The 72,089-nt window shown below is 38.2% G+C and overlaps 5 protein-coding genes and 1 long non-coding RNA gene across 7 annotated transcripts; all 6 read right to left on the bottom strand.

Moving 5' to 3' along the window:
* Positions 1–23,608: 23,608 nt before the first annotated feature.
* LOC143888860 (uncharacterized) lies at positions 23,609–24,204 on the bottom strand. The gene is made up of 2 exons (XM_077393251.1): positions 23,928–24,204; positions 23,609–23,841 (listed from the first exon to the last, which is right to left on the bottom strand). Exons 1-2 carry the CDS (start codon positions 24,202–24,204, stop codon positions 23,609–23,611), a joined length of 510 nt encoding a protein of 169 aa, XP_077249366.1.
* A 5,004-nt stretch (positions 24,205–29,208) lies between these two features.
* Positions 29,209–33,018, bottom strand: LOC143888859 (uncharacterized). Its single transcript, XM_077393250.1, has 7 exons — positions 32,526–33,018; positions 31,829–32,114; positions 30,381–30,468; positions 29,770–30,300; positions 29,609–29,686; positions 29,372–29,530; positions 29,209–29,293 (listed from the first exon to the last, which is right to left on the bottom strand). The coding sequence occupies exons 1-7, from the start codon at positions 33,016–33,018 to the stop codon at positions 29,219–29,221; spliced, it is 1,710 nt and encodes a 569-aa protein (XP_077249365.1). The 3' UTR covers positions 29,209–29,218.
* An 11,636-nt stretch (positions 33,019–44,654) lies between these two features.
* LOC143887407 (uncharacterized) lies at positions 44,655–49,563 on the bottom strand. 2 transcript variants are annotated; one of them, XR_013254160.1, is made up of 6 exons: positions 49,293–49,563; positions 48,348–48,460; positions 47,989–48,038; positions 45,280–45,358; positions 45,015–45,107; positions 44,655–44,907 (listed from the first exon to the last, which is right to left on the bottom strand). It is a non-coding gene; the product is annotated as an uncharacterized LOC143887407 (long non-coding RNA). The 2 variants fall into 2 exon arrangements; XR_013254161.1 differs by lacking the exon at positions 47,989–48,038 and having other exon boundaries at positions 49,293–49,557.
* A 5,118-nt stretch (positions 49,564–54,681) lies between these two features.
* Positions 54,682–55,824, bottom strand: LOC143888858 (uncharacterized). The gene has a single exon (XM_077393248.1). It carries the CDS (start codon positions 55,822–55,824, stop codon positions 54,682–54,684), a length of 1,143 nt encoding a protein of 380 aa, XP_077249363.1.
* A 6,780-nt stretch (positions 55,825–62,604) lies between these two features.
* LOC143888857 (uncharacterized) lies at positions 62,605–63,201 on the bottom strand. The gene has a single exon (XM_077393247.1). It carries the CDS (start codon positions 63,199–63,201, stop codon positions 62,605–62,607), a length of 597 nt encoding a protein of 198 aa, XP_077249362.1.
* Positions 63,202–69,277: 6,076 nt separating this feature from the next.
* LOC143888856 (uncharacterized) lies at positions 69,278–70,446 on the bottom strand (the record flags this gene model as incomplete). Its single annotated transcript, XM_077393246.1, has 1 exon — positions 69,278–70,446. A coding segment is annotated over one exon (1,056 nt), but the record flags the coding sequence as incomplete, so codon positions are not given.
* Between the last annotated feature and the right edge of the window lie 1,643 nt (positions 70,447–72,089).

Here is a 72,089-nt window from a genome sequence, read left to right as displayed (position 1 = left end):
CCAAGTTAGAAAAAAGGGCAACTATATTGCTTCACAAAAGATAAATGACTTGGATTATTGAACAAACGGATCCCATTTTATCAACACTTAAAAGAAGATCCTCTCAATACTACAACAAAACTGTGTTTTCCCTACGGACAAATCCGTAGGGAAAAGAACCAAAATCCATAGGCTAGGTGGCGGGGGTAGGGAAAGGGCTTTCCCTATGGATTTAAAGCTCCGTAGGGATAGGCCACCTTTCCCTACGGCAAAATTCTGTAGGTATAGGACTGGAATTTCCCTACGGAAGTTAATAAAATCCGTAGGGAAAGTATATCTTTCCCTACGGAATATTCAACAAATCCATAGGGAGAACGTGTTTTTCCCTACAGAATTTTCAAAAATCCTAAGTAAAAGGTGCTTTTCTCTTAAAATTTTTATTAAATCAGTAGGTATACGATGCTTTTACCTATGGAATTTCAAAAAATCCATAGGAAAAATGTTCTTTTCCCGATAGAATTTCAAAAAATTGGTTGGTGAAAGGTATTTTTCCCTACTCAATTTCAAAATATCAGTAGGAAAAAGGTGTTTTTCCCTACACAGTTCAAAAAATTGGTAGGTCATAGGTGCTTTTCCCTACAGAATTCCAAAAAATCCGTAGGGAGAGGAGTTTTTCCTACATAATTTGAAAAAGATATATAGGGAAAAGGTGCTTTTCCCTAGGGAATTTCAAAATAAGATCCATAGAGATAGCATTTAACAGCCACAAATTGGATGGTTAGAATTGTTTGATGTAAATGGCTTTTTATATATATGATCCTTCCATCACAAGGCCTAACAAATAAATAGTTTGAATCAGACAAATGGTCCCACTTTATCCACACTGCTTTAAGATCCCATCAATCAGGGCACGTTTGGCTATCATGAATTCTTTTACATCATAAATCGGTGTCTACAGGTTGAGATGAGGGTGAAGTGGCTAAAAATCAGGAAACAAAATACCAGAAACTTGTGTCTCCAGCAATGAGGAAATGGCAAAAAATTAGGAAACAATGGAACGGATTTTGAGTAGAGTTTTTTGTTTGCAGAATTTTAGCTACTTCTATCACTTGGAGACACTAGCTACCGATTTGTCATGTGTTAGCCCAAGGGTTCTATAATCCTATGTTGTGTTACTAATGGTTTTGATCTTGTCAAGATTGTCTTGAAAATGGATGGCACTATGAAGGGAAAAATTAATTGAAAATGAGCTAAATGGAGCCGGAGCAATCGAGGCAAGCCATGACTGAACCTCAAATGTGAATCCCTGGAGGAAATGCCGAGATGGTGAAGATGGAGGCTCAAGCAAGTCCAAGGAAAAACAATGGAGCCAGCTCAATCTACGGAATTGGAATGCGTTATCCTTTTTTTTATAGATTGTACATGGAGATCATTTCAATTAAATTGCATTTCAAACATTATTATCAAAATCATTTGAAACCCTTTTAGGTTTTTTAAACTAATATGTTTTCAAAGGGTCCTAAGTGCTTTAAACTTGCCTAAGAACTTGAAGTTGAAAGATCAAATCAAAAGGCATTTAAAAAATTCAAAAATTGCAAATAAGATACCCAGACGCTACCCAGACATCTGGCAAAACGCCTAAGAATAAGAGTTTTAATTTATGGTTCTGGTAACTCGGTAGACATCTGGCCAAATGTCTGACCAGACGTCTGCACATTCTAATTTTCATAGTTTTGTCTTCTTCCCAGGCTTTCATCTTGCAATCCACCTGAAGAAGATCTCCCTAGGCAAAGTTGTATTAATTTATTTGGAGAAGAAGTGTTGAGAAGTTGTGTATTAGCTAGCCTTACTTGAAGGCATTCACATTCGACTTGTAAAAGAAGGAGAACGGGGCTCGATTCAACCTGTAGATTGTAGAGCTCAAGGGTGGAGCTCGGTATTGCTATAAAAGGGTCAATCTTCGCCTTAGAAGAAGATAGATAGTGGAACCACTTGTGAGAGTGGAGTGGGCCTAGAGGTATTGGCCGAACCATTATAAATTGGTGGCCACTTCATTCTCTACCTATTTTCATTCACTTGCACTTCATTTTGCTTATTGTTTGCATACTCTTATTTGGCTAACCAATTAGCTAGTGTAAGTCCAAAGATTTACAAGTAGTGATATTAAAAACAACTTAGAAAATATTTTAATTAGCACCAACCCCACCCCCCACGCCACTACCACGAACTCTTGGTTGCCTAGCTGGGCATCAATTTTTATCAGAGCGAGGTCGGGTGTTCGAATCATCCTAGGGTCATTGTTTTTTTTTTTTTTTGTGTGTGTGTGTTGTTGGGGGGGGGGGGGGGGGGGGGGGGGGGGGGAGGATTATTGGCCCAGGCAGGTACTAGACCCAGATTAGAGGTTGGCCTCGTGGTCCTAAGCTTTGTGCCAGCAATGCCCCTAGACACAGCGATGGTGCTACTTAAAGATAATATTTGCACCTTTCCCATCACCAATTGGCTTTGAGATGGTAGCGCCATGATCTCTACATCATGAAAAACAATTCATGGTAGCCAAACGTGCCCTAAAGGAGAAGTGTGGATACAAATTCCCAGAGGGTGAGTTTCTTTGTGTCTATGGAAAAGAAAAATATGAAAACTAAAGGTGTGCTCGGTAACCATTATGATAATCATGTTTTCCTCTTCTTTAGGTGCTGAGAATGGAAAAAGACGAGAATTCTTAAAATCTTGTTCGGCTCCCCAGTCTACTAAAGCCCGTTTCAAAAATTTCTCGCTTTTACATGATTTACGTCCCTAAAAAGATGGGATTATGTAGAGCCATTCGGAATCTCATCAATCCGTTTCTACCCGTTAATTTGGGCAAGAATGAGAAGCCTTGTCGAACACTCCCTAATATTGTCCCATGTATTCATTTCACGTTTGGATACACAAGATTTAGATTTGGATTTAGTTGACATTTTGAACTGGATCAAATCCTTAAAATTTCCAAATCAGCTACAACAGTGCAAAACATTCCGATTTTCAAATCTTTTCTGCGAGATATTATTTGGAAATCAATATTTGTGGCAACTTCCTTCACCGTCGCTGCTCCTCGACGTTGCTCCGGCAGCAGTGAGACATCCCTCCCTCCTTCCCTCTCTCTCTCCCTCTCTCTCTCTCTCTCTTAAAACATGTTCATGAAGATGATGGATATATTTTGTATCCAAAACTCAAATCCAAATCAAAATACAAATGCATAAGGTATCCAAATGGGCCCTTAGTTCAGAATTTGGATGTCGATGTAGAATTGAACAAAACATGGGCTGGGGAAGAAGCCCCGCAACAATGAAATGCAGATGAGATGGAAGGTTCAACCATTCCTTCCAACTCTATTGTGATTCAAATGGTTGGTAAGGGATCCTTACTATAACAACTCAAGGGCGAGACAAAGGAAACTTTATATGGGGGGGATGCTCTTTTATCTACAACCAAACCATATTTTCTTACTGAGGTCTATTCTTCTATATGAGTTCTAGCTACTTTGGAATTTGAAGGGTACTTTGAATATCTTGCTAAAAGCATGCTAAAATGAGATGTTGGTTCATTTCTGTAGTCTCTTCGCTTTTATATATGATTGCTTTTATGAAATCAATTCACCTGGTTGAATACTTCTATTTAGCTCTACGTTCCTTTTCTCTTTTTTTTGGAATGGTTTAGCTCTTCGTTCTTAAGGAGTAGAACTTTTTTAGCAGCACAGGAAGAGTTATTAATGCTGAAGAGTTCGTGTTTTCTTCAATGTACCATTCACTAAAACTTATTAAAGCTGAAGACTTCCTGTTTTCTTACGCAGTTCTAAAGCATAGTGATGCCCAGAGATCAGATCAGCAGCATTCTTGTCAGTATTTGCAGAGGGTGGGGTTTCTGTTTCAACATTTGCAGATCAAAGCCATGGTAAATGTCTCCATGTTCCTACTTACAGATATTTGTCATTTGCTATTCTACTGGGATCATTTCATGCTTATTTTTGTTAATCTTTTGTATCTTTCTGTAATCTTTGAAATTGTCTGAAAGTTTTTTTTTTTTTTTTCTTTTTTTTGCTTTTTAAATCTCCTATAATAGAGCATATAGTTTGTTGTTTGTAAGTGACTTAACAAAATTTCTTCAATATTCAAAATCCTTTTTATCATTTGTTCTGTCCTTTTTAGGATTTTTTTTTGCACTGTCACCAACCTCGTACCCTACACCTCAGTGAGTGTGACAAATCCTTTTATAGGATTTATAGATAACGAGGATGATTGGTGGATGGCTTGATAAAGGCGTCATTTTCTCTCTAGATCAGTCTTGTTGGTGCTCATCTCTAGTCATTTTCATCTCCTCATTTTGGTATTGGTACCTTGGACATCCATCCTTGAGTAGTTTAAGGTTAGTTCCATTGAAAATTGTGTCTATGCTTGTGAGTTGGGAAGCATCAATGTTTCTTTTCACACTAGAAGTGAAAAAAAAATTCATTTTGCAATTGCTCAACCAGACATTAGAGGCCTTTTTAGAATAAAATGTTGCGTGTCATAGACATTTTGCTTCGTTTAAATTTGATTTTTCAAGAGTGACTTGGTTATACTTAATGAAAGATGAATCTGACATATTGTCTATTCTGAAGTTATTCCATAAAGAAGTTCATACCCAAATTGGTAGGAATTTATATGTTTCACCTTCTGCTAATGCAAAAGAATATTTGTTGTAAAAGTTTGACAATTATTATGGATGTTATGGTATTTTTCATCAAACATCTTCAGCTCATATTTCATATTTATCATGGTGGTTATGGTATTCTTCATCAAACATCTTCTGCTCATACTCCATCAAAAAATGATGTGGAAATTGTAAACACCGATATAGTACTGGTCACTAGTGTATTATGTTAAACATACACATCACAAACTCTATTAGGATATACTATATTGACAGCAAATTATTTAATTACGAAAAGTACCAAGTTACCAAAAAACTTTGCAAAAACTACAAGCTTTGCTGGCTTTTAAAGAAACTACCAACATCCTAAATTTTTTAACAAAAAAATATTGAACTACCCATTCTTCATCTTCTTCTTCTGGCATGATGTTTTGGGTTCTTTTATGGGAGGAGGGGAACAAAATAGAAAAGTACCCTAAAAATTTGGGCAAGAAAGAAAAGAAAAAGATCAAAAAATTGAAAACCCCTACAAATTCAACCAAGAAGAAGGAAAGAAGAATAAGGAAAAAAAGGAAAAACAAAAAAATTCTAAAAACCAGTGAAGAACAAAGACAAAAAGATAAAAAACATGTGGCGCTTAGAGGATGATCAATATGTTTGGCCATTATGTGACAAGTCATAGCTCCGAACTTAATCGGATTAGATCATCTTGTTGGCAGCAAAGACCCACCGCCAATAACACCCGCCAATCTACCACTGGTAAACACACGGAACTACCCAAGATCTTGCACTGCAAGATGGAGAAAATCATGCCAACAAACCACAACCACAAAGGAAAATCACAAGCACCCGCAAGAAGATACGAATATACGTGGTTCACCACAATGGGCTACTCCACGGACAAGGCAACACAAAAAATCAACTATTTAGAGCCAATAGTACAATGTTACCTACACCGGTAAAATCCACCGATAAAACCCTTTTCTCCAACATTCTATGCAACCCCGAAGCAAACCTCAATTCTCTACACCGACTATGAGAAAAACCCCTTTCGAAAACCCTCCAATACAATGCTTTTCTTGCAATGAAGAAAACTCTATGGAGAAGAAGAACAATGGAAGAAAAAGATTATACCTCCAAGAAGAACCTTGCTTTTGCTTCACCACAGAAGCACTCCAAGAGCCCCCAACAGAAAACCCCTCTTGCCTTGCTCTAACATTTCTTCTCACCCTCAAGATGAAGAACTTTGCTTTTGCTTCACCACAAAAGTCCTCCTAGAGCCCCAAGAGAAAAACCCCTCTTCTTGCCCTAGATTTTCTCCGCTCACCCTTTGAGTAAAAGAACCACCATGAGTAACCAAGAATAAGAAGAGAAATCCTTGTTTTTGTTTCACCACAAAAACCCTCCTAGAGCACTAAGAGAAAACCCCTCTTTCCTTGCTCCAGATTTTTCATCTCTTCTCTTCTCAAAGCATCGCAAGTTCTCTAACCCTTCTTTTAGACCCTTCCTTGCCTTTATGTATTTACAACGTACCCCATTTAAATACCAAGTGGGCCCCACTCCAAGAAAGAAACAAGAAAACAAAAGAAATACAAAAAAGTGGTGGTGATTATACATCACCATTTCAACAATCTCCTCCTTGATGCATAATCACCATCTTACCAAGCCCTCCTTGAAACCAAGACACTTTCGACCTTTTAGCAACCCCACCGAATCCCACGTCTTGTTCTTTTGAAGAGCTTGTATTTCTTCTTCCATACCCTTTGCCAACCGCCATGTTTGCAACATCATCAAACACGGCACCTCCCAATAACTTGTACAAGAGCCCAACCTGGAATCCCTTCATGATTACAAGAGCCCCTCTTCCGAAAATTTACAACCCTCTAGGCAAAGAAAGCAAACTTTTTTGCATATCTAGAACATGCCAGACATTCTCAAGTGTGTGAATCATCCCATCAAATAACCTCAACCGAACCGAGCCAACACCAAGTGTTCTACTAGTTGAGTTATTTCCCATCTTCACCAAACCTCCTTCACACGACTCATATGTGCTAAACTAAGATCTATGTGGGCACAAATGAAGAATTGCGCCTATGTCAAGAACCTAATTTTGATGAATTTCCGGATTACAACCCGCCCCCAACACCTCATCCTCTATTACACCGGATGTGCCGACCTCCACTTGGTTTGCCTCCTTAGAATCTTCGCTCATCTTCTCCTTACCTTTCTCACTTCTGGAGTTAAAGCCGTTTTCAAAATTGGATTTCTTCTTTCTTGGACAAATCCTTTTGAAGTGTCCACTTTCACCACAATTCCGACAACCATTCTTTCCATCATGCCCCTACAACTTAGATCGGGGTCTTGACTTACTTCTTGAAAACTTTTTGAAGATCTACTACAATCCTCACCTCTACCTCTTGTCATATGGGCTTCCGATCCAACATCTATTGAACTCCCCAAATAAATCTTTTTCTGGAGTTCTTCGGCAAGTAAAGTACTACACACAGAATCATAATCAAAAGAATCACCCATACTACAACTTAGAGTACTAACCAAATGTCATCAGATTCCAATAGAGGGAAAAGCAAAATCAATGCTTTGTCTTCATCCTTCATCTTCTATTCAACGCTTTCCAATTGACAAAGAATGTTGTTAAACTCATTTAGATGGTTGGAAACATTTGAACCATCCTTCATTCTTAAAGAAAACAACTTCATCTTCAAGAATATCCGGTTTGTGAGAGACTTCGTTTGGTACATACTCTCCAACTTTGACCACAAACTCGCTGTCGTCTTCTCAAGCACAATGTTAAACAAAACATCATTAGACAAGATCAGCGGGATTGTAGACATTGCTTTGAGGTCCATGTCTTCCCAATCATAATCCGACATGCTAACCGATTTATTTTCCTTCCCCCCCTCCCCCCCCCCCCCCCCCCATAGCTTTATGACATCCATCTTGTATCAACAAATCTTTTACCTTCATCTTCCATAATTCAAAATTTGTCTTCCCATCAAAGAGCTCCACCTTAAATGCGTGGTCAGTCATTTTCTCAAACCTTGCTTCTCTCAAGGAATTTCACAAACACCTTATGTGCAAGAACCCGGATACTATGATACCAATTGTTGGTGGCCAAGACCCACCGCCAATAACACCCACCAATCTACCACCGACGAACATACAGAAATAACTAAGATCCTGCACCAGAAGATGGAGAAAATCATACCAACAAACCACAGCCACAAAGGAAAATCACAAGCAGCCACAAGAAGACACGGATATACATGGTTCACCACAATAGGCTAATCCATGGACAAGGCAACACAAAAAATCAACTATTTAGAACCAATAGTATAATGTTACCTCCACCGATAAAATCCACCTATAAAACTCTTAGCTCCAACCTTCTATGCAACCTCGAAGCAACCCCCAAATCTCTACACCGAGTATGAGGAAAACCCCTTCCGAAAACCCTCCAATACAATGCTTCTCTTGCAATGAAGAAAACTCTATGGAGAAGAAGAACAATGAAGGAAGAAGATTATACTTCGAAGAACCTTGTTGTTGCTTCACCACAAAAGCACTACAAGAGCCCCCAGGAGAAAACCCCTCTTGCCTTGTTCTAACCTTTCTTCTCACCCTCATTATGAACTTTGCTTTTGCTTCACCACAAAAGCCCTCCTAGAGCCCCAAGAGAAAAATCCCTCTTCTTGCCCTAGATTTTCTCCTCACCCTTGAGCAGAAGAACCACCTTGAGTAAACAAGAATAAGAAGAGAAATCATTTTTCTTGTTTCACCACAAAAACCCTCCTAGAGCCCCAAGAGAAAACCCCTCTTTCCTTGCTCTAGATTTTTCGTCTCGTCTCTTCTCCTCTCAAAGCCTCACAAGTTCTCTAACTCTTTTTTTAAACCCTTTCTTACCTTTTTGTATTTACAACATACCCCACTTAAAGACCAAGTGGGACCCACTCCAAGAAAGAAACAAGAAAACAAAAGAAATACAAAAAAGTGGTGGTGATTATACATCATCATTTCAACACACCTTAGTTAACCAATCAACTATCGATTTATAATTAAAAAAATTGTCCAGTAAAAATGTGTGATAAATTTGCTCCCTTTCTTTACTAGAGACACCCACTTCTTGACGGGTTTCACACATTTACCATCAACCAAAAACTATAGACAACATTCAATTAGCAAAGATGCAGTATTCTGACAGCTAATGATGTCTAACTAATGCCATTTCATCAACATGGTGGTTAACTAGATCAAGGTTTGGATCATCATACACACCATGTGACCCGGAGGCCATTTATCCAATCAATGGGGCTCCTGAAATGTTATTTCCACCCACTTATATTAGCATTGGATGACTTAAGAACTCTAAATAAAGAAGATGATAAAAAAATTAAATAAAGGGGATAGTGCTTTCCATCCAACTCAACTCAACTAAGCCTTTGTCCCAAATTGTTGGGGGTTCCACGTGAAAGCAATTATTCGGGCACCCTCCCCTTAACGGCTAGCTTTTGAGGTCGAGTTCTACCCAGGTCCCAACAAGTGGTATCAGAGCTATGGCATGGTAACCCCGGCGTGCCTCTGAGGACGGAAAAAATCCCTCGAGGAAGAATCTCGGTAACCCCCGAATGCCTCCGAGGATAAAAAAATCCCTCGAGAAAGATCTCGTAGTTCCCACGTTGTCTCCGCATGGAGGGGCGAGATTGTCCACGGTGCTTCCATGTGGAGGGGGAGATTGTTGGGGGGTTCCAAGTGAAAGCAATTAATCCCACCTCGGATAAGTGAATGGATGTGGATGGGCTTAAAAGGATTCGGGCACCCTCCCCTTAACGGGTAGCTTTTGAGGCCGAGTTCTACCTGGGTCCCAACAAGTTTGGGACAAAGGCTTAGATGAGTTGAGTTGGATGGAAAGCGCCAAAATAAATGGGTGGCAATACCAAACACCGAAACAAAAATAGCAACACAAATGGCACCCACTTCCCTTTTTTCATTTTCCTATAATTTTCTGGATTTGTTTTCTAAGAAAATCTAGAAATATATGGATTATTTTTTGGCAATTGACAATATCTGTGAAAATGATCAACATACCACTAATTTAGTGTCAAATTTTACTTCACAGTTTTTTTGCACAAAGGGCAGACCAGTACAACCATGGTGAACTATATCCGCAATATGCATTAAACATTTAGCTGATATGGTAAATATAGTATGCATATATTTAGATTACATTCCAAGACCGATGAAAATAAAATACAGCAATCCTCAAGTCAGAATAGCAATACAGGATGGTGTCAGAAAATAAAAAGAGTAACTATTGTGATAGAAAAAAGAATGTAATTATGTTGATTAAGACATGAAATCAATCAAAGCCACATTGTAAGCCCAAGGGTTCCCCATGGGTTCATTCAATCACCTTGTTTTGATGATTAACAACGCAAAATTGATTAGTCGCTTATGGACTGATCATTTGCCTTGAGTGTTGTGCTTTAGACAGGTCCTACACAAGTCAAATCATTACTAGCACACACCTTGTTGGCCTATGCTTGAAGATGAATCAACCCATGAACGATCGAACGGATAGTATATGTCAATCAGTAAGAGAAGTATAATTAAACAAGTAAAGAATTCAGGATTACCTCTACCTCTGTCACTCAAATAACCATGAGAAAAAAAAACCAGAGCTTTTCTCCCTACATGAAAATGAAGCTTGATTGAATGGGATCCCTTGAAATTTTGGAGGTCTTATGATGTACTGTACTTTGACATTCATATCAAATCTTTAGAAGCATTGAATTCTCTTTGCTATATAGCGGTAACATGATTCATCTATTGCAGCTGCTTCTTCTCGAGTATGTGCCAAGACAAAGCGCAAGATTCCACAGAGATCTTACCCAACAAACCCAATTTTTAAATTTGATATGTGACATCAACACAGGTAAAATATGTTTTGAAAGTCTCCCAAGAGCGTCAAACCAAATCACAAACCAAACAACTCCATCTTGCTTTCGTATACCCTCAAAAGCTTAGGAACTCTCTCTAGATTCTTGATCAAAAATTTCTCCAAGAATTCCTTCTCATTCACTCTCAACACCCTGGCAAGATACAAATCCCTCTTAATCAGACCCTTTGACATCAGAACTTGCAAAACCAAACATCTTGGAATAATCCTCTTCTCCAAACAAAGCGAGAGAATATTAGAATATATTGATATGTCTGAGGACTTACAGTTCATTTTGTTAACAAAGAAATCCATCCCTCTCTGAATCTTCTGCTCTGATATCATTCATATATGCTAGATGCATTTTGAAAGCTAAAAAAATCTCATCTTCAGACCAACCTAAGCTCCTTAAAACCCCCACTCTTCCTTCCCAGTTTAATTTGCTTATCCCTGACATTACACTGACCGCTATGATAAAGTTCGCTTTAAGAGGATTGAAATCCATCTCCTTAACCATAGCAACAATTTCCCTAAACCGACTATTATTTAGCTTCATCGTTCTGGCATGGCTTGAGATCAGTTTCAAAATCATAGAATTGAACACCATGATTTTGGCAAGACTGCAACGTTGGGTTCCATTACTTCCTCTAGATTGCATTGAAGAATATGTGGTGCGTGTCTAACAGCAAAGATGATGTTGCTGTTGGAATGAAGAAGATTTTTGATGAAATTGAAGGAAGGAATAATTTGGTTATTTAAGTTCCTTTTTAACAGGGTTGGGTATGAAGTGAGAAGCTTTGCAAGGTCGAGGCTCGAAAAGCCCAAACTACTAAAAACCTCAAATTTGGGCTTTAGGGTTATGTCCGGATTGGCTAAGAGTAGCAAACTTGTTTCGTTCAAATTTGTAATGAGTTTGGATGATATTTAGGGATCAAAAGGTTTTGAGCCGGGAATTCTTCCACTTTTTGTGCCTACAATAAACCACAATTCTACCATTCGGGGAGTTCTGAAACTTCCCGGTTATCATTCTTGAGATAGAATATCACAAGGATACGTATTATCCCTCCAGACATGGATTCATCATTAGGACCATCATCGCGCCAAACTACCATTGGTCTGGACTTAGAAAAATGGGGTGTCTACAGATGCCCCTCTTTGGGGGCAGAGGATGCCAAGCATAAGAATACCAAAGTAAAAGAGACAACAACATTTTCATAAGATATGAATGAGATATGTGATATTGGATTGGGTGAATCCATGGTTTTGGAAGAAAGTGAGTGTCGAGTCTGGTTTCTTTGTGGTTTTGAATTGGACTTTTGTGGCAGCTGAAAGAGTTGCTGCTTCCGATAGCCCACATGAGTTTATGAGATAGGATACTGTAAAAGATTGTTGAATCATGGTGTTTGAGTTGTGGGAGATGGATTTCAGACATTGGTTTTGAAAATAGTCATAGGTTCTTGAATCTTTAGTACTAAGATGGAGAATTTTTCTGCAAAGATAACGAGACATTGGCGCCCAAAAGAACAAAAAAGTAGTAGTAAAGATTGAACTTACAGGTTCATAATGTAGGAAGACTAGAACTGATCCGGGTTATTTGTCTTTTTTTTCAATTGACCTCCTCTTTCAATGGGATGCATGATAGAGATCAAGAGAATGAAATGGGAATGTAAAACCTAATGTCTGTGTAGTTGAGAGATATTGAAAAGAAAAACCCTATTCTTTGCTCGATGGAGAAATGCAACTCTCTGGTTGCTTGTTTTTGTTGGAAATTTAATCTTGACCACTTGATCTTGATCATCTATCCACTTGACTTTCTTGGCTTGGAAGACAAGACTTGACCACATTGGAAATCTCCTTTGTGGCATTTAATGGCCTAGGGACTATGTTTTGTGTTTTGGAATTGTTCTAGTCATTTACTTTTCATGTAATAGTGTGTTAGTGATGCTTAGGAAAGCTAATAGTAATTAAGAAAAGTTAATTTCGGATTTGTAATGAGGGCTTAGCCCTTGTATCTTCTTCATTTGTAAGTTCTTTTAGTGAAATTTGAAGGGTTTTGAGTAGTGCAACAACTTGGGTTACTTTCTTTGTGTGTTTGACATCAAGAGAACAATCTTCTCTTGAAACTCATCTTCTCCCTCCAACGTCGTTGGTTTCATTCCAACAAAGTGGTATCAAAGCGTAGGTTGAAAGTTGATCATGGCTTCCAGTATGTTGCAACCTCAACTTCCTCGATTCAATGGCAAGAACTACAACCAATGGAGCATTCAAATGAAGGTGTTGTATGGATCTCACGATCTATGGGATATTGTTGAGACCGGCGTTGAAGAACCGGAGGATCAAGCGGCTCTCACTCCACAACAACTCAATGAGTTGAAAGACAAGAAGGCGGCTTTGTTCTTTATCTATCAAGCGGTGGATGAAGTCATCTTTGAACGAATTTCATCGGTGACTACAGCAAAAGAAGCATGGGATACACTCTATACATCATACAAAGGAGAAAACAAAGTAAAGTTGGTAAGATTACAAACCCTTAGATGTGAGTTTGATGCATTAAGATTGAAAGATTCGGAATCAAGAGTTTTACAATCGTGTTATTTCTCTTGTGAATCAATTGAGAATAAATGGTAAAGATATTCAAGATCGAAGGATTGTGGAGAAAATACTTAGAAGTTTGACTCGAAAATTTGAGTATATTGTTGTTGCGATTGAAGAATCCAAGGATTTAGCTACTTTATCCTTAGAAAGTTTATTGGGATCGCTCCAATCCCATGAACTACGAATGAAGAAATTTGATTCTTCTCCTCTAGAACAAGCTTTTCAAACTCAAGTCTCTTTTAGGGGCAACTCTAGAGGAAGAGGAAGAGGAAGAAATTCTTTTCATGGAGAAATGGTGGAGAAAGAAATCAAAAATATGAAAAAGATGAAAGTGGTTCTTCTACAAGAGGAAGAGGGAGAGGAAGACCTCTATCCCAAATTCAATGCTATCATTGTCAAAAGTTTGGTCATACCATGAAGTATTGTAGAAAAAAGATTACGGAAGAAAATAAGAAAGACTCCACCTTCATGCATGAGAAAGAAGAAAGTAAAGAAGAAGACACTTTTTCTTACTTGTAATGTGCAAGAAGTGGCTCTTGAAGAGACATGGTATCTTGATAGTGGTTGTAGTAACCACATGAAGGGCAACAAATGCGTATTTGTAAAGTTGAATGAATCTCTCCAAAGTGAAGTTCGGACGGGTGATGGCTTTCCGTAATGGGAAGTGGTGATATTCTTGTTCAAACAAAGAAAGGCGTTAAGCGCATCTCCAATGTTTTCTATGTTCCCGGTCTAAAGCACAATCTCTTAAGTGTTGGGCAACTTCTAATGAAAGGGCACGATGTTCATTTCAAGGAAGATGTATGTGAAATCAAAGACAATAATCATATTCTCATAGCAAAGGTGAGAATGACTCAAAACAAGATGTTTCCTCTAAAGTTTCAAAGTGAAGCTTTTCCTTGCTTCAACACTATTGTCAAAGATATGTCATGGCTATGGCATCTTCGCTATGGTCACTTGAGCTTTAGCACTTTATCTCCCATGAACAAGAAGCATATGGTGAGAGGCATGCCGAACATCAACTGCCAAGATCAAGTGTGTGAAGGATGTGCACTTGAAAAGCATCAAAGAGACTCTTTTCCCATTGGAAATGCATGGAGGGCATCAAATCCTCTTGAGCTAGTGCATTCGGATATATGCGGGCCTATGCAAACAACATCAATTGGAGGTAATCGATAATTTCTCACCTTCATTGATGATTATAGTAGCAAGACATGGGTTTATTTTCTTAAAGAAAAATCGGAAGTCTTTGGATGCTTTAAAATTTTCAAGAGCTTGGTTGAAAAGCAAAGTGGTTTCATGTTGAAAAATTTGCATTCCGATAGAGGTGGTGGATATGTTTCTCATGAGTTTGAGAATTTCTTGAAAGAGAATGGGATTCGGCATCAACTTACCACTCGGTACACACCTCAACAAAATGGGGTTGCTGAAAGGAAGAATCAGACGATTATGGAATTGGCTAGAAGTATGTTGAAAGCTAAAGGAATGCCTAATATGTTTTGGGAGGAAGCCGTTGCATGTGCCATTTATCTCTTGAATCGGGCATCATCAAAAAGTGTTCAAGGTATGACTCCTCAAGAAGCTTGGAGTGGTCATAAGCCTTGTGTTTCTCACTTGAGAATTTTTGGGAGTATTGCCTACTCTCATTTGCTGGATGAAACAAGAAGCAAGTTGGATGATAAATCTAAAATATGTATCCTTGTTGGATATAGTGAAAGTTTAAAAGCGTACAAGTTGTTCAATCCCATGACTAAGAAGATTGTCATAAGTAGGGATGTGAAGTTCAATGAAGAAGAATGTTGGAATTGGAATCAAAGTGAGAAGAAGAAAGAAGTTTCAGTAGATATGGATGAAAGCAAAGATACTCATGATGGTGGAATTGAAGAAAATGAAGAGGATATGGCTCCTCCTATCACTCCATATTCTTCGGCTCCATCATCTTCATCGTCTTCAACAAGCCCCGACTCTCCTCCAAGGAAGACGAAAAGCATAAGAGAAATTTATGAAAAGTCTAGAAGAATTACAGATGAAGAGTTGGCAAATTTTGCTTTGTTTGCCGATGCTGATCCGATTAGTTTTGAGGAGGCATGTCAAGAAGAAAAGTGGAAGCAAGCAATGAATCAAGAAATGTGTTCAATCCAAAGGAACAATACTTGGGAGCTAATGGAGATTCCAAATGGGCAAAAGACTATCAGTGTGAAGTGGTTTTACAAGACAAAGTTGAATGCAAGTGGTGAAGTTGAAAAGTATAAAGCTCGCTTAGTAGTAAAAGGCTACAAGCAAAGGTATGGCATTGATTACAAAGAAGTGTTTGCTCCCGTTGCTTGTATTGAGACAATTCGTATGGTTCTAGCTTTGGCGGTACAAAATAGTTGGAAGATTTATCAAATGGATGTCAAATCGGCATTCTTAAATGGGTTTCTTGAAGAGGTGTATGTTGATCAACCTCCCGGTTATGTGAAGAAAGGTGAAGAAAGCAAAGTGTGCCGATTGAAGAAGGCTTTATATGGCTTAAAACAAGCACCAAGGGCATGGTATAGTCGCATTTACGGATATTTCATGAAGAATGGTTTTAAAATGTGTCCTTATGAACACACCCTCTACATCAAAGAGAACACTAAAGGTGAGCTTTTGATTGTTTGCTTATATGTTGATGATTTAATTTTTACCGGCAATAGTTCAAGTATGGCTGAAGAATTCAAAAGAAATATGATGCAAGAATTTGGGATGACCGACATGGGTCTTCTCCATTTCTTTCTTAGTATTGAGGTCAACCAAAGAGAGGATGGAATTTTTATTTCTCAAAAGAAGTATGCAAAGGATTTGCTAAAGAGGTTTAGAATGGAAGGTGCTACACATATTACCACACCTATGAAAGTTGGTTTGAAACTATGCAAGAATGAGGATGAGAAAGGAGTTGATGCAACTATTTATAGAAGTCTTGTCTGTAGTCTCATGTACTTGACGACTACAAGACCGGATCTTACGTTTTCGGTAAGTATGATTAGTAGATTTATTGAATCACCAAAAAGAAGTCATTGGGAAGCCGGTAAAAGAATCCTAAGGTATGTAAGTGGAACGGTTGATTATGGGATACGTTATGGAAGAGTTAAAGATTCAAGTTTGATTGGTTATTGTGATAGTGATCGGAAGTGTTGATGATAGCAAGAGTACTTCTGGCTATGTCTTTAACATTGGTTCGGGTGCAATTTCATGGGCATCAAAGAAGCAATCGGTTGTTGCTCTTTCTACGGCGGAAGCGGAGTACATTTCATAATCTTTGGCGGGTTGCCAAGCTCTTTGGTTGCGATGGATATTAGAAGAACTCAAACATCCGCAACAAGGTGGTACGGGTTTATTTTGTGATAATAGTTCGGCGATTTCACTCACAAAGAATCCAGTTTTTCATGGCAAAAGCAAGCACATAAGGATCAAGTATCATTTCATTCGAGACTTGGTAAATGATAGAGTTGTGAAGGTTCGTTTTGCAAGACTCAAGATCAAGTTGCGGATATTTTTACAAAGGCTTTGAAGACCGATACATTCATCAAGATGAAGGCAAAACTCGGTATTTTAGTGGTCTAGCTTAAGGGGGGCTGTTGGAAATTTAATCTCGACCACTTGATCTTGATCATCTATCCACTCGACTTTCTTGGCTTGGAAGACAAGACTTGACCACATTGGAAATCTCCTTTGTGGCATTTAATGGCCTAGGGACTATGTTTTGTGTTTTGGAATTGTGCTAGTCATTTACTTTTCATGTAATAGTGTGTTAGTGATGCTTAGGAAAGCTAATAGTAATTAAGAAAAGTTAATTTCGGATTTGTAATGAGGGCTAAGATTTAGACCTTGCATCTTCTTCATTTGTAAGTTCTTTTATTGAAATTTGAAGGGTTTTGAGTAGTACAGCAACTTGGGTTACTTTCTTTGTGTGTTTGACATCAAGAGAACAATCTTCTTCTCTCGAAACTCATCTTCTCCCTCCAACCTTGTTGGTTTCATTCCAACAGTTTTGAGGGGATTGTAGGAGTTTCAAATGCATGAGATCTCCCAGAGATCTCCCCAAAGCATGTTTGGTTGTCAATTATACCTTTGACCACTAGACAACTTCTAGACATCATTATTGATTTTTAACCTAGGTGGCGCCTACGTGGCAGAGATGCTCCCCCCCATAATCTTCTCCCCTTTTTTCACCAAAATGGAGAAATTTGTTGGGGGAATTAAGAGAAATTCTTGTCTTATTCTTTTTCTCTCTTTCTCTCTCTTACTTTTCTCTCTCTTCCACCTATATTTTGATAATGACACCCTACATCTTCTGCTAATTTCCTCGCGCAACCAAACACTACTCGAAAATCTCCCTCCTAATATTCTCCTCGTCTTCCATTCTCTTGCATTCTTGTCTAATTCTCTTTGACTTATTTTTCTCCTATTCTCCCAGCCATCTACAAGCAACCGAACCGAGCATAACTTACAATCATCATTACATGTGTCCCTTGATTTGGTGGGGGCCAGGGATGAGCCTAGTGGCCGCCGGACAATCCTAGCCATCCAATTAATGATGTAAAGTATGATATCTGCACGCCCTTGTTTCAATAGCAGCACTCCAATCTTTTAAAAGTATAAGTAGAGAAAATTGCTATTTTTAACAGTATACTTTCCAGGTATCCACATAATTCATGGTTTTCTTTTGTGAACTCTCCACCTTTGCATGATACTTATCAGGTCCACTAATCTAGTACCAGAGCAACAAAATTTCAAAACTCATTCCTATTTGTCTAAGCGTGTATCTTTTTAAACAAAACCTTGCTTTATTATCTTTAAAAATTCTTTTTTCAATGCCTACGTTTCAAGATATTAATCAAAGGTTGAGGATCATACCGAACAAGAGGCAATGAATAGATCACTGCTCGATCAAAATCTTTAGTAGCGCTCTACTAAATCATCGATTGCGGCGATCGCCATTAACTACAATAAGTAGTGGACCAGATTGGTTCCCCAAAATAAAAAAACCATGAACCACCCAATATCAGCTCCCGGCCTCATTTGTACAAAAAAAAAAGAAAGCATTAGATTCATCAAACAACTATTTATAATGGGAAATGATATTCCAATACCCCCCTCATCTCACCACCACCCCCCCGCCCAACGGTTTCTGTGAGAATGGTTCACTGGTTGAGGATAAATTCACCCCCTTTAATGTTTTTATTTGCTTTTAACTTAACAAATAACGTTAAAGGGGCGATTTTATCCATCAGGAGAGAGAGAGAGAGAGAGAGAGAGAGAGAGAAAGAGGATATCATTCCACTTTATAACATAGTGACACACTATTGGCCCATTGTACAAATGCAACATGCATATGTTGATTAGCCAAATAGGACCCAAGACTAACAAATAGTTAAGAATACATTTTCGTAAATTCCATGACAACCATACTCCCCACGTAACATTCGTGAAGTTGAGTTGCCAAAGAGTCAAACACATTGAGCTGAAGCCTCTAGAGTACCAAAGTAAAAAAAACAAAAAACACAGAGTTGAAGCCTCTATCATCGTAGTTCTCCAATCAACTATCAATTTACAATTAAATAAATTGTTGAATACGAATGTGTAATAAATTTGCCGCCTTTCTTTACTAGGGGCACACAGTTTTTGGCGGGTTTCAGCACATTTACCATCACCCAAAACCTATAATCAACATCTAGTGAGCAAAGAAGCAGTACTCTAATAGCCAGGTTCATCCATGTGGTGGTTAACTGGATCAAGGTCTGAATCATTGAGCACATCATGTGCAAGGTTTTACATTTTGGTTTTGGTAGCTACGGAAATGGAAATGTTTTAGGTTAGAAATTTGGAGGAAATCCTCTAAAACCAAGGAAACATTTGGCAGCATATGCAAATGACAGGATTTTAAGATAAAACTTCATGAAATGCTAGAATAAATACAAACACACAATTGGAAACCACAACGTAAGCAAGACATCCGTCCATAATGTTTTAATGAGCACCTATTGACATGTGTTGTCTGTCCATTATGCTTTAGATTATAATTGAATAATCTTAAGACTTATCAGTTTGTTAAATAAATACCACATTTATATTGTTGCAAATTATGATAGTAATCAGTTATGTGCTTATATAGGTGTGTCACCATTTATGGATTTTTAGGAGTTGCCAAGTTAGAAACGTTTTTTTTTTTTTGAAAGGTAATGATAATTTTATTCCAAAAAAAAAAAAAAAAAAACGGGGACAAGATGTCCCACTGGTATTACAAAATCCCACGATACATTTCGAGCCCAAAGGCTAAGAACTGCTATCCGATCTTAAAATGCGCGTGGGAGAGATGACGACCCCTTCCTTTACCAATACGAGATGATGACCCCTTCCTTTGCCACTACATCAGCAAGATTGTTCGCCGTTCTTCTGTGACCAATCTAAGGATTGATAATGCTAACTTACCAACTTCTCCAAAGGCATAAGCTGTTGGAGAAAGGCGTTATTTATCTCTTATACTTTAACACTCCCCTGCTCGTGTGGCCCAGTTGGCAAATACATGGCACATGTGGTCCCACTTTGGGTCGACCATCGCATGTGGATTTTTGCTATCCGGGAGGTTTGAACGCGAGACCTTCGCTCTGATACCATGTTAACTTACCAACTTCTCCAAAGGCTTAAGTTGTTGGAGAAAGGCGTTATTTATCTCTTATACTTTGACAGATAAGTCAAATAAGGTTGCGGATAGCCTCCAGAGTAGGATATAGTATCCACGGGCCCGGTGATCTATTTTGGGCCCAGCTGATCACATTGGAAGAGTCCCCTTCAACTAAGAGAGGTCCCAGGTTGTTTTCAGCATACCATTGAAGACCAAATAGGAGAGCCTTTGCTTCGGCCTCATTGGCGTCGCACTCTCCAGCTGATCCAGAGAACGACATGATGGTCTGACTCTCGGAGTCCCTGATTAGTCCCCCCGATACCGGCTCTACCTGGATTCCCAATGGAGCTTCCGTTGAAGTTTAGCTTCTACCAGCCTTTTGGAAGTGGGATCCAGGTCGGGGTGATGCTACTTGATCGCCGTCTTTCCGATATGATGATGTTCCAATTGCGGAGAGCAGTACCGATAGGGTATGGGATGCCATCTCTACAATGAGCCCAAGAGAGGAGAGATGCGGATCTCCAAAATCTTGTCATGCCACGTCCTTCTTTTGTTCCGGAAAATTTGACAGTTTCGCTCTCTCCAAAGATGCCATATGACGCCAGCGGAAAGGCTTTCCACATCTCTTCCCCAATGCATCTATTGAAAGCTCGTGCCCAATTTTGTATTATGGTAGAGATGCAGTTGGGTAATACTCAAGATATTCCAAAGGCTTTGGACATGGCCATCCACACTTCATGCGCAAATTGGCAGTGAACAAATAGGTGATCCAGTGCCTCTCCCTCAGCGTAGCAAAAGACGCACCAATTTGGCAAAGAAAAACCCTTTCGCTTCAATCGGTCTCGGGTATTGATGCACCTGTGTCCGATAGTCCAAGCGAATGCAGAAATTCTTGGAGGAGCATTGGAGCCCCAAATATTCATCAGCCTTGACACACGATTCTGGTCTTCGGTCAGGTGCCGAAAGAAAGATCGGACAAAAAAACCTCCTAGAGGATCAGGGGCCCATATCCAGCTATCTTCCATGTTTAGGGATAAGTAGTATTTTGACAACAGTTGGAGCAAAGATGCAAATAGGCCGATTTCTTCATCTTTTAGGTCCCTTCGGAGACGAAGATCCCATAAAAGATTTCCATGGCCGACACCTCTGACTAGGTAGTCCACTATTTTTGCACCAGTATCTACAGCTAATCGATATAATGCAGGGAATGCGTCCAGTAGTCATGAGTCACCCCCCCCCCCCACAATTCCCTCCAGAATAGCATAGTGGTACCTCTGCCCACTTTGAATCGAATATTCGGAGTCATAAGGGTCTGGACACTGGAAATAGAACGCCACACCGCAGATCCCCTTCCCGACAGGGAATGTTGCATTCCCATTCACCCCATCCACACCCATATTTATCTCTTATTAGGTTATGCCATAATGCTTCCTTCTCAACCTCGAACAGCCAGCTCCATTTCCCCAAGAGAGCCTTGTTACGGATCCATACGTTTACAATTACGATACCGCCATTACGTTTGGCTTTGCAGACCTTCTCCCATTTCAATAAATGTTTGCTCCTTTTGGAATCCTCCCTCCCATCTCATAGGAAGTTCCTTTGAAGCTTCTCAATCCGCTGTGCTACAGAAGCCGGGATTTTGAACAAGGACATGTAATATACAGGGATATTGGATAAGGCAGCTTTGATTAGTGTGATACGGCCTCCGAAGGATAGGTACTCCCTCTTCCATGTAGCGAGTTTTCGCTCGATTCGTTCAATTTCCATGTACCATTGAGATATTTTTGGAATGCCAAGTTAGACACGTCGTATCCGTGTCGAAACCCGACACACAAATCTGTGTCCACAAATCATGATTGTATATGCTTTCTGTTTTAGCAGTGTCCTCATTTCTAAAATTTAGGATTTTGTTGTGTCTGGCGCTCCGTGTTTGTGTTGACAATCGACACTTATGTCTGTGTCCACAAATCATAGAATATAATTTTGTAACAGATATGATATATTATATGAAATACAAGTTAGTTTGGTTTCGGTAAGGTTTCATTAGGGATGGAAATGGAAACATTCCGTTCGTTTTGTGTTAGTATCGATAGAAATTTAAAACCATAGTCATGCGTATCGTAGACTGGGGGTCATTTGTGCTATCAAGGGGGGCCCTAACATGATATAACACTTCTATTGAATATCCAAAAGAATGTGATTCCATTGGCCCCCTATTTTCTAATGCTTCCTCCCCCTCTTATGATAGACTAGGAATGAACAACCAGGAAGGAGACCAAGTTCAATATGAAGATAGAGGTTCATCTGTTAGCAAACTGATCTTCTATTTAAAAGTCATAAAGAACTACGAGTACCATTCAATCTTCATAAAAAGGACAAAAATCCAAAAGGAAAGTGTTATAGCCACCTCTGGCATAGTTTGACTTAAAAAAAAAAAACCCATAAATAAAGGAGATGGATCGAAACAAAAAAAAAGAGGGTAACAACTAAATACACTTGAACACTAAAACCAAAATAGCAACACAAATTGCTACCAACTTCCTTTTTCAATTTTTTCATTAATTTTCTGGATTGTTTTTCTAAAAAATTTCTAGCAACATAAATTGCCACCCATTTCCTTTTTCAAAAATTTCATTAATTTCTGGATTGTTTTTCTAAAAAAATTCTAGAAATATATTGCTAATTTTGAACATTTGTCAGTTTCTTTGAAAGGGATAAAGATACCACTAATTTATGGTCAAATTTTCCTTCCCAGTTCTTTTGCAAAACGTGCAGACCAATTCAATCATGGTGAACATACTATAACTACAATATGCATTAGGAATTTGGCTAAAATGTTAAAAAGTGAGCATATATTTAGACAACATTCAAAAACTGACAAAAAGAAAATTCAGCAATCCTTAAATCAGAAAAAAAAAATACATGATGGTGTCAAAAAATAGCAAAAAAAATATGCTGAGTAACTACTGTGATAGCAAAAAGAATGTAATGAAGTTAACGAAGAAAAAAAAACAATCAAAGCTCATTTATGCAAGTGACCACTTTTTAAAATCTGCATTCGGAGCTCTATTTTATATTCAAAATTCCCTTTAACCCATGAACTATCAAACATATATGTCAATCAGTAAGAGAAGCATAATTAAACAAGTTATGAATTTGGGATTACCACCAACTCTGCCATTCAAATACCTTAGAGAAAAGATTAAATCAATAGCCATGAGAAAACCATCAGAGCTTTTCTTCCTATCTTAAAATGAAGCATGATTGAATGCGATCCCTTAAAATTTTGGAGGACTTGTGTTGTGCTGTACTTTGCCATTCACAGCAAAATCTTTAGAAGCATTGCATTCTCTTTGCTATAGGGCAGTAACAGGAATCATCTGCTGCAAGCTGCAGCTGCTTCTCGAGTGCGTGCCAAGACAAAGGCCAAGATTCTACAGAGATCTTACCCAAGGAACCCAATTCTTAAATTTGATATGAGACATCAACAAGGGCAAATTATGTTCTGAAAGTCTTCGGGTTTTCTGTCGCTTCATTTAGCCAAGCAAAATTAAGTTGAGTAGAGAAAACAAAAGCACAATGATTGTGGTTAACAATCCATTGCAATCTCCAACATAGCTTCCAGCAAAAATAAGATGGTACTTAAAAAAAATGGCAAAACGGAAAATTGTTGCGCAGAAAGTATTATTCAGAAAAGCGTATACCATGTCAACATTTTGAATACATCAAACAATTATTGAATCCCACCCATTCTTACGACCCAATCTCTAACCCAACAACTCCATCTTGCCTTGGTATATGCTCAAAAGCTCAGGAACTCTCTCCAGGTTCTTGATCACAAATTTCTGCAAGAATTTCTTCTCACTCCTTATCGACATGGAAGCAAGATACAAATCCTTCTTAATCAGACCCTTTGACATTATAACCTGCACAACCGAACATCTTGGAATAATCCTCTTCTCCAAACTAAAGGAGAGAATAGTAGCATATTTGGATATGCCTGAGGGCTTACAATTCATTTTGATAACAAAAAAATCCATCCCTCTCCTAATCTTCTTCTCCGATGTCATCATATATGATGGATACATTTTGAAAGCTGAAAAACTCTCATCTTCAGACCAACAAAGCTCCTTAAAACCCCCACTTTTCTTTCCCAGTTTAGTTTGCTTATCCCTGATGTTACACGGACTGCTAAGATAAAGTTCTCTTTAGCAGGATTGAAACCCATCTCCTTAACAGTAGCAACAATTTCACAAAACCGACTATTATTTAAGATCATCGTTCTGGGTTGGATTGAGATCAGTTTCGAAATCATGGAATTGGGAACACTGTGATTTTGCAAGACTGCAACGCTGGGTGCCATTACTTTGTTTAGATTGTATTGAAGAATATGTGGTGAGCGTGTAATAGCAAAGATGTTCTCGTTGGTATGAAGAAGACTTCTGAATTGGACTTTTGTGGCAGCTGAAAGAGCTGCTGTTTTTAAAAGCCCACATGAGTTAATGAGGTAGGATACTGTAAAAGATTGTTGAATCGTTGTGTTTGAGATGTGAGAGATAGATTTCAGACATGGGTTTTGAAGAAAATAGTCATGGGTTCTTGAATCTTTGGTACTAAAGTGGAGAAGATTTCTGCAGAGCTAACTAAACATTGGGGGAGAGTAAGAAGAAAAAGGTTAGAAATGATGAACTTACAGAGGTTCAAGGATGTAGGAACATGAGAATTTGATCTGGGTTCTTGGTCTTTGATTCAATCATCTGCTCGTTCTTTTGGATTATTGGATCCTCGCTCGAGATCGGGAGAATGAGGGATGGGAAAGTAAAACCCTGATTCCTGTCCTTCAGAAAAAAATTGGAAAGCATAACTGAATATCACAAAAAAGGCTTACAGCTACCGGGCTCCAAGAAAATTGATATCTGAACTACCTTGTTTTTGCCGAATTTGCTATAACCGTATATCGGTTTTCTTTCCATGATTTAGGCTCTGTTTTTTTTCTGCTTTCATTTAATTTTGAGTTCAATAATCAATTTTGGACTCATAATCAGATCTCAAAATTCAAAACAAAGAGGGGCATTGGAGGGAAATGAAATGATTGTGATTATTTTAGACGGATGCTATCATAAAAACTGATTTCCCTACAATTTGAATAAGGTTGGTTCAAGTTTATCTTTTTTTAGGGGATTTGCTATGGGCTTTCGTAGAAAGGCTTTTTACGGATGGCTGTTGCATGAGAAAGCAACCACCATGGATGATTAAATGAACAAGACAAAATCGGCTCACAAAAGTGAGCCTATGTGACTGCTATCTCATGCAACAGCCGGCCGCGAAATGCCTTTATGCGAAATTGCCTCTCAAATCCCCTTTTTTTAGTCTGTAAAAAAATAGTTGTGACTTTAAGAAATATTTTTCCTTTCATAATTTTCCAAAAATCCTTGCAATCCAAACATATAGACTTAAGATCTTCTCAATAAAGAAGTGTGGAGCTATTAAAAACTGGAAGTGTTGATGCAAATTCACTGAGGGTGTCTATGGATCTAGGGAAAAGAAAATTACGAAAACTATTATTTTTCAGGGAAAGAAAATATTCCATGTGTTTCCTAGAATACAACGAAAATTTTTACTTTTCCAAAAAAAAAAAAACAAATCAATGAATATGACTTTACCAAATACTGGAAAATTCTAGAAATTTTCCAAAACATCCAAGAGAGCCGTTGATTTCCTATGACTCACAATCATTTCTTCTCATCATTACCCAAAAATTAAAAAGAGATTTGAAAGGTAATTTCGCAATTTCACGGAAAGCTCACTTTCTCAGGAGAGAAAAACCACACAGGGTCGGATGAATTAAATGAATTTAAGACAAAATCCGCTACAAAGTGAGACTGTGGCTCGTCTTTGCAAAAGTGAGCGATGAAATGACTTTCTGCGAAATTTCTTACCAAATCCCAAGTAAAAAAGAAGGAATTTGCTAGAGTCCATCGCAAAAGCATTTCTCATATGGTCTGTTGCATGTCAGAGCATGCACCTCATGAATGAAGACAAAATCTGCTGAAAAGTGAGCCTAAGCGGCTACTCTGACATGCAACAGACCATCTGCAGAATGCCTTCTGCGATGGAGACAAAAGCTGTCTTCATTCACGAGGTGGCTGGTCTGACATGCGACAGACCAGCCGCGAAATGCCTTTTGCATTGGACGCTAGCAATTCCCTATATATATATATATATATGAGACTGTGGCACGTCTTTGCAAAAGTGAGCGGTGAAATGACTTTCTGCGAAATTTCTTAGCAAATCCCAAGTAAAAAAGAAGGGATTTTCTAGAGTCCATCGCAAAAGCATTTCTCAGATGGTCTCTCGCATGTCAGAGCATCCACCTCATGAATGAAGACAAAATCTGCTGAAAAGTGAGCCTAAGCGGCTACTCTGACATGCAACAGACCATCTGCACAATGCCTTCTGCAATGGAGACAAAAGCTGTCTTCATTCACGAGATGGCTGGTCTGACATGGGACAGACCAGCCGCGAAATGCTTTTTGCGTTGGACTCTAGCAATTCCATATATATATATATATATATATATATATATATATATATATATTGTGAGCTGCTGCTCAGAAAAGCTTATCTGAACAGAGCTCACAAGCATGGGGGCCACATTATTTGGATGATCCCAAGCATTTATTTGATAGGCCCTCATATAGATAGGGTGTGCCCAAAAAATCAGCTCCATGGTATCATCCTAACCCTTCAAAGTGTGGAGGCAAAATATGGACAAATTTGTGAAGGTTTATACACGTCCATTTTTAACTCCACAAATCGTAGGGTTGGGATGATCCTATGGAGCTGATTTTTTGGGCACACCCTATCTATATGAGGGCCTATCAAATGAATGATGTGGATCATCCAGACAATGTGCCCCCCTATGGTTTGTGAGCAGCTGCACAGATAAGTTATCTGTGCATGGCTGCACAAACCATGAGGGGGGCACATTGTTTGGGGAATCCAAAGCATTCATTTGGAAGGCCCTTCCATGGATAGGGTGTGTACCAAAAATCAGCCCTTTAACAAACTAATCAAATTGATAATCAATATTTAATCTTTCACAGTGGATAAAAAATGGATTAATTGTAAACCCCAATCAACAACCTCTGGCTTAAATTTGGATCAAATATAGTTGTGGGTTATCTCTTCTGAATCTCCCAACTTTAGATTAAAAATTTGATAGAGTTGCCAACTAAGTTAAGGGACACAGGACCGTATACTCTAAAAAGCTAGGCAAACGTCCAAAAGATCAGATATATTCTCTGGAATTATAAAAAGATTTGAATGGTATTTTAAAATGATATGTGACTTTTGCTTCAAATAAGGATAAATTAAATCATCATTAACATTAAATTTCTATTTAATTCAATCAATATTAAGCTTAAAATGATATAGCACATGCAAGCATGGAAGTCCTTTTTTGTCATATTAAGATTCCACTCCCACGCTAAGAATACTCAATGATTTATTTATTGGGAAGTACTACTACTCTCACCTTTCTTCTCAATATCTCGGAACGGAAAAGATATCCTCGATCCCTTGCTTTGATAATGGCATTTCTCACCTTTTCAGATGGCTCCTCATACCTTTTTGTTGGCTTATGTTAGTTTTTTCAGAATTATATCAACCTTGAATAACTAGTTAACCATCACAAAATCTGGCTCGAAATTGATTTACCAATGCCAATTATTGCAACAGAACAACTTATGTAGCTAAAAAGATATAACGACGAGTTTTGTGACTTTGGCAACCGATTTGGTCGTCACCAATGAGTGTATTTCTTATAGTGATTCAAACATCGGAAAAAGGCATGCAACAATGTGCACACGAGAGATATAGATAGAGAAAGAGAGAGACTAGAATTTTATTAGGACTTGAGAGTACCCCTTTCACCTCTTACTTAGGAAATTGATTTTAGTAGGACTTGAGAGGGTCATTGTTCTATAGCAACATTTCCACTATGTTTAGAGTCTGTGGATGTTTTAACCAAAAAGGTATGAGGAGCCATCTGAAAAGGTGAGAAATGCCATTATCAAAGCAAGGGATCGAGGATATCTTTTCCCTTCCGAGATATTGAGAAGAAAGGTGAGAGTAGTAGTACTTCCCAATAAAAGATATAACGACGAATTTTGTGACTTTGGCAACCGATTTAGTCGTCACCAATGAGTGTATTTCTTATAGTGATTCAAACATCGGAAAAAGGCATGCAACAATGTGCACATGAGAGATATGGATAGAGAAAGAGAGAGACTAGAATTTTATTAGGACTTGAGAGTACCCCTTTCACCTCTTACTTAGGAAATTGATTTTAGTAGGACTTGAGAGGGTCATTGTTCTATAGCAGCATTTCCACTATGTTTAGAGTCTGTGGATGTTTTAACCAAAGGTACATGAGCACTATTAACACTAATCAAATAAAAAAGATGTGTAAGCATGTGTATAACCAAAATAAAATCCACCGGAAGAGGATCAACCAATGTATATATACCCAAAAAGAATAAAGAAAGAATCTGCTAAATCATCAAGAAAATAAATAAAAGAATAATCATGTCTGTAATCATAGGGAAGGAGAATATTTTGTAGACTCCCCTCCATCATAGGCTATCAGTGCCGCAAGAGAATCGGTCTGTGGAGGTGTAGATGGAGTAGCAGCAACGGGTGGATCATCAGCAGATGATGGTGGCACGCTCTATGGAGGGACTGCGTTAGATGAGGAAGAAATCTGGGTGTCACCATCGAAGGGTGGAGTCATTTGGACCAACAAGGAATCAACAAAATCTCGGTCTGCATCCAACAAGTTGTCTAGAGTCACGGGGGGCTCAATAATCATCGGAATAGTACCGTCTGTAGAGGGGATAGTGATCGGAGGAGGCTCCTGAGTGGTAGAAGCATATATGATCTCGCCTGGAAGCTCAGCCTCTGCAGTGCCCGAAGTTTGGTTGCCTCTCAATCTCCAGGAAGGGTCGATCCCTAGATCCTCAAGAGTCAAAATCTTCCCCGTTTTCCTTGGAGGAAAGCAATCAAGATTTGTATCATCCTCTGTCGGCACTGAAGTAATAGCATGATTGTTGCTCCGATCATCATCGGACTGAGCCAGCTTTTTCAGTCGGTATCTGCTCATCAGCCGGGACCTGATCATCATCGCGCGCCTGCTCGTTAGTAGGAAACTGATCCTGAGCCAGCATCTGATCACCAGTCAGGACCTGGTCGTCAACATGTGTCTGGTCATCAGTCTGGACCTGGTCATCATTGTGGAGCCGCTCATCCGTGTCAGCTGGGACGTCTCTCTAAGCCTGGGTGTCACCATAACCAAGATCAGGAACCTGCCCGTCATGTCATGTTGATATTGTGGCCTCACTATCGGACTCCTCTCCGCCCACGTTGCAGTCTTCATCGTGAAGCTGTTGTTGCTGAAAAAGAGAGGAATCAAATAAAACAAAGGGTAGAATCTACAAAAAAAAGAATGCAAGAAAGTACAGAAATTGTACCAGTTCTCGAATGCGAAGCTCTTGGAGCATGATCGTCTCATCCCTCTGAGACACTGCCTCCCTCAGGTCTCGAGCCTCGTCCTCTACCTCCTTGGCTCTTGCCTCAACCTCTGCAAGACGGACCACTGTCGTGTCTCTCTCTACCTTAGCTCTCTCTCCCTGTAGAAGAAATGAGTTATGGACAGGAAGCAAGCAATTTGTATGCATAGAAGCAGAAATGCAAACATTATATCATACATCCACGACGAGCTCGTATATCTTGGTCTTCAGGCTTTCAACCATCAAGAGAAGCCCGTTCCCCTGCCTAAGTGGAAGCTGCATGTGCAAGAGGATGATATTAGAACGATAAAGTCGTATATCTAATGCAAAAGAAAAGGCTCAAGAGTGAAGAAGCTTACCCCTGGTGAAGACTTTGGGTTCGGATATCCTAGAGCTGGGTCAAGAAGGAGGACCGGCACCTCCATCAAATTGCCCTCTCGGGCAAGAGAAACACGGCTGTCTGGCATTGGCTGGTGTGGTGGAATGGAAGAAGAAGACCGGCATCCAGTATCCAAAGAAGGTCGACGAGTATCATCGGTAGGAGGTCGCTGGTTGGTGCTCGTGGAAGGCATATGGATCGAGCTAGCCCGGTGTGTGGGAGCTGTAGTTAGAGGCTTAGTGGAAGGTGGAGGTACATAAGTCCTACGTGGAGCATCCGTGTCGTAGATCCTGAACGGACCCTTGTGAAGAAGAGGAAAGCTCTCCACTTGTGTCAGCTCGACAAATGGCCTCTTCCCTCTCTCTCTCGAGGTGGATCTACGTTGCCCTCTCCCAGCAGGCAATGCAGATCCCCCTCTCTTGACTCCCTTAGCATGAGGTTGTAGGCGGCCGTCATCTGGAACCTGCTCCTCAGCCGATGGTGCATCTCTATCAACATCGGCAGCTGGAGCCTATCAAGAAGGAAATACAATTAAAAGGGCATAAGCAATCAAGTGGAACTGAATGGACAGAGAAAAAGGTTAGAAAATACATGTCGAAGGGTAAGTCCGGGCATCAGGTCCCGCGGTGCCCATGCCGCATAGTCTCCCTCAGCAAGGAACCTCTCTCTCGGGAAGGCCCTGTTATTTTTTGGATTTTGAGCTCCAAACTAGTTAGTGGACTCAATAAGATTCTTAAGATGAAAAAGCTATGTTAATTACAATTTTAATTAAATATGAAGATTATAAAAAAAAATCATCATCCAGAAGCAAATAATAGTTACATCCATGAGCTCCAAATTTCCAAACATTGTAAATCCAATGGTGAAGTAAAGGGGAGGGCTGGTAATGTTTGCCCGCTAAAGAATCGGGACACACATTTTCTTTAGAGGAAAAACTACTAACAAATACTTTTATTCGTGGCCACCTGTTGGAGAGACTGGTGTTAGCCAAATGTGTCCATTGGATAACAAAGGAAAGATGATTCAACCCTTGAAGGGTCCAACCAGAATTTGCAACTCTAACAAGGAGGAGGCCAAATGTCTATTGTGTAGACTAAAATGGTTCGCTCAATCTAGATCCCGGCTTCTAATCATTAATCATTTTAGGAAACTCTAAAAATGGATTAGCATGGGTTGCATGGACCATGGACCTTGGAGTTTCGCAATTTATGTGGGGTCAATGACCTGGAATTCAATCTCATAACTAATGCTATGGCAGATAAGCTGGCTAAGGGAGATGACTTCTGTTTGTTTTTGGGTCTCTTAGCAAGGACGGTGTACATTTAGTGGAATCTCTTGTCTCCTCCTATTGTATCCATTTTTGTTTCCTTTCATCAAATCAGCCATTCCCAAAAAAACCCTTAAATACATCATCTTTGCTTGAGAATCTATCTAAAGATAGGAGATTTTATTTGGTGAATGCGCATGTAGATCGGTGTAGGCGTGTACCACCCTTGATATTTGATCCAACAACAACGCACTTTTTAAGGTGAGCATCACCATATAATTTCTCCTAAAGATATAATTCAAATAGAGAAAGAGTCGGTGTCAATCCAAACTCTGAAAAATGAAAGTGTAACCCAACTCTAACTTGGAAACCACAATTATCTTCTAATAAGAGAAATAAAAGGCAATTTTTTGGTCACATCCCAATGAACATCCTATGCATGAGATACTGATCATGTAAATGAGCCAGAAGTAGGATTCAATCAATTGCGAAGGAGAATAACAACCTTTCTTTTTAACATTGGCCTTTCAACAAAAACCAAAAAGTCCTCTTTTAATCACCAAATCCTTTTTTTCCATAAAAAAAACAACAACAATTTTGTTATTACCAAAAACCATTTTGCAATGGAAAAAGGTCCAAATAAACCCAACAGTATCATTCAAATAAAAATAAAAAAATAAACCCTAAAGTACACCAAAGAGAAGAAAAGTTTGAAATTATTCTGCTTTATGGAGAATTCAGATGAATCCACGGCTTTCAATTCCCATTCTACCTTGTATATGGAACGGTACTTAGAGAGTTGGTTCGCTGGTATTTTTTCATAACAATGGCATGAAAAATACCATCAACATAGTAGTCTGCTTTGAAAAGCCTAACATCAACTGGTCCTGGTAGGATGAATGAAACTTTGAAAGGGCCAGACTCGCAGAGATGCTGTGTTTTCATCCCAAACACTTGGGTCTCTCCAGAAACATCTCTACGGAGGACTCTTTCGCCAGTTGGTGTCCACCCCCGAAGTTCGACCTTCCCATCACTCCTGACCTCACAACTGAACTGACCTGCTTAGATGAAGAGGGATGCAGTTTATTGGTTAAGGGGGCATATGAAAATCAACAAAAATTTGGAATATTAGAAAGAAGGGACTTGCTAAGCAATTTTGCAAAAATCCACTTCACGGCTCACTTTTTCAGAAGAGAACATACACCAAGTGGCAGATTTTGTCTTATTCATTTAATTCATCTGAGGTGGCTGTTCTCCATAAAAAGTGAACTGCAAAATGCTTTCTGCGAAAATCCCTAGCAAGTCCATAGAATTAATAGCAAATCTGAGCTATGCGGGTTATGTTTTTCAAACATATATTTTCTAAAAGTGGAGTAAATGTATTGAAGTGAAAATATAATGTACATATAAACTCACATGTATATTAGCAAAAAAAAGATGAGCATAAAAAGAAAGGAAAACCAACTTACTTTGATCTTTGGAAACTCCAGGTAAAGCAACCTGAAAAAGATAGGCATATTTACTGATTCCTATGTTTACCAATCCGACTGGTGGTCCAGGTCTCCCCATTTTTGCTGCCCCAGTTAACACAATAGAGGGCATAGGGTCCCACTGCTCTAATTGGATGATAGAAGAAAGCACTATGGGGGGTCCAAGTGGGGGTGGCATTGAAAGTGGGGGTGGCATTGTTGCAAGTGGCATTATCGCAAGTGGGGGTGGCATTGGCATCCCTTCGACGCGCCTTCTTTTAGAGGAATTTCTGCGCCGGGTGGATGCAGGAACATTTCCACTATGAAAAAAGTTGGTCGATGGTTCAACCAAAGGTGTAGGAGCAATATTGGATGGATCCATATGGATTGATGGTTCAGCATTTGTGAATGCTTCAATTAAAAGTCTAATAGTTGAATCGATACTGGTTGATGGTTCAACAGAAGGTCTAGCATCATTATTACCCGAATCCATATTATCCACTTAGATGCTTTCACATAAACTTTCTGGACTCTGTATCAAGAAGTAAAAGCCAGTCTTGCATCAAGTTTGAGCAATTGCACATATGTATATGCATATGTCTATGTATATGCATATGTATATGTATATGTTTATATAAAGAGATTATTAGCACTTACGTCACGAACATTGAGCAACATTGTTGAGAAAATAAAAATTCATTGCCAACTCCCCAAGCTTTGAATCACTAAATTTAAGTAATTTCTTTGTAACTTTAAAATGATTTTCTTTGTAAATATATATATACATACATATATATATATATATATATATATATATATATATATATATATATATATATATATGTACTAGAAAAGAAAGTTAGCAGACTTATAAAAAAAATTCAACAATTGCAATCCAAAATGGATCAAGGAGGAGAGGCAACTGCTAGCATTTCAATTTATGAATAGAACATATCGACAAGTCGAACCTAAGTATACATTAGAGAATCCCATCAATGGTGTATAGCCATAATCATTAAAACAAATCAACTCTAATCCAACTCGAGCCGACCCAATCTCAACCAAAAGGATGCTTTCTTTCTAAAATTAGAAAACTCACAGCTTCTCTTCACTAGATGAAAGGTTAGTAAAACATAACTAAAAAATAATGAAGATTACAGCTCAACGGGAATAAACAATTCTACAACTCAGCGGGAATAAATAATTCAACAGTTAGCTGTATGAATGGAATTTATTGAAAAGTCGAGCCTAAATACGTTAGAGAATACCATCAACGGTGCATGGACATAATCATTAGAACAAGTCAACTCGAACCTGAATCGAACCGCCGCAATCATACCCGAAATGATGCTTTCTTTCTAAAATTAGAAAACTCCCATCTTAATGAATGAAAGATTATTAAAATAGAAATAAAAGACAAAATGGAGATTACATAAACAATTCCTCGTATGTCTATTAAATACACCATCTATGAATGGGGTAAACAACAAGACCTTCAAAACACAGTGCTATAACAAGTCATCCAGACACGAACAAGAACAAAAAAAATGAAAAATGAAAAAAAAAACACACACACACAAGGTATTGATTCAAAGGAAAGAAAAAAAAATATTAGATCATTCTTTCTAACCCAATCACTTGTCAAGAAAAGTAATCAAATAGAGTAAGAGATAGTATTTGAGTACTATTCTTGACAAGTGATTGGGTTAGAAAGAATGATTGAGGCTTTGTATCCCAACCATGAGGTCACAGGTTTGATCCCAGCCTCAAGGTTTGATCCCAGCTCACCAACCACCAAAAAACAAGAAAGAAAGAATAGTACTCAAATAACCCATGCAATCACGTACTCAAATAAACCATGCAATCACAAACGTGCATCCAAAGTCTAAACAAAATAAAGAAATGATAATTAAATAAAATCATAAAAAATGAAGATTTCGAAATGGTTGATCCTTATTTCTAACCTATTCAAACACGCCATGCAAACTCGAACCAATATAGAAAAAAAAAAAACAACAACAACAACAAAAGAGAAAACAAATCCTACTAAACATGCAACGGCTAAAAACCCTAGATTTTGAAATCAAACTAATCAAGACTTCAAAAAACAACATGACATACTAATAAGAAATTGTTCTTGAGATTTTCTCCCAGCAAACTCGAACCAACATCAAAATAAAAAACAAAGAAAAAAATCCTATTAAACATGCAACAGCTAGAAACCTTATATTTTTAAATAAAACTAATCAAGACTTCTGAAAAAACATGACATAGTACTAACAAACTGGTCGAGAGATTTTCTCCATAAAAATGAAAGGAAGATTTCTCAGCTCTCGTAACATAAAACCCAAAGTATCATTCTCATCGCAAGAATATTTGAAACCAAAACCTAATAGAGAGAGAGTAAAACTACATAAAAACGAGACATGCAGAACGGCAAAAAGAGCTAAAAGGATGAAAAGAATGACAAGTATACCTGTCGGAAAATTACCTATTTCTTGCCGGAATCTGATGACCAGAGGGAAACTATGAAATAAATTCAGAGGACAAAGCTCAAACACTCTCTCCAACAAAGCACTCTCACACGTTGTCAGTGTCTGATTACGTTTTTTGGTTCGGTATTTATAAGCCCAAAGAGTCATGTTTTTCTCTCTTGCAAATCTTTCTGGATTTGCTGTACTATAAAAAGTACCAAAATGCACCTGATGTTTATTAAGCTGGTGCATGCTGATTACTAAAATACCCTTCATATAGGGAGGCAATTACCATAACACCACCTATGTCTTGTTATAGTAAAGTTGATTATAATCTTTTTACTAGTCACATAGGATTTGCTAGCGTCCATCGCAAATGGTATTTCGCGGATGGGTTGTTGCATGTGAGAGCAGCCACCTTGTGAATGAAGACAAAATCTGCTGAAAAGTGAGCCTCTATGGCTGCTCTCACACGCAAACATTGCATCCGCAAAATTCCTTTTGCGATGGATGCTAGCAAATCCCTAGTTACAAAATTTTGACATATTTTTATTTATTTAAATATGTTTCGATATAAGTTTATTATGAACTAATAGTCATACAACAACATATATTTTTTTTTAAATACAAAATTTTATGGTGATCCCCTAGGAGTATTACTGAATTGATCCATATGCCTCTCTTTGAAGTGTGAATGTTGATTAGACGTAGTGTGGAACTTTGATTAGGGATTACGTTAATACAATAATTTTTGGATGAGACGATGTTATTTTGGTTATCTGGGGAGTGTTTATGTTGGTCGGAGAAGATAGGAGTTTAGGTTAGTTCGGTAATTATCGAGGGTTTTTTGGGACGAGGCGGTGTTATTTTGGTTGCGTGCATGAGTTCATTACATCAATCCACAAAGTTCGGAGGGTTCTATTAGTTCATTAACAAGTGTGTGCGTGTGTGCGTCTGCGTGTTCGGCGGAGGGGTCTCTAGTTGTCATTATAGATGCCAGTGTAAATCATTCTATTGGCCCGATCACTTTATTAAAGTGATTTGCGGTAATTTTGACATGAGATCGAGGAGCTCCGATTTGTAAGAGATCCTAGATTTGCGTGTAAGTTTGGAGGTCTTATCCTTTTGAATCATTGTCAATGATTGTCAATCAATTCAGATTATAAGTGAGTCAATTTATTGCTTCGAATCTTTGTCCTGACAATTATCAACAAATTTCCACCGCAAGGGAATCTAGAAAGAGTGCATCTAAATCTTCATTGGATCGTCGTCAAACTCGATACTGCTACGAGTTAAGGACACAATTTTACCCATAATGGGCGTACGCTCTCATATTATTAACTTGTGATAATTGCTATATAGTTTTAACAAAATAATCAAATTGATAATCAATATTTAATCTTTTGCGGAGAATAAAAAATGGATTAACTTTAAACCCCAACCAACAACCTTTGGCTTAAATTTGGATCAATTATAGTTGTAGGTTACGTAGACCGAATCTCCCAAATCTTTTGCTTCAAATAAGGATTAATTAAATCATCTTTAAGCTTAAATTTCTATTTAATTAAATCGGCATTAAACTTAAATTGATATATAGCAGATGCAACTATGAAAACCCTTTTTGTCATATAAAAATTCCACTCTAGCCACTAAGAATACTCAATGATTTAGTTATTGGGAAAAAATACTACTCTCGATCTTTTTTCTCAATATCTCGGAAGGGAAATGATATCCATGATCCCTTGCTTTGATAATGGCATTTCAAACTTTTTCAGCTGCCTCATACCTTTTTTGTTGGCTTACGATAGATTTTTGGGAATTATATCAACCTTTAATAATTAGTTAACCATCATAAAATCCGTTGCTAAATTAATTTAGCAACACCAACTATTGCGGCAGAAGTTTTGTCGCTAAAAAAATATAGCCACAGATTTTGTGGCTTTGGCAACGAATTTTTTCTGTCGCCAATGAGTGTATTTCTTGTAGTGATTCAAATATTGGAAAATGCATGCAACAATGAGCACAAGAGAGAGAGAGAGAGGGAGAGGTTTTAGCATTTTATTATGTTTAAATATTTTGAAATGAATTAAATAAGGCTTAGACACACTTGTTGGTTGACAAGGGAAATCATAGATGTGGAAAGAGTTGTTGGTAACTTTGTATATAAATTTGGCATTTGCTTTAGAAATAGTATATTATAAAAATATAGATAGAAATATCATTTCCCTATCACAAATGTCAGTATCAAAAGTTATTTCTGCCAACTCAAGGTAAAAACTATTCCACTTTTTAGCTTGGGTTAAGTCCTAAGTGAGTGCCCAACGTTTTGTAGTGGCAAAAATGTAATAAACAAGACCGGGAGCTCCAATTTTGGAGGAGGAGAGTAAGTATGGTAATTTGTCTCATTTAGGTATGGTGTCAGATGATTTTGCCCCCAAACAGATACATTGCATATCTATGAATCACACGTGCAAACCATTTAATTGGGTCAGATTTCATTTGAGAATTGAAATCTAAATTTACAATTTTGGAAAGAACTATGCCTGTCAGATGATTTTGCCCCCAAACAAATACATTGCATATCTATGCATCACGCGTGCAAACCATTTAATTGGGTCAGATTTCATTTGAGATTTGAAATCTAAATTTACTATTTTGGAAAGAACTATGGCTGGCATAGGATAGACCCGAATCCTTAGCCCAGTCTTGACGTGTATATCAAAAGGGAAATGGTATTGGCACCCCTTGTTTTAATTTGGCATTTTCATTAGAGAAATTTTATCAGCCCAACCTTATTTTGATATTGGCACAATTTCCAAAAGAGGAAAGAAAAACAACAGAAAGTCACTTTTACAATCAATGGTAAAGGGCGATTTGCGGATTCTATTAGGGAGGCATAGTGGCATATATAGATATATAATCAAGATCGTTGATCTTGTGGAACATCATGAGGCAACTCACAAGGTCTTGGTCGCATCCCGAATGGACATCCTATGCATAAGATATAGAACTACAAAATAAATTGTTAGTCTTCGCTTGGCAAAACCCTAAATGAGGCTTTTTTGAATCAAGGGTCTAGGATCATTTGATCAAGGTGCTCTCAACTTATGCCTTAGGATCAATGTATCCAATAAGGGGGTTTAGTCATGCAGGATTATAAATCTCTAATGAACTTCACCGGTTTGTCATGACACTTTGGGGACTTGGACTTTGAATGTGCAGACACTTTGGATTCTCAGTACTTAGATGGACTTTAGCGAGAACTTTTAAGAGTCACATGGACATTTAAATTGCATGTTAGTCATCAACAAATACATGACTTTGAAGTCCTAGAGGTTTAACATTCAATTTTTACCATTACCCTTTGAAGTCCTAGAGGTTTAACATTCGATTTTTACCATTGCCCTGTGGGTTATTTGGCCTTACTAATGGATCTAAATAATAGCGTGCATTTGTGAGCCCTACAAATGCCTCCAAATAAAGGAGGATTTTAAGCCTAAAAAGTCAGATTTTACCATAAAAGTTATTTTCGCTCTATAAGAATATATACTTCAAAGATGTTACATGGCTTAAGAATATATACATACTAAATCTCATCACTAATAACTCCAAAATACATCAAAGGACATAGACAAATGTAGTTCAATCTCCTACAGACCAACCACATGCATAGCCGACAACGTGTGGCCCATAATTCTAACCTTCCTATAGTCATCGGAAAAAAATTGGATGACTCTTAAATATACACGATACTTGCGACAACCAAAATAAGAATTCATGACACACATTAATGTTATGCAAATACAAAACTGGATCAACTTTGTATATAAAGAACAAATAAACCTGGAAAGAGAAAAATCTTAAGAACGAGGCATCTTTTAGCACTGATGGCAATATAGCAAATTGAAGTCAATAATTTATCTTCCCAAATCATAATATCCAACAAACAAAAGAAATCTTCACAATACTAAAAAATCACAAAAAATATCTCTCAAAAAATCTTGACGAGTCTAAAAAATAAATTGATCCTTATGCTCTCAGCTACAATTTTTGTTTTCATATGTGTATCTCAAAAAATCCTACGAGTCTCTACATCCATTCCAATAAATTATTTTTTGTCTTGTGGTGTATTTAAGAACTCATGAGCCCATACCGTAGATCATGTTCTAGGGTTGAGATCTCATTCAAAGCATTTAGCCAATTAGCATGAGTGGCGTTCTTCGGATGAGTCTACAGCTCTTCATTGATTTTCACAGTAGGTCATACCCTTTGACGAGATGAACTACTCTACTTATATCTTTGCTTTCGCTGCATTGATGATGTTGTAGAATGGTTTGCCGGCACCTGTGAAGGTGCATGCTACCCACGCTACCCCTTTTGTTGAAGAATGGGTAGCAGACTCTTGAAAGTAAATGTTTTAGTCTGTACTAGATCTGTATTTAGCAATTCTTGTATAAATGTTTTAGTTTGCGCATTGTCCTGGGATAAAGTTTTATATGCACGAACTCTTGTTTTAGTGTAAAAATAAATGATTATTTGTATTTGGTTTGGTGTTAGTATTTAGTTAGTTATTGATGGTTTTCTTAGCAATGTAATCTGCAAAAATTTCTTTGGGGAAACACACTAGACTTAGTCACATGCATTTAGTAATTTTCAATGTCATCAAAAGTTGCATAATATTGATACAAATTTCAAAAGATCAAAAACAACATATTAAAAATTTTGGGAAGTAAAAAAATGTCAAATCATACAAAAAATTGACTGTTGAAATTTTCAATACAAAAGAGCCAGGTGAAGAACCATATGTGATCTACAAAGATATTCCATAGAGCAAAACTCAAAATATACCGGTGTTCAAAAGTAGCAACAATCTTCAATAATGTAGGTTTTAATTAGTCAAAGTTTTCACCTCTATAAGAGCATGAATTTCAACCAAATGTGTGGAGAAGCCTTGCCTAACAATAATAACTCAATCTGAAAAATATGGTAGAATCAAAGAAAATTAAAAAAATATATATATATCAGAATAGACAGACTGAAAGATCCATGGGAAAAATTCATGGAAGAACGTGATGGAGAAGAAAGAAATCTAGGGTTTGGGTAGATTAAAACCTAGAGAAAGTGATAAGGGGGTAGCAACATTAAAAAATGGTAGTTGCAAGGTCTTGGTGGCGAACTATAGATTTTTGATCGATTCAAATATTAGAGAAAGAGGGAAGGGGGTAGAAAACGTCAAAAAAGATAGTAAGTCTTTCTGTAAATCTTACTCATCTCTGGTTATAAAAGAACGTCACAAAATCGTCCATTCGTGTATCTCTTCTGAAACTTTTTATTTTTTGATGGGTAAGCTGGGGTTTAGCAGAGACCCCTACCGATTTATTAGATAAAGAGAAAGATGATACAGTAAAAGCACAAAATCAACCCTAACTCGGAACATGCAAGAGAGGGATAACCAAGGCTCATTACATATGAACGACAAACACTAAGCCTAAGAGATCAAAATGCTCAATACTTGTGAATTACATAATCAGTTAATTTGGATGGGGTATGTTGGGCTCTTTGTGAGCATTTTGGCCAATTTTTTTTGGGACCTTTTGTGTTTTTGTGATCCCTCCTTTTCTGAGGAGGATTCTAACGAGTAAACCTCTTCAGGGTCGGAGTGGTCCTCTAATCCGGAGTCCTCTTCACTCTCTTCATTATATGTCATTGCATCTGAGTCCTGATTGGCAGTGTCTTGTACGGCTTCTGAGTCTAGGTCTTGAAGTATGTTGAATTCTTTTGTTGAATTCCGATTGCCTTGCTCAATGTTGGACAATGCTTCAGGGTCTATATTGTTGTTAGCCCAAGGGTTCTCATGGGTTCATTCAATAACCTTGTTTTGATGATTGACAAACTCAAATTGATTAGTCGTTTATGGACTAATCGTTTGCCTTGAGTGTTGTGCTATAGATAGATAATTCACAGGTCAATCCATGCTAGCACACACCATTGATGGCCTATGCTTGAAGATGGACAAAACACAATGCAAATGAGCTAAAGCATACTTGGATCAATCATACCTTGGAGGATCAACTAAGGAGAAGCTCAACATTAGTTATCTCAAAGCATTGAACAAACAAAGGAAGATCATTGAAGGCCAAAGCTTGTAAATCAACAACTTGGAAAGGAGCTTGAACCAAATGGTGTCATCATCCTTGGAAGGTGTCAAGCAAAGAAGCTCAACCTTGAAAATCCCAAAGCAAGCCATGCACTAAAGAGAAGATCAAGCAATGGCTACCTCAAGAATTCATTCAAGAGAGTGGTAAAAATGGTAAATTGTATCACCTATTTCTCTTGTGTTTTCTCTAGTCAAGGCACATCTTAAAACCCCTAAAAATATATTTTTCAAAGAGACCAATAAGCTTAAAAAATGACTTAAATGGATAAGTGAATGGTCATGGTGGTGTACCAACATGTTGGGACCCATATGGCGTTCCATCATATTTGAACAAAAATTGAGTTCTGAAGGCCAACCTCGACCAGCAACTAAATCATATCAAAACTTATTTAAAAAATTTACAAATATTTTTTAAAATATTTGTAACAGATAGATCTCATTTTTCTCACATTCGTAGAGTATAAGAACGTCAAAATCCGACAAGAAACAAAGGAGATTTGAATTTTACAAGATAGGAATATCCTGCTGAAAATGGCCAACTCGGAACTCCGAGAATTATTCTCGGAGCTCCGTGCTCGGAACTCCGAGACAATTTCTCAAAGCTCCGAGAAATGGTCCAGGTTCAAAAATTAACCTGTAACGGTCCACTCGGAGTTCCAAGTGCGGAATCCGAAAAGACCATTGGGGAGTCTAAAAAAGCCATATTTCACTCTCCCATATATATATATGAACCTTGGGACCTTTGGAAAAACACTAAATGATTAATCTAACCTTCCTTGAGCATTTATAAGGGTATTTACATCATTCTAACAAAAAAATACTCTGCCCTTCTCTCTTGTGCCTTGACTTTAGATTGTTCTTGAGAGACCATAGGGCTTTTACTTGTTCATCTTTTCTTGAGTGAGAGTGAGTGTTATTTACTTGTAATCAGCCTACTAAGAGGCAAGTGTGCTACATCCTTTCTTCTCTACATTATACTTAGCAACGAAGGGCGCTGCATTTAAGACCCTTGGAGCTTGGACGCTCGGATTGTACTTGGCGGAAGGAACGCAATATTTAAGTTCCTTGGAAGAAGACTAGGGAAATCCTTAAGGAGAGAAACTTGAGAAAAGGGGAGTAGGTCTTGGGTTTAAGACCGAATCACTATAAAAACCCTTGTGTCAAGCATCTTGTCTCTTCATCTCTTCTCTATTGGTAAGTGCCTTAACTCTTGAATTGGAATCTCATTTTTAATTTTTTTAAACTAATCTAAAATTAGTGTAAGCTAAGTTTTTAAATCCTTAAAGTTTTTTTTAAAAGAAACCCAATTCACCCCCCTCTTGGGTTGCTTAGTGGAATTTCAATTGTCTGGAATACTGAAATTGTTTCCAATTTGGGTTGGGCATTCTGATATCATATCTTTCTCCCTTAGGAGGTTTTGAAGGCTTTGAACACATTCCATGTCTTTTTCTTTTGGTGGGGCAGCATGAGTGCTTTTCTTTACCCATTCCTTTTTTACTATTGTAGAAAATGTGTTGAGCGACTTATAGCAACGATGATGTTCTCGTTGGTATGAAGAAGACTTCTAAGGAAATTAAAGGACGGGATAATTTGGTTATTATAAAAACTTAAATTTGGGCTTTAGGGTTTTGTCTAGATTGGCTAAGAGAAATGATGGGCGCTTGGCAATCATAACTATGATGGGGATTTGGTGAATCCATGTTTTTGGAAGAATGTGAGTGCTGATTCTGGTTTCTTTGAGGTTTTGAATTGTATTTTGGTGGCAACTGAAAGAGCTACTGCTTCCCATAGCCCAACAGTGTTGATGAGGTAAGATACTGTAAAAGATTGTTGAATAGTGGTGTTTGAGATGAGGGAAATGGATTTCAGACATGGGTTTCAAAGATAATAGTCACGAATTCTTAAATCTTTACTACTTACACGAGGAATTTTTCTGTAGAGATAACAAAACATTAGCGCCCAAAAGTTCAAAAGGGTAGTAGTAAAGATTGAACTTACAGGTTCGAGAATGTAGAAAGATAAGAACTGATCTGGGTTCTTGCTCTTTTCTTCAATTCATCCTCTTTTTCCATTGGATTCATGATGGAGATCGAAAGAATAAGAAATTGGAATGCAAAACCTAATACAATACAAATCAATGTGTGTCCCTTATTTTGTGGGCAACAGGATTGAGCCTACTGGGCATCAGACAATGTTAGCCATCCAATTAGTGATGTTATGTAAGATCATCTATAGCTATTACCATTTTACAACTACTTTCCTATTGTTCATCCATGTGGTAGGCTGGTATCTATTGATATCCACACTCCTTTGTTTTAATAATGGCACTCCAGATTTTTAACTTGGGACAGCCCCCTCTAGTGTAAAAGAGTAGTCATAAACAAGGTTTCAAATTTCGGTTTCAGAATGCGTTTCGGTCCTCACCGAAATCCGAAATTTCGGATTACATCTAACGAAACCAGATAAAGTAATATTTTATCCCGTACAAAATTTTGGGAATCCAGATTTTTTGGTGATTTTCTAACAAAATTTCAAAAAATTTCAGTCGAAATATTGCAACATTTCGGGTTACCCAGTTTCAGTTTTGGTCCTAAACCCGAGTAGAAATTTAAAACCAAGGTCATCAATACAATAGAGTGGGCCATCCCAAGTTAGAAAAAAGGGCAACTATATTGCTTCACAAAATATAAATGGCTTGGATTATTGAACAAACGGATCCCATTTTATCAACACTTAAAAGAAGATCCTCTCAATACTACAACAAAACTGGGTTTTCCCTAGGTAAAAGTACCAAAATCAGTAGGGAAAGGTTTTTCCCTACGTATTTCCGCAACTTCTGAAGGCTAGGTGGGGGGAGGGAAAGCCCTTTCCCTACGGATTTAAAGCTCCATAGGGATAGGCCCCCTCTTTCCCTATGGAAAATTCCGTAGGTGTAGGACTGGAATTTCCCTAAGGAAGTTAATAAATTCCGTAGGAAAAGTGTCTTTCCCTACGGCATTTTCAAAAAATCCATAGGTAGGTGTTTTTCCCCACAGAATTTTCAAAATTCCGTAAGTAAAAGGTGTTTTTCTCTTAAAATTTTTATTAAATTAGTAGGTATACGATGCTTTTACCTATGGAATTTCAAAAAATCATAGGAAAAAGATCTTTTCCCTACATAATTTCAAAAAATCCGTAGGAAAAATGTTCTTTTCCGTACAGAATTTCAAAAAATTGGTAGGCAAAAGGTATATTTCCCTACTGAATTTCAAAATATCCGTAGGAAAAATGTGCTTTTCCCTACGCATTTCAAAAAATTGGTAGGTAATGGGTACTTTTCCCTACAGAATTTCCAAAAAATTGTAGGGAGGAGTTTTTCCTACATAATTTTAAAAAAAATCTATAGGGAAAAGGTGGAATTTCAAAATAAGATACATAGGGATAGCCTTATTATTATCTTTTGAATCCATTAAATAACAATTTTCGGTGACCAATTGCACATGTACATTCCACAAAGAATCCATCTATAAGATCAAAATATCTATAATTATAACGCCCATTTTTCCACAACATCGTATAAAAATATAAAAAAATTAACTATTTCAATTGAATATCTTTAAAATCACAGTTCATTAATAACAAATGTCCTGAAATTGTTTTCTCAACAAAAGACTACATTGTTCAACATTCATTATTTAATGATTTTATATAACATCATCTCCACTTCATCACCTCCTCGATCCCATCATCATTTGTGATTTAAAAATTTATCCTACAAACACAAAGCATGTTTAAATTAATAAAAAATCAACACAAGCATATAAAATAAATTCATTTCAGTCATTTAAATTGCCATTTTAAAACTAATTGTACACTTACAAATGCATGAGGCCAAGCAACGCTACATCCTAGGACATCCGCGATGAGTTGTAATTTTCCATATGGCCTTAGAACTTTGCTTTCAGGATATACCTGCATATATTTTTCTCAAAAGTTCAGCAAAGATGGGGTCAAAGGAAAAAGAAACTACATATTTTACACAATTGGAAGATTTATACTGCACTAGAAAATAGTAAAAATCGCTTACAGACCCTTTAATAATGTAAGGACAAGGAAAGAGAAAATGTAAAGAAAGGAGCAGTACCATGGTGCAAATAAGGCAAAGTTTTGAGGTGAAAATGGCCTTTCCATATCACATCGTTCCATTTCTTCTCTCCAACAACCTAACCAAAAAACAAAATGCAAAAAATAATAAAAAACTAAAACCCATAACGTAAACCGAGCTCCTTTAAGATGACAAATTACAACGACATGTGAAGGAAAAAGGAAAGAATTACAATTCCTTTCTTTTAGCTCATTTATTTCCTTGAGTTTTGAAACAATGATAAGTAACAATATGAAGATTCGATCAAGGAAAACATTTACATGCGTAAAAGGAGGATCTATCATGCCTATGCCCAACATTTACATGTGTATAAGAAAGAAAGAAGAGACGGTTGTTAGAAAAGTGGCCGGGGCCTAACAACCCTCACATAATGTGGCTAACCTAACCTCATGCACAAGAATCAAGTGTTTGTAAAGTGTACAAGAGTGAATGAGAAAGGGATCGGGCCAGGGTAATCCCTTTTGGTAATTGCAGGAGTGAATGCGAAAGTGGAAAACAGAAGTGTGCCAATGTTAAAATAAGGGTGCAGATATCATTTCCCCATATCTAATTTATGACACTATAGTCTGTTTGGTTTCACAAAAGTATGTGTTTCATTTCACTAAACTGATGCAGCTAGTATTAAACATGTTCATACAAACTAATTGGAACCAATTAAGTCTGTCGGCTTAAACTAAGGTGGGGTCTCTCAGCTTAAACTTCTATTGATGGACTGGAATCTTTCTATTGACACAACATATTCTCAAGTGTTAGTGGACCAGCAGGCTTAGAATCATCTCTGTGCAGGGATCAAGTTTCTCAGAAACCAAACAGTTACCAAGTAAGATATGAGAGTAAAATTTAACTCTATGAGTGAAACAAAATTCGAGGGAGTGGAGTGACTTAGATGACGAATCACTCAATGGCAAATAATTGGGTTTGCTGGCGTTAGACAGAAACGAACTAGTTTAACACAGTTATTTTACAAGAGATGGATGGGTGCAAAAAATGAAGAGTAAGAGTGCAGGTAGTTCATAGCCATTGGGATTGAAATATGTTTTGGCTTCTACAAGAAGCTTGATAGAAAAGGGCTTGCCAATATGCCCCATCTTGGAAGTTACAACAAAATTAGATTGCATACCTCTTACCGCGAGTTATTATGTGTCTCCTCCACGATCCTTACAGTGGAAGCACCAATTGAGAATCCTAACTTAAGCATGAGTGTAGGCCATGTTTGAAAAGGGTACTTAATAGAGCAGAGCTATGTTCTCTGCTCTGTGGAGGGGTATGTACTAAGGAGTCTAATTACATTGCCCAGCCTAACTGCATAAAGGTTTGGTCTGCGCGCGCGCGCGTGTGTGTGTGTGTGTGTGTGAGAGAGAGAGAGAGAGAGAGAGAGAGAGAGAGAGAGAGAGAGAGAGAGAGAGAGAACTGTGTTATTCCATTTATCTATCTAGAGAGAGCAAAAACTGTGTTTTTCCATTTATCCTAAAGATTTCAGTGAGGACATAACAGATTTGAGAAGGATATTATCTACACCTCAAGCATAGTAACATAAGTAACCATCATCAACAAGATATTAGCAAGGTTATCACATCCGCCAGTTGTTTTCACAACTAGAAGTGTGAGGCTAACATACAACTAGAAGTGCAAAATTCCGAAAATGCTAGCATAAAAAACTTGTTAATAACAGCTCATGTGTAAACTGACAACACCAGATATCTGAGTTGTGATTCTATCCAAGCCAGCAACGAAGTTGGCATGAGACAATTGTACGCAATTAGAGAAATTTGGTAAAAATGCACCTAACTTAGCGTGCAGCCCATAAAATCAGCAAAAGGCATTTCACTAACGTGAAATTCAACGTATGACATTAAAAAAAGCACATGCTTTATTGGTGATAGTAAGATGTTAGGGGACTGTAATTTTCTCGTTTGATAACCATGGTACAAAGTACATGCACAACTTGATATGTGTTTAGTTTTGTCCTCTCCTCCATTCCAAATTCCACACACATTCGCACTTGATAACAAAGCTTCCGTCCAAATACCTTGCATCACATATAGCATTGTGGTCGAAAATATTACAATTTAAACATTGATCAGAGTGTGGGAACACCACTGTGTTGGGCCACCATGGAAGAGGGTTGTGCCTACAGATAATGACTTGTCCTTTTTCTTGTTCACTTTTGTATTTTTATGTTGTTCAATTGCATAGACAATTATATGGCTAAAGAATATAACAATGAAATCTGTAACAATGATCTCATCATATTCTTGGAGAAAATGGAATGCAACGACACTCAACAATGACCTAAAGTAGTCCCTAATATATAGGCGATCTAACCTTTTAGCAGCCAATCAAACAGCCCGTATCGAATCTTAAGCCAATTCAATGCACCCAGCTTAGACCCTTATACGTTTCAAACTGTGTTAAACAGAAATTGGTGTAAGAAATTTCCATTTGGGTTTGCAATAAAACATTACTGGAGGAGCACTGAATGCTTGAGTTTTCATTCTCTGCTCTACTATCCAAAAACCAAACAACCCATTCAGGTTTCAGAATGGGTTGTGCATTGGAAAAGGGAAAATATGTTCCATGTGTAAAAGAAATGGATCTCCAATCAACCAAAAGATTACAAGTTTGAACTCTACCACAGGCACTTTCAGAACATGTGGAAGAAAGAAGATGCAATTTTATATGACATACATTTAAAGCTGCATCATTTAGATGGAGCTTCTCCAATGTATCACGCAACCCTGGGAACCAATCAACACGTACCTAAGTGAGTAGCAGTGGTCGACATCTTATAGCAATAAAGTTTTTAGATGAATAAAAGTTTTTGGATGTTATGGGAGTAGAAATATCCCATATATATATATATATATAACATCATTAGAATGAAATCAAAACTGACTGATCGGAAAGACAAAGGAAAAAAAACAATTCAATAAAGTATCCTGTATCAGTGTATCCTGATGGTAGAAATTTGATACATAAATACAGGAAGAAACCACAGAGAACTAAACATAATCTATGATCAATCTTAAGAAATTAATTCAACTCACCGATCCCAAAAGGGACTGTTAGCAAATTGCCACTGTCAGACAGAAATAATTGTAGTTGATCCTTGTAGTAAGACTGGATGAGGAAAGAGTCCCACATTGAGCTTGGATAGGACCTACATACATTCAAAAAAATAAATAAACAATCAGATATTCATCTATTCATTCATCTAAATACATTCTAATGTACAGACACACAGTATGGTTTTGTATATGCGGTAGCTCATAAACAATTGACTCAAACCTCTTCAAAAATCCAGACATTCAACTATGGTTTTATTATGCTTTAGATACTTCTTATGCTTAATATATAATCTCTTCTTGTGGTCAATGCCGCAGCTGCAAGCTTGGAGCCCAAATCCATCTTCAAAACACAGATATGATAAAGGAAAAGAAAAATGCAAAGCACATCGATTACTTAGAAGATCAAAAACCCCACTAGAAAATCCTCTCTCCATGATCGAAGTCTAAAAATACAAACCTAAAGAAAGTCAGAAACTAAATCTCTAAAAACCCTAGATCTCTAAAACCTAAATCTCTGAGCATATACCAAAGAAACTATAAAACCCAAAATCTATATTTAATATAAAAACCCTATCTCTTGGCATGTACATACTACGGAAGAAGCAGACGGTGTGGTGGGAGGTGGAGGGTCTTTTCAGAATTGAGGATGTTTCCGCCTCGGTATGGCACGCCTAGAAGGTTCTGGAATCGGAAGTTCATGGCTTTTCTGGTTTTTCTGGGTCTAGGGTTTTACCTTCTCTTATGTTCTGAGAGAGAGAGAGAGAGAGAGAGAGAGAGAGAGAGAGAGAGAGAGACCTAAAACCCTAGAACAGAGAGAAACCTAAAACCCTAGAACACATACAGAGAGAGACCTAAAAGTCTAGAACAGAGAGAGACCTAAAACCCTAGTTCTAGGAGAGAGAGAAAGAGAGAGGGAGAGAGTACCTTGTGCATGTAGAGAGATTGGTTGGCTCGCTTCCGACAATGGCTGCTGGTGGAGTCGAAGGTCGACGGTTCGTTTTGTTCTAGCATTGGGTTTCCTTCATCTGCAAGAGTGAATGAGACGGCGAGATGGGTTTACCCTCTTCTTGGGCTTATTCTCGTCATTTCATTTAAATAGTATGGGCATAACTGGAAAATTAAGTCGGAATTTTGAATTTGTCCGCTCCCGACGACGCGCATTTAGCATATCCCTACAGAATTTAAATCCCTACCCAATTACTTTAGTTAACCGTAGGCAAAATGTAAGATATCCCTATGGAAAAATATTGATATCCGTAGCTAAATGAATACGGTAGGGATAGATGCCCAGGCTGTACCTACATATTAATATAAAAGCCGTAGGTAAACTTCTCCCTACAGACATAACTAAAGTCGGCAGGGAGAGTCTAGTTTTGCTGTGTCACTTTGAGGATGATCTAAGTGATTGGTCACTATCTTGCGTGCCATAACCCAAAACTTAATCCGTTAAGATGATCTTAGTTATCTAATCAACAATCAATTTATAATTTCAAAAAAATTGTTTATTGGTTCGTGCCCATCATGTGTATGGTAGAGTGGAAGGCCATTTGGCCTCAAACATGATATAACACTTCTATTAACATCCAAAAGAATGTGATTCCATGGGCCCCTGTTTTATAATCCTTCCTCCCCCTCTTTTTTTCTCTTATGAAATGGTAATCTATATATAATGAGGAAGGGCTGTTTCACTGTTCACGCCCACGCGGCAGCCCTCCCCTTTCTCCCTTGAATCTACATGGCACTATAAATACAACGTGGCACTTTAGATTTCAGAGTTTTTCCCTTTTTTATTTCGGTTTCGATCCGTTTGGGGCAACGTTCTCTCTTCCCCACCACGTTGTTACTTCCACCATTTTTCCTCTTCGATTACACTCCCTTAAAATCAGCCGTTTGGAGCAACATTTTCTCTTCCCCAAATTTGTTTCTATCCCTACGTTTTCTTTTCCCCACGACATTGTTACTTCCACCACGTTTCCTCTTCAATTACACTCCCTTAAAATCAGCCGTTTGGGCCAACGTTTTCTCTTCCCCAAATCGGTTTCTATCCCTACTAGTGGGATAACCCGTGCGATGCACGGGGACCAAGAGTCAATCAGGGTCAATCAGGGCCGGGACGGCCCGGCCCGGCTCGACCCAATTAAGACCAATCAGGGTGGGCAAGGGCTGGGCTATACTCTGCAGGGCGGGCATTGGGTTGAGGTTTTCAGCCCTGACTCAGTGTCAGGGCGGGTCAGGGCTGAGATAATGGGAAACAGGGTTGGGCTATGGTTTTGAAAAGCCCGGCCCAACCCGACCCTGTTGCAGCCCTAATTAGAATTGATATGGGTTATTGGTTTGTTCTTCAATGATCTCCTCCTTCCCTTGAATCCACGCTCGGGATCGAGAAAATGAGAGATGGAAAAATAAAACCTAATTGCTAGAGTTGAGAGAGATCGGAAAGCAAAAAACCCCCTTCTTGTAGTTGTTTTGTTTGCGAGTTCTAACCTAGCGGAGAAATGTCACTCTTTACCCGAGATTTTATACCGTAAGTGCCCCTTCTAGTAATTTTCAGAAAGTACAATGGGGGCAAACTTGGTGGCTGACTTCTTATTAAAGAGAATTTGCTCGTGCAAGGGGACTGATATCCCTCCATCGCTCCTCCAAAGCTGCTAGAATTGATTTCATTAGATAGATCAGATTCGGTGTGTATGAGAATGTAGCTCTATCTTGCTTGTTTCCTTGTTGTGATCTTGGTGTCCCTATTGTATTCTTCTTTTTCTATTAATATACCTAGTCGGGGTCCTGCCTAACCCCAGCTTACCCATAAAAAAAAGGTTGAACCATTGGGCTTACAAATATTTACACGTCTCACATGAATATTATGCAACACATTGATATATTATATGACTAATGCACTTACAATTTTGGTTTCGGTATCATTTCGTTCGGGATAGAAATAGAAACACATTTCTATTTTTGTGGAAATTTAAAACCAGGGTCATGCTATGGAAGACTGGAAGGTCATTTGTGCAATCAATGGGGCCCCTAACATGATATACCACTTTCAATTGAACATCCAAAAGGATGTGATTCCATTGGACCCCTATTTTCTAGTGCTTCCTCCCTCTCTTATGATAGATTAAGGAATGAACAACCAGGAAAGGAGACCAAGTTCAATATGCAGATAGAGGTTCAGCTGTTAGCAAACTGATCCTGTATTTAAAAGTCATAAAGAACTAAGAGTAACAATCAATTTTCCTAAAATAATGAAAATCCAAAAGGAAAATGCTATTGCCATCCACCTATTATCGCTTTGGATAACTTGCTAAAAAACTATAAATAAAGAAGCTGAGAATAATTTAAATAAAGGAGATGGATCTCAACTCAACTAAGCCTTTGTCCCAAACCAGTTGGGGTCAGCTAATGGATCCTTTACAAAATTTTCATGATGAAGGTGAAAGAATCTACCCGGCTCAAAATGAGTAAGTCTAATCCTAACACTAGTTGAGTTCATCTACATGGATCATTTTCTTCCATTCTCTCCTATCCAAGGTCAGGTTCTCTATTATGTTCCTAGCTATCAAGTCTTTCCTCATTGTTTCTACCCAAGTTTTCGATCTGCCCCTACCTCCTTTTACTCCATCAACTTGGCATGAGTCGCCTCTTCTCACTGGAGCATCCAAAGGCCTACATTGGATATGTCCAAAGTCCAAACCATCTTAAACGGTGCTCTCTCATCTTCTCCTCAATTGGTGCACCCCCACCACTTTACAAATGTCTTCATTTTTATTTCTATCTAAGCTTGTGTGGCCGCACATCCATCTAAGCATTTGCATCTCCGCTACACTCATCTTATGCACATGCTGCTTCTTGGTGGCCCAACAGTCTGAGTCGTGCATCATGGCTAGCCTCACAGCTGTCTTATAAAACTTTCCATTCAACTTGGTAGGGATTTTGCGGTCGCACAAAACTCTTGAGGCAAGCTTCCACTTCAACCAACCTGCTCTTATTCTATGGTTAACATTCTCTTCAATCTCTCCTTCCTTATGTAGAATTGAACCAAGATAGAGAAAGATATCCCTCTTAGGTACCTCTTGTCCAGTCATATTTACTACCTCCTCGTCCCGCCTCCTTATATTACTAAAGTTGCACTCCATATACTCTGTCTTAGTCCTACTTAGTCTAAAACCTTTGGATTCCAAAGTAGTTCTCCATAACTCTAACGCAGCATTTACTCCTGCTTTGGATTCGTCAATTAATACTATGTCATCTGCAAATAACATACACCACGACACCTCATCCTGGATACCCTCCGTAAGTTCATCCATAACTAGTGTAAAAAGATAAGGGCTTAGAGCTGATCCTTGGTGCAGTCCTATTATAATTGAAAACTCACTAGAAGTGCCATCCGTAGTTCTTACACTAGTTACTGCTCCATCGTACATATCCTTAATCACATCAACATATTTAGTAGGCACTTTTTTCCTTTCAAGGACCCACCACATAACACTCCTGGGAACCCTATCATACGCTTTCTCCAAATCATACATATTTTGGTTTCGGTGTTTTGTTTTACTCGTTTATTTTCTTGTTTCGATCCATCTCCTCCAAACAAAGGAGATGGATCGAAACAAGAAAAATAAATGAGTAACAACACAAAACACCGAAACCAAAATAGCAACACAGATTACCACCCACTTAATTTTTCAATTTTTTTCATTAATTTTTTGGTTGTTTTCTTTTCTTTTCTTTTTTTTGATGGTTGCAAAGGTATTAATAAAAAAGACGACGGAGATGGTCGACATAAAACGGGAAAATAACAAAGATGGGAAAGAACGAAAGAAACAAAATGAAACAACAAATCAGGGAGGTAAGGAGTCAAATAATTCTAAAGATTCCTTATCCACCCCTACACTAGCAAGACTCTCGGCCACATCATTTGCTGATCTTCTAACATGATGAAAAGCAATTGATGAGGAGCCTGTCCAATCATGAATCTCATCGACAAAACGGTCATATCTTCAAGGATGATGATGAGAAACACTAAGCCAATGAATTACATTAAGAGAATCTCCCTCAACCAAAACTTTGTCCAGATTCTCTATATCTAAAATCTTTATGCCTTGATGCACAGCACGCACCTCCGTGTCGCTTGCATCTGCTATACCAATAGGACGTGCAAAAGCCCAAAGAACCTCCCCCGACTCATTTCTAAGGACACCCCCAATTCTGGCAGGCCCTGTTCTTTGAAAGTAATCAATAAACCAATTTCAAAAAAAGTTTTAGAAATAGAAAGCTAATTTTGAAGATTTGCCAATTTCTTTGAAAGTAATCAAGATACCACTAATTTAGGGTCAAATATTCCTTCACAGTTTTCTGCAGAATGTGCACACCAATACGATATATGCAATATGCATGACATTTGGCCAAAACGTTAAACATAGTGTACATATATTTAGACTACATTTCAATACTGACAAAAAGAAAATTCAGCAATACTCATATCAGAATAGCAATACATGATGATGTCACAAAAATAAAAAGCTAATTAACTATTGTTATAGCAAAAAGAAGGTAATTAAGTTGATTATGACATGAAATTAATCAAACCACATGTATGCAGGTGACCACTTTTTAAAATTTTCATTCGGCGATCTTTCTTGTGTTCAAAATTCCCTTTAGAGAAGCATATTTAAACCAGTTAAGAATTTGGGATTATCTCCATCTCAGTCATTCAAATACCCTAGAGAAAAGATTAATTCACTAGCCATGAGAAACCCATTAGAGCTTTTCTCCCTGCATGAAAATGAAGCTTGATTGAATAGGATCCCTTAAAATTTTGGAGGCCTTGTGATGTGTTGCACATTGCTATTCATATCAAAATCTTTAGAAGCATTGCTTTCTCTTTGCTATATGGCGGCAACATGATTTATCTGCTGCAAGCTCTCACTGCAGTTCGTCGCATATGTGCCAAGAGCCCAAGACAAAGGCCAAGATTCTACAAAGATACCCAAGAAACCAAATTCTTAAATTTGAAATGAGACATCAACACTGGCAAAATATGTTTGGAAAATCTCCAAAAATGGGGTTCTGATGCTTCATTTAGCCAAGCAAAATTCAGTGGAGTCGAGAACACACAAGCTCAATGATTGCGAATAACAACCCACTGCAATCTCCAACACAGCTTCCAGCACAATGAAGATGGTACTTAAAAACAAATGGCAAAACATAAAATTGTTGAGATGCAAGTAAAATTTAGAAAAGCGTATAGCAGGTCAACATTTTAAAACACTTAAACAATTTCTGAATCCCATCCATTCTTCCAACCCAATCTCTATCCCGACAACTCCATCTCGCCTTTATATAAGCTCAAAAGTTCAGGAACTCTCTCCAGATTCTTGATCACATATTTCTCCAAGAATTTCTTCTCATTCGCTTTCAACACAGGAACAAGACAGAAAACCTTCTTAATCAGACCCTTTGACATCAGAACTTGCAAAACTGAACATCTTGGAATAATCCTCTTGTCCAAACTAAAAGAGAGAATATTGAGATATTTGGATATGACTGAGGGCTTACAATTCATTTTGGTAACAAAGTAATCCATCCCTCTCCTAATCTTCTTCTCTGACATGAGAATTTGGTTTGGGTACCATTTGAAAGCTGAAAAAATCTCAGCTTCAGACCAACCTAAGCTCCTATAAACATCCAATTTTCCTTCCCAGTTCAATTTGCTGATCGCTGACATTACACGGACAGCTACGATAAAGTGCGCTTTAACAGGATTGAAACCCATCTCCTTAACCATGCCAACAATTTCTCTAAGCCGACTATTATTAAGCATCATCGTTCTGGGATGCTTTAAGATCATTTTTGAAATCATGGAATTGGGAACACCGTGATTTTGCAAGACTGCAAAATTGGGTGCCATTACTTTTTCTACATTGTATTGAAGAAAATGTGTTGAGCGTCTTATAGCAACGATGATGTTCTCGTTGGTATGAAGAAGACTTCCGAGGAAATTAAAGGAAGGGATAATTTGGTTATTTAAGCTCCTACTCAACAGCCATGGGTTTGAAATGAAGATCTTTGCAAGGTCGATGCATATAAAGCCCAAACTATAGAAAAATTCAAATTTGGGCTTTAGGGTTTTGTCTGGATTGGCTAAGAGTAATGATGGGTTCTTGCTGATGAGATCTCTGATATGGGATTTAGTGAATCCATGGTTTTGGAAGAAAGCGAGCGCTGAGTCTGGTTTCTTTGAGGTTTTGAATTGGATTTTGGTGGCAGCTGAAAGACCTTCTGCTTCAGACAGCCCACATGAGTTAATGAGATAGGATGCTGCAAAAGATTGTTGAATAGTGGTGTTTGAGATGTGGGAGATGGATTTCAGACATGGGTTTTGAAGAAAATAGTCATGAGTTCTAGAATCCTTGGCACCCACATGGAGAAGTTTTCTGTAGAGATAACGAAACATTTGCACCAAAAAGAACAAAGAACAAAGAGTAGTAATAATGTTAGAAGTTACAGGTTGGAGGATGTAGAAAGAATAGAGAGTTGATATGGGTGCTTGGTCTGTTCTTCAACAATCTCCTCTTTGCTCGAGATCGAGAAAATGAGAGATGGGAAAGTAAAACCCTCATTGCTAGAGCTGAGAGAGATTGGCACCAAAAACCCTCTTTGTACTTGTTTGTTTGCGAGTTCTAAGTTCTAAGTTCTAACTAACCGATGGAGAAACTGTAATTTAGACTGTGAGTGCGCCTGGTCTTGTATTTTTCAGAAAACTTACTGTGGGACCCACTTCACAGGATGATTTAAACCATTTATTTGTGGGGCCACGACTTGAATAGGCAGAAAGAAGGGTTAGTTTTATCCGATGGAGATGATCTACAAGGTACAGCCTAGTCACATTGTGGCCCAACAAATGAATGGTTTAGATCAATCTTTAGTAGGTTCACTTTAACTAGGGGTGCAACTTGGGTCGGGCTCAACCCGAATCCGACAGGTTCAACCCGATTTTGCCTCGGGTTGGGTTGGCATTTTCTCGGGTTGGGTTGGGAAAAGCCAACCCGATTTAATTTCGAGTTGGGTTCGGGTTGAGGCCTTGGAAACCTAACCCGAACCCGACCTCCATCCTCTAATTTTGTCATAATTTTCTTAGGAACATAGTTTTTCATGTATTTTTCTTTTTGGCTCTAGATGAATCCGAACCCAACCTGACTCCACCCGAAACCCGATCCGATTTGGAGGTGGGTTGGGTTAGGGTTGACATTCCTCAACCCGACCTGAGTTGCACCTCTAACTTTAACAATCCATCTAAAATTTCTACAAGAAAAAGAAAAAAAAAACTTTTCAACTTTAATCCGCTAGATTTTATAGATGACAGAAATTTAGACATATTAAACTTTCTTTTTTTTGTATTTTACATTTATTTGACTGTTTTTCTTACTAGGGTTTTTATAACCATTACCATATTAAACAAGATTTTCTGTCATCCTGTTTCTCTGTTTCTTTCCTTTTTTTTTCTTTTTTTGAATCACGTTTTGCTAGCTATGATTGAGAAAACCTGAGTGCAAAAAGCATTTTATTGTCACACGTTGGGATAACCATTACCATATTAAACAAGATTTTCTGTCATCCTATATGGTGGCCGACCGTGCAAATTACAAGGGCAGAGTGTCAAAACCTTGCCCCTTGATTTTTCATCTAAGTGGGAAGTCAAAAAATGTGGTTTGACAATGATGAAAAATCAAGGCACAAGGTTTTGACAACCTGCCCTCGGCCACCATATAAATTCTCTATTGGGATTGTAGTCTTTAGACTACAATTACATGAGATTTTACAATGTGCCCGATCGGGCACGTACACTAGCGGGCAGATATTTGATCTAACAGCAGCCCACTTTTTCAAACTCTTTAGGAGGCTGCTGTTGGACCAAATATCATGGGCAGATGCCCCGCCAATTTTGTAATTTCTCACTATTGCAGTTCACAAGGAAGAGATGGTGATTGGGGTTAAGGGTGTAAACGGATCGAATTCGGAGCGGATATGGCTATATCCGAATTCGATTACAGTATACACTATCCGAATTCGGATTCGACGGATATTTAATATCTATTACCGAATTCGTATCCGTCGGATATTGTTCGAATTCGGATATTATCCGTATCCGTTTATCCGGTAAATTCGAACATTTTATTGCAGCACTTGATCTTTTTTCTCCTACTTACTCGAATGAATTTTTCAAACCTTAAAACTAGACCTCTACATTTTCTTCACAAAATTAACTCTCAAACCCTAAAATATATGAGATCATCTTCTTCCTTTTAAAACGAAGGCAGAGAGAGAGAGAGGGAGGCGATGAGGATGGATGATAGTGTTGGTAGTGGTCTTTGGGTGTTTTTTTTTTTTTGTTTGTATATGATGGAATGAGTTTGGGCTATTTTGATAGAATGGGTTTGTGCTATTTTTGTTTTTATATTTTTTTTTCTAAAAAGAATATTCACTTTTCTTATAGAAACAAAAGATAGTGTGTCATTACTAAAAATAAATATTAATGATATTATTAATAATAAATAAAAAGGATTTACTTCTCAGATTCGGATGTTAAACGGATCGGATATACCATTTACCAGATTTGCATCCGCTAAGAGCCGGATATCTCATAAACGGATTCAGATAATATCCACTTGAAACGGATTCGGATAATATTCACTTTAAACGGATTCGGATGCGGACGGTAATCGAATTTCCGAATATCCATTTACACCCCTAATTGGGGTTAGGTCCCTGTTCCTCTCAACCACCCGAGCCTCCATGACAACTCAAACGCTAGCATGGTGGCACCCCATGGATGCGCTTGCTTTTCTTAACATGATGGTGCTCTTTTTTAGGGTTTTTTTTTTTCTTTATTTCTTGTATTTCCAAGATTTTCACGGGCCTTTAAAAAAATTTACAAATTGGGCAAGAAGAAGAAGAATAAGGAAAAGAAAAAAAAAAGGAATGAGAAAATAGAAAAAAAAAATGATAAAAAGAGCCTAAAATTTTGGCCAAGAGGAAAAAAAAATGATACCCCCTAAATTTGTGCATGAGTAGGAATAAGAATAAAAATAAAAGAGCCCCAAAAATGAGGAACAAGAAAAGAAAAGAAAAGAACCAAACCCAAAAAATGAGCATTATCTATTTAGGAAACATGTACGATCCTGAAAGTAAGCATGTACAGTAAACATATTAGTTTACATGTGTTATCCTAATAGGAACTGATGCACTTGAGCCATGTAGGGGTAACTCTGAGTAATAGTTAGTAGGGCAATCGAGCCACTAACAGGTGTAAGTGTGCTTGGGGGGTGGGTGGGGGGGGTGTGGGGGGGGTGTCGAGATGCAAGCCCAACAAGAAGAGATTAGTTTGAACCCTTGAGCTAAGGGGTTCTTTTAGCCAAGATTTAACTTGGCTGAACTGACATCACAGTTGTGAGGTTATTTAGATGTGGAACCTTAGTTAAGTTTGAACTTGCAAGAACTGATCATAAGCCCAAGTACTAACACTTCTATTGTTGGTTTGTTGTAGACTATCCTAAGATTAAACATTTAGATGTGGAACCTTAGTTAAGTTTTGAAAAGAGGTGAACTTGGCTTTGTAGGAATAGTCACTTCATGGATAATATGGACCGTAGAATCGCGAATGGGTGCGATCTAATGGTTAGATTTCATTCCAATCTTAAAAGGTTCCTTGAAAGGGTGTTTTTCAAAGACAAAAGACACCAATCTAAGAAGGTGCCTTGAAGGGGTGTTTTCCAAAGAGAAAAGACTCCAAAGAGGTGTTTTCCAAAGGGAAAAGACACCTAATACTCTATAAATAGAATAGAAACCACCCATTTAATAGAGGAGTGTGAATTTCCACTTGGGAAAAAAATGTGAGATTCCAAAGCAAGATTTACTCTCTTGAAACCTTTGAGAATTTTTCTTTATATTTTTCTTCAAAGTTCCTTCTAGTGTATTGTTATTCTAGGCAAACAGACACTAGTATCTCAAATAGTTGTCAAATTCAAAAGGTGATTCGGCGTTTGTCTTCGTTTAGTGCAAAACGTCAACAAACATTTGGTGACAGATTCGCCGGGCTTCATTGTATCTTGGAGGTGAATTCGTGGTCCCCCTTGCACACAGTTGGTGGGGGCGAATATCTTCTTAAGGAAAGCAAAATCTCAGCGCGCCTTGAAGCATCTCATTTTTTCTACATCTCCACCAAGATTCAACCTCATCAAGAACCATTTTCACCAACACTAAGCAACCTACTCTAAACCTATATACCTTTAGTGTTCACCACAGCAATGGCAATCTGATAGTTCTTGAGGCCCTAACAAGATTCCAACCGCGCAAATCCTCATCATATCTTTTAGTGATGTACGTCCACAAGCTACTGTCCTCCACTCCAAACCTCCATAGTGAGTCCCCAAGAAGTAGTGATTAGTCTTAGGCTTCTCATCTCAACTGCACCCCCTCCTTTTTTCAGTTTGTAAAAAGCATCCCACCACAGCAAATGTAACTCTCTACATTGAATTCATTATCACTCCATAAGAAGTCATTCGAAAATAAATTAAGTCATTTAATAATGTCAATAAACCAATAGCATCTTAGCAACACTTTTTAGGGACAATGACTGCTTTATTGTTGAACTAGAAAAAAATTAAAAATCATTTGCACATTGTAGATGGATAATTTAGGGGGAGAAGTTCTATAGTCAATGATTCACAAATTCCATGACAACAATACTTCCCTCAAAACAGTCCTGAGGTTGAGTTGCCAAAGAGTCAAACCACATAGAAATGAAGCCTCTAGAGTGCTGACTAAAAAAGGGTCTCCGGTCGAATTGGCCCAATTTCTCAAACCCCATGCAATAGCAAAATAAATCATTTCTTGACCACGGGGACCGTGTCTTGCTCAGAAACTAAAAGCTGCGATTGGCCCTCCTAAACATCTCTACAATACATGTGGCACTTTTAGGATGATCAAAATGACAGGCCACTATCTGAGGAGTCAAACTTAAGCCGATCAGACCATCTTAGTTATCTAATAAACTATCAATTTATATTAAAAAATTTGTTGAATACGAATGTGTGATAAATTTGCCCCCTTTCTTTACTAGGGACACCCACTTTTTGTCAGTTTTTGGCACATTTACCATCACCAAAAAACTATAGTCAGCATCCAATGAGCAAAGATGCAGTACTCTGATAGCTAGGATCATCTAACGAATGCGAATGCGATTTCATCCACACGGTGGTCAACAAGATCAAGGTCTTTATCATCATACACGTCATGTGCGAGGTTTTAAATTTTGGTTTCGGTTTCGGTTTCAGTTTTGGTCACTCTAGAAATGGAAATGTTACAGTTTCGGTTAGAAATTTCAGTGGAAGTCCTATAAAATCATGGAAACATATGCAAATGATAGAATTTTAAGATAAAACTTCATGAAATGCTAGAATAAGTAAACATACACACTTAGAAATTATGACATATGCAAGACATCCACCCGTAATGGTTTAATAAAATCAAGCCCCTACTGACACGCACTGTCATGCATCTCTCTCTCTCTCTCTCTCTCTCTCTAAACGCGGATAAAATCCCCCCTTTTAACTGTTTCTGTGAGAATGGTTCACTGCTTGAGGATAAATTCACCCCCTTTAACATTTTTCTTTGCCTTTAAAACTTAACGAATAACGTTGAAGGGGGGATTTTATCCATCGAGGGGGGATTAATATAAATATTTATACATACAACATTTACCGCAACTCACATGAAAACCATACAGATATAATTTTGCAACACATTTTGATATTTAAAAAAATGAACACATATTGATATATTATATGGCTAATGCAATTACAATTTTGGTTTCAATATCAATTCGTTGGGGATGGAAATGGAAACATTTCGTTTGTTTAATTTCAGTTTTGGTGGAAATTAAAACCATGGTCATGCGTATGGTAGACTCAGAGGTCATTTGTGCAACCAATGGGGCCCCTAACATGATATAACACTTCTATTGAGCATCCAAAAGAATGTGATTCCATTGGACCCCTATTTTGCAGTGCTTCCTCCCTCTCTTATAATAGACTAAGGAGTGAACAACCAGGAAAGGAGACCAAGTTCAATATGTAGGTAGAGGTTCAGCTGTTAGCGAACTGATCCTCTATTAAAAAGTCATAAAGAACTAAGAGTACCAACCAATTTTCCTAAAATGACAAAAATCCAAAAGGAAAATGCTATTGCCATCCACCTAGTTTGGCATTGGATGGCTTAATAAAAGAACTATAAATAAACAAGCTGAGAATAATTTAAATAAAGAAGACGGATGGAAACAACCAAAATAAATGAGTAACAACACTTAAAAAAACGATGTAAAAAAACCAATTAACTTGTGATACCAAAAAGAAGGTAAGTTGATTACGACATGGAATCAATCAAACCACATATTTACAGGTGACCACTTTTTAAAATTTTCATTCGGAGCTCTTTCTACTGTTCAAAATTCCCTTTAACCCAAGAACTATCAATCAAATAGTATATGTCAATAAGTAAGAGAGCCATAATTAAACAAGTTAAGAATTCGGGATTTCCTCCAACTCTATCATTCAAATACCCTAGGGAAAAGATTAAATCACTAGCCATGAGAAACCCATCAGAGCTTTTCTCCCTACACGAAAATGAAGCTTGATTGAAAGGGATCCCTAGAAATTTTGGAGGCCTTGTGGTGTGTTGTACTTTGCCATTCATATCAAAATCATTAAAACCATTTTTTTAATGGCAAAATCTTTAGAAGCACTGCATTCTCTTTGCTATATGGCTGCAACATGATTCATCTGGTGCAAGCTGCAGCTGCTTCTTCTCAAGTATGTGCCAAGACAAAGGCCAAGATTCTATCGAGATCTTACCCAAGAAATCCAATTCTTAAATTTGATATTAGACATCAACACAGGCAAATTATGTTCTGAAAGTCTCCAAAAAAAGGGGGTCCTGTCGCTTCATTTAGCCAAGGAAAATTTAGTGGAGCCAAGAACACCCAAGCTCAATGATTGCGAATAACAATCCACTGTAATCTCCAACACAGTTTCCGGCACAAATAAGAATGTACTTAAAAACAAATGGCAAAACATAAAATTGTTGAGTAGCAAGTATGATTCACAAAAGCGTATACCATGTCAACATTTTGAAGACATTTAACAAGTTCTGAATGCAACTCATTCTTCCAACACAATCTCTAACCCAACAACTCCATCTTGCCTTGGTATACGCTCAAAATTTCAGGAACTCTCTCCTGATTCTTGATTACAAATTTCTCCAAGAATTTCTTCTCACTCGCTGTCAACACGGGAGAAAGACACAAATCCTTCTTAATCAGACCCTTAGACATCAGAACTTGCAAAACTGAACATCTTGGGACAATCCTCTTCTCCAAACTAAACGCGAGGATGTTAGGATATTTGGATATAAATGGGGGCTTACAATTCATTTTGGTAACAAAGTAATCCATCCCTCTCATTATCTTCTTCTCTGAGATGAGCATATGGTTTGGGAACCATTTGAAAGCTGATAAAATCTCAGTTTCAGACCAACCTAAGCTCCTATAAACCTCCAATTTTCCTTCCCAGTTCAATTTGGTCATCCCTGACATTACGCGGACCGCTAAGATAAAGTGTGCTTTAACAGGATTGAAACCCATCTCCTTAACCATAGCAACAATTTCACTAAACCGACTATTATTTAGCTTCAGCGTTCTGGAATGGCCTGAGATCATTTTCAAAATCATGGAATTGGGAACACCGTGATTTTGCAAGACTGCAACGTTGGGTGCCATTACTTTCTCTAGATTGCATTGAAGAATATGTGGTGCGCGTCTAACAGCAAAGATGATGTTGTCATTGGTATGAAGAAGACTTTTGATGAAATTAAAGGAAGGAATAATTTGGCTATTTAAGCTCCTTTTTAACAGGGCTGGGTCTGAAGTGAAGAGCTTTGCAAGGTCGAGGCTTGAAAAGCCCAAACTATAGAAAAACTAAAATTTGGGCTTTAGGGTTTTGTCTGGATTGGCTAAGAGTAATGATGGGAGCTTGGCGATGAGATGTGTGATGTGGGATTTGGTGAATCCATCGTTCTGGAAGAATGCGAGTGCTGAGTCTGGTTTCTTTGTGGTTTTTAAATGGATTTTGGTGGCAGCTGAAAGAGCTACTGCTTCCCACATGAGTTAATGAGATAGGATACTGTAAAAGATTGTTGAATAGTGGTGTTAGAGATGTGGGAGATGGATTTAAGACATGGGTTTTGAAGAAAATAGTCATGAGTTCTTGAATCCTTGGCACTCACATGGAAATGTTTTCTGCAGAGATAACGAAACATTTGCACCAAAAAGAAGAAAAGGTATTAGTAATGCTAGAACTTACAGGTACAAGATTGTAGAAAGATTAGAATTGATATGGATTCTTGGTCTGTTCTTCAATAATCTCCACTTTCCATTTGATCCAAGTAGGGGTGTAAACGAGCCGAGCCGAGCCGAGCTTGGCCAGGCTCGGCTCGGCTCGTTATGCTCAAAAGGTGGGCTCGGGCTCGGCTCGGTCAGGCTCGCGAGCCTTATCGAGCTCAAATTATATTAATATTACACTCCTCATCTTCCCTGGACAGCCCTATCTAGTGTTTTTTTACTACTCTTTTTAGGGGGGTGGTCCAAGTAACAAATGGGGTTCCAAAAAAGAAGTGACATATTTTGCCTCCCCCTTTCACTCCCTAGACAACCCTTTTAGTGTATATATTAATATATAATATATATATTTAAATGTATTAAATTCTTAACGAGCCTTAACGAGCCGAGCCGAGCCTAGCCTAACTCGGGCTCGGCTCGTTAGGATTCGAGCCGAGCTTTTTTCGAGCCGAGCTCGAGCCAAAATTGACACCCTTAGATCCAAGCTCGAGATCGAGAAAATGGGAAACGGGAAAGCAAAACCTAATTCCCAAAACCCTTTTCTTGCTTTACTTGTGTGTTCGGGTGAAGTCCAATATCTTTTAGATTAGAGAATTAGGATCATCATATGGAGATGATTTAAGGGGTGCAATGTGGCCCATCAAATGAACGGTTTGGATCCTCTCAAGAAGTGGGCCATAATGTACTTTCTGAAAAACACAGGACTTCACGGGCATACTGTACTTTCTGAAAAATACTGGAATTCACGCTCACACATCTATGAAACCTCAGTTTCTTATATCATGCAGGGCACCTTTGGCTACCATGAATTTGTTTTCTTGGAATATGAGAGGGAGTCACTGGGGAGAGGGTAAGAGAAGCCTAAAAAAGCCAGAAAAACTAGAAACAAAAAACTCTTCTGAAAATATGATTGACCTTTTCATGGTTTTTTAGCCACTTCTCACCCCGTACTCAATCGTGCCTCTCAATTGATCTAACTTGGCTCTTTTTTATCTCAATGTCTAATGATAGCAGTTTTTTTTTTTATGCATGGCCCGTAGTAGCAAGGCCTAACAGATAAGTAGTTTGGATCACCGAACGAAACTGGTGTCACTTGAACATTTCTGTAAATGCTTAATTAGTTTTCTAAGAGGCCGTTTGGATGCGCGGATTTTAGAATCTTGGATTTCCTCGAAATCGTAGATAGGATATGAGAGAAGAAGGAGACCGTCCGTTTCGCTTCTCTTTAGAATCTTGGCTTTTAAGTAGGAAATCCAGGTTTTAGAAATCTCTCCTCCATATTAGAAATCAGAAAATGACTGTTGAAGAGCAGACAACACCGACAGAGCATCTTCTTGACACCACTAGTACCACAAGAGCAAATTATAGTCATGAACCAGAGTACAGTGCTGAACCTGAGCTTGTTACAGAGGAGCACTTCCCACAGGATGATGAGGAGTTGATGGTAGTCAAAGAGGCCGACCATATTCAGCCTGGTGATTGCGCAGTGGTGACCACTCCATTTATCCATGGCACTTTATCTGATCATGACATATTTACATGGCAGAAATCATTGATTGTTGACAGGAGATACGTAGCAGAAGACTTCTATGATAATGACTACAGGAGCAGGGATAGAACACCGCCAAGACTAATATGGTGTGGGAACTACAATTGAGACGGATAGCGGTGACACAACCGCCGGAACCCGAATGAAGGGTCTTGCATGGGAAAATTTTGTTTTTGACCCCAGCATGGCATCATCACTATCTTTGGCCGAGTAGTAGAGGGACGACATCCCTACCAGCCCAATGACCTGGGTCTATACCTCTTCTTGCAGGAAGGAACCGAGCTTGAGGACAAGCTCTTTTCTAATGGGGAGAGTCTAACGTAGAGCAGGTCACGGTCAAAGAGTGGGCAATTTTTGGTGTAGGAGGAGATATATTTCTTCTCATTCATATATAATAATGTGTGTGTTAGTGTGCTAAATAGCCAACAGCAAGGGGTATTTTTGTCTTTACATATTAGGTTTAGTATAAATAGGGATGATTTTCGTTTGAGAAGGAGCTTTTGATTTTTGGACAAAAAGAATTTGAAGATTTCGTTCAGCTCTTCTCTCTAGAAAGAGTCGAAGGTTTCTATCTCCAGAAATTTCAGCATGGGAAGCAAGATCTGAAGGACTCTCATCTTCTCATCTGAGAGATTCTATTATCCCTTGTTGCTTACAGTGATTTTAGGCATCTTGTGAAATTCGGTAATTCCTTTTATCCCCCTGTGTTACGTATCTATTAGGTTAAAGAAATTAGTTATTTTTTAATCTAGTAGGATATTATCGGTTTGGTAGGATAAGATTTATTAGTTAGCAGGACTCTGTGTGATAAGGATTGTGGGTAAGTTTCATTGGCTTACATTCTTAGTTGGCCCTAGTTTTTAGGATTGGTCGTTTGTTCTTAGAATGCTTATTAATTGTAACTTTTCTATTATCAGAATTAATGAAGAAACTTATTCCAAAACGTGTCTTTGTACACAGAGGATGATTGATCCTTCCCTCGAAGTGGATCAAGAGGCTGATCTTCCCTTTAAGAAGATCAAATCACGTTACAAACCGATCCGGGTTCGTAACAATTGGTCTTAGAGTAGCATGATCTGGGTCCTGGAGCAATGGATCCGTGGGATGAGACGATAAGAGATATCAAAAGGCACCTTGCTTCCATAAATGCCAAGTTCAACAAGATGACACTCTCGTTTGGCGTGAAGATAGAAGAACCTCTATGTTTGAAGAAGTTGAATGAAGAGTTCAATGAGAGGATTGTCGAGAAGGCTTGTGTAATGAAAAAGAAAAGAAGAAACAGAAAAAAGGGAGAGAATAAGAGAGAAGAAAAGACGAAGAAGACACAAAAGAAAGGTCATCGCCTAAGAGTCCACCTTTCATCTTCCTCTCAATCTGTCAAACGCAATCGAATAGATTCTCACCCACAACCTCCGTGCATCAACATCCCAATCATTCCAAAAAAACTCAAAAAAGGAATTTCGATGAACGGCGCGATGTGATCGATTTGAAAAGAGGCTGCCTCAACCCTTGATGTCGTCTTAGAAAACGTTGACTAATCGCAAGACAAAGAAAAGAAGAAAAGGAGGGAGAAGGTGAAAGACTTTCGGAATGTGCGCAAGATCTGATTTCTCACCAATTAACCAGTGATTAATCTCCAACCTTTAGGACAAGGTTGATTTCAAGAGGGGTGGAATGTTACGTATCTATTAGGTTAAATAAATTAGTTATTTTTTAATCTAGTAGGATATTATCAGTTTGGTAGGATAAGATTTATTAGTTAGCAGGACTTTGTGTGATAAGGATTGTGGGTAAGTTTCATTAGCTTACGTTCTTAGTTGGCCCTAGCTTTTAGGATTGGTCGTCTGTTCTTAGAAAGCTTATTAATTGTAACTTTTCTATTATTAGAATTAACGAAGAAACTTATTCCAAAACGTGTCTTTGTACACAGAGGAGGATTGATCATTCCCTCGAAGTGGGATCAAGAGGCTAATCTTCCCTCTAAGAAGATCAAATCACGTTATGAACCGATCCGGGTTCGTAACACCCTGATTGGAGTATCCTACTGGACTTCATTTCTAACTGTGGCTCTTGTTGATTTCAATGCCATCTTCATAGATATTGTTCACAGGCAATTGAAGCTTTTATAATTTTTCCATCGTACTATCCATATTCTTGAGGTAATCAAATAAAGGATTGCTACAATTCTGCTTCTATTATTCCCCAAAGGAATTTTTAAACCGTTGATTGTTGAAAGACTCCAGATCTGAACTGTAGTGAATTTCATCACAGTCCAGACAAGAGAAATAACAGGGTAATGGATTTTCGTCAAATTTTGAGATGTATTAATGGCATGGGAAAAGTAGTTTGCCGATCCTTTCCAAATTAGCATTTAAAGCTGCCTTTCATATTGGATTTTAAGAACCGAGTGGCAATTTGTCTACATGCACCTCCTTACATTTTCCTTGAATTTTCAGCTTTGTATTTGAAGGGAATAACATGCTACACAAGTTCTTGAAAAGAAGATAAGTATAGTACCTTGAATCTGTTTGAAAAAAGGCCTCATCCAAGGAGCAATTTCCTACCAAGTATAGGGCAAATAGTTAGGGGTCGAGAATAGTATACAGAAACATTTTATATTGAGAACTACCACTTGGATTTGATTCATGCCCATTGAGGTGATCCAGGTGGAAATTTTCTTGTTACTCTAATGTCATTTCACAACACTTGAAAGTTGTTCACCTAGTTTTTGTAGTAAAAAGTCGCTTCCGTCGATCGCACTCTACATCAATTTGGTATCAAAACAGGTTATGCCAAGTTTCTTAACCTTGCATGTCTTGGGAGGAGATTGAAACTCTAGTGCACAGTTCAGTTTTGTTGGTAGTTGTTGGAAATAGAACAATTCAGTTGAGAGGCTAGCAGTTTTGGATTCTTCTGGATTGAGACTCAATGGTGAACCGATTGATTTTCAAAACCTGAAGGTGCCTGTCCTAACCACCAAAAGTCCCCAGCTGGAACTGCTCCGTTCTGCCAAGTGAACATTCTCTAATTGACTGCATTTAACCCATGCCCGTGCTTGCCAATCAATATGCATTTTAGATGGAATCAACCACTCTGCTAATACCAACAGGAAAAGGAAAGGAATGATTTGCTGCTAGAGCTTGCAATGTTGGATTTCAATCTCTTACAATCGTTGCACCAAAGAGAGTTAAAGGATCTTACAAAGTAAGTTTCTTTAACTATGTAAAGATTATTTTCAATAGGATTATTAAAATTTCCACTGTTGAGATCTGGACAAAACAATCAAGGCCGGTGGTGCTATATATAAAATAGATGAGTACTTTCATCTATTTTACATATAGCACCACCGGCTGAAATGCAAGAGAGATGTGTGACAAAGGGTTTTGTTACAATTGCAATGAAAAATTCGCTCCAGGTCACTGGTGTAAAAGACAACAGTTATTTCTCTTAGATGGAGGATCTGATAACGAGAAATAAGGGGGAGATGAAGCACTTGAAGCATCTGAGGAATCAGAAGTGCCGGAGATTTGAGTTGAGCTATTACTCTCCATTTTCAATTGGATGTTATTCACCTCCTACTATGCATCTCTGAGTTGCTGACCCACTCTAGGCATATTGAAATTCCAAAACTTTCAGCAGTCAACTCCAGAACTCGTGTCCTCTTACTTGTGGAGGTATTCCAGTCTCAGTTGAAGTACTTCACTGGCCTGAGAGTTGGGACACATTGGAATCTCAGCCTATCAAAGACCAATTGTTCCTTGAAATTTTCAGGTTGCTATTGAGATTAACAAGTTGAAAACAAGTGGGATTGAAACCCAGAACACGCAAGCTCAATGATTGAGATTAACAATCTACTGCAATCTCCAGCACAGCTTCCAGCACAAATCAGATGGTATTTAAAAACAAATGGCACGACATAAAATTGTTGAGTAGCAAGTATGATTTGCAGAAGCTTATACCGTGCCAACATTTTGAAAACATTTAACAAGTTCTGAATGCAACCCATTCTTCCAACCCAACCTCTAACCCAACAACTCCATCTTGCCTTCGTATACACTCAAAATTTCAGGAACTCTCTCCTGATTCTTGAGTACAAATTTCTCCAAGAATTTCTTCACACTCACTGTCAACGCGGAAGAAAGACACAAATCTTTCTTAATCAGACCCTTTGACATCAGAACTTGCAAAACCGAACATCTTGGAACAACCCTCTTCTCCAAACTATAGGAAAGAATATTAGGATTTCTGGATATGTAAGAGGGCTTACAATTCATTTTGTTAACAAAGAAATCCATCCCTCTCCTAATCTTCTGCTCCGATATCACCATATACATTGGATACATTTTGAAAGCTGAAAAAACCTCATCTTCAGACCAACCTAAGCTCCTATAAACCTCCAATTTTCCTTCCCAGTTCAATTTGCTCATCGCTGACATTACACGGACCGCTAAGATAAAGTGCGCTTTAACTGGATTGAAACCCATCTCCTTAACCATAGCAACCATTTCACGAAACCGACTATTATTTTGTATCATCGTTCTGGGTTGGCTTGAGATCAGTTTCGAAATCATGGAATTGGGAACACCGTGATTTTGCAAGACTGCAACGTTGGGTGCCATTACTTTCTCTGGATTGCATTGAAGAATATATGTTGAGCGTCTAACAGTATAGATGATCTTCTCGTTGGTATGAATAAGACTTTTGAGGAAAGTAAAGGTAGGGATAATATGGTTATCTAAGCTCCTTTTTAAGAGGATTGGATCTAAGGTGAGGAGCTTTGCAAGGTCGATTCTCGAAAAGCCCAAACTAGTGAAAAACTCAAATTTGGGCTTTAGGGTTTTGTCTGGATTGGCTAAGAGTAATGATGGGCACTTAGTGATGAGATGTGTGATGTGGGATTTGGTGAATCCATGGTTTTGGAAGAATTCGAGTGCTGAGTCTGGTTTCTTTGTGGGTTTCAATTGGATTTTGGTGGCAGCTAAAAGAGCTTCTGCTTCAGAGAGCCCACATGAGTTTATGAGATAGGATACTGTAAAAGACTTTTGAATAGTGGTGTTTGAGGTGTGGGAGATGGATTTTGAAGAAAATAGTCATGAGTTCTTGAATCCTTGGCACCCACATGGAGAAGTTTTCTGTAGAGATAACGAAACATTTGCACCAAAAAGAAGAAAAGGTATTAGTAATGATAGAACTTACAATTGATATGTATTCTTGGTCTGTTCTTCAATAATCTCTACTTTCCATTTGATCCAAGCTCCAGATCGAGAAAATGGGAAAGGGGAAAGCAAAACCTAATTCCAAAAACCCTTTTCTTGCTTTGCTTAGTGTTCGGGTGAAGTGCAATATCTTTTATAGACCTGGCAAACGGGTGGGTCAGGCCGGGTCAACCCGCGGGTGATGCGGGTGCGGGTCACACGGGTCTGGTTAGGAGATGACCCGCATTTTTGCGGGTCAGAATTTAGGTGACCCGCGTGGCCCGCGGGTGGGCCTGGTCACCCGCAAATTCAAAGAGTTGTTTATTTTTGAAAATGTTATCACTGGATTTTGATGAGGGGAGTATGGCCGGCACCGTGGGATGATCCAAACCGTCCATTAGATGGCCCACAGCCTAAATAGGTTGAGCCCCAAAAATCATTTCAATAGGTTGATCCTAATCCTCCTGATCTATAGAGGGTTAGGATCAAGTGATCAACCCTCTAACATTCAAATCGGAGGGTTGGGATCAACCCATGGTGCTAGCCACAACTTATTTATATTCTATGGTGCCAGTCATAACCTATTCAGGCATCAAACCCTTAAAAAATAGATTAGCATGACAAAATCACCATCCTTTACATTAGAAAAAAAAGCCATCTAAATAGATTAGTGAAAATACAATGTAGGGGGGTCCCAAGTTATACTATAATGGCAACACAATGAGGAGGGAGAATACGGTTGTTTAAGAAAACTAGAATTTACCAATTTGAAAACCTTAAACCGATTAAGAGATCAAAAACAATATTTAAGCATACAAGTTAAATCTAATGGTGCAATGCAAATAAAAGAGCAAAGAGATAGAAGGAGTGCACCCGAGATTTAAAGTGGTTCGGTCCTCAAATCCGAGGCCTACTCCACTCCACCAACCAAACCCGTTGATGGCTTCACTATTTGATCTTCTTAACCTTGGCGAAGATCGAATGCCAATTACAATAGCTTTAACTTTGGTGGCTATCCTCACCCTGGTAGCTTTAACCTCGGTGGCTATCCTCACCACGGAGAATAGGCTACGCTTCTCCGAATACTCGCCCTGATACAACACTCGAAGGTTGAAAGAAACAAATGAAAAATCCCTCACAAGGGTTACAAAATGGATGTACAAATTTGAGCCTATGATCCAAATCCTAAAGATGGTGATGAGAGGCACAATTGAAGTTTGATTCACTCTTGGATATTCAAATGAAATTTTAGAGTGTTAGGATTGATAGTTTGTATGTTTAGAACACCCATATTTATAGGAAAACCAAAATATGACCGTTCAATGGCATTGAGGTAATTCCAGCAAAATTCCAAACGGCTCTTTTTCAGACCGTTGGAGTGTTCTCGGAGTTCCGAGAATAATTCTCGGAGTTCCGAGAATTCTCGGAGTTCCGAGAAAAAATCTCGGAGTTCCGAGAAGCCTCACAGAAGTTGGAAAAAGTCTACTGGATCATTTCTCGGAGTTCCGAGAATAATTCTCGGAGTT

This window comes from Tasmannia lanceolata, unplaced genomic scaffold (genome assembly GCF_043159265.1).
Source record: "Tasmannia lanceolata isolate RefF3 unplaced genomic scaffold, GAP_Taslan_0.1 ptg000012l, whole genome shotgun sequence".
NCBI classification, from domain to species: domain Eukaryota; kingdom Viridiplantae; phylum Streptophyta; class Magnoliopsida; order Canellales; family Winteraceae; genus Tasmannia; species Tasmannia lanceolata.
Note: the sequence above shows the minus strand (reverse complement) of the source record. Positions and strands in the feature narration are given on the sequence as shown.

What these genes read in the sequence shown, in the direction of transcription:
- LOC143888860 (XM_077393251.1), bottom strand. Translation starts at nt 24,204, where the DNA reads ATGGCACCCAGCGTTGCAGTCTTGCAAAATCACAGTGTTCCCAATTCC. An exon ending in AGTTTTTCAGCTTTCAAAAT is followed by an intron (nt 23,842 to 23,927) that starts GTATCCATCATA and finishes GTAAGCCCTCAG; the next exon opens with GCATATCCAAATATGCTACT.
- LOC143888859 (XM_077393250.1), bottom strand. Translation starts at nt 33,018, where the DNA reads ATGGATTCGGGTAATAATGATGCTAGACCTTCTGTTGAACCATCAACC. An exon ending in CCGGACTTACCCTTCGACAT is followed by an intron (nt 30,301 to 30,380) that starts GTATTTTCTAAC and finishes CCTTCTTGATAG; the next exon opens with GCTCCAGCTGCCGATGTTGA. An exon ending in TATACGAGCTCGTCGTGGAT is followed by an intron (nt 29,531 to 29,608) that starts GTATGATATAAT and finishes TTTCTTCTACAG; the next exon opens with GGAGAGAGAGCTAAGGTAGA.
- LOC143888858 (XM_077393248.1), bottom strand. Translation starts at nt 55,824, where the DNA reads ATGTTTCGTTATCTCTACAGAAAACTTCTCCATGTGGGTGCCAAGGAT.
- LOC143888857 (XM_077393247.1), bottom strand. Translation starts at nt 63,201, where the DNA reads ATGGCACCCAACGTTGCAGTCTTGCAAAATCACGGTGTTCCCAATTCC.